Source organism: Hemiscyllium ocellatum, unplaced genomic scaffold (genome assembly GCF_020745735.1).
Source record: "Hemiscyllium ocellatum isolate sHemOce1 unplaced genomic scaffold, sHemOce1.pat.X.cur. scaffold_313_pat_ctg1, whole genome shotgun sequence".
In the NCBI taxonomy this organism is placed as follows: Eukaryota; Metazoa; Chordata; class Chondrichthyes; order Orectolobiformes; family Hemiscylliidae; genus Hemiscyllium; species Hemiscyllium ocellatum.
The window spans coordinates 428,571-500,659 of NW_026868321.1; positions in this window are offsets into that span (position 1 = coordinate 428,571).

Genomic DNA, 72,089 nt, shown 5'->3' on the forward strand with positions numbered 1-72,089 from the left:
CCAGATGCAGTTCAATATTTATAACAACGACCTTTAAACAGTCATGTCTTGCAAGTATATCTCTTCTTGTGTGCCACCTAAACTCTGTAATCGTGAGCATTGGACCCGATCCTGAATGAAGGTGTTATAAAGGCGATGGGCTCCTGCAGCACATGGCATCTTACATTGAACCCCTCATAAACAATATCCAGTGTATGTTAGCCCCACAATGTCAGCATCCAAACAGAATTGTGCAGCTCCACTGATGGCCAGTATGATCCAGCCCAAAGACCTTGTGTGTGACTTAAGCTGGAAATCTCTGTGTAAATGTTTGCAGCATCGTTCTAACCATTAACAGCCATTAAGTAAAGTGCCTTTACTGAAGGTCCGATATCCTTTCATAATACCAACTTTTAGATTGTCCTATAAGCACAAAATCCACCCATTTATTCAGTACGCTGTTATAACAACAATATGATGAAAACTCACATTAAGTACCATTGAAATGATGAGTCGCATTGCCTCACCCAAGACCAAACTATTAATAAGTACAAGGACTTTGAAAATATACAATTACTTTCCCTTGTATTAATATTGGTAATTAATACTCGATTCTCCTGCTCCTCAGATGCTGCCTGAACATCTGATTTTTTTTTTCAGAACCACACTTTTTGACTCTGATCTCCAGCATCTGCAGTCCTCACTTTCTCCCTGCTAATATTCACTCATAATCATTTTCATGGCAACAATATCACTGTGTGTTTAAACATGTCCCAGTCAGATATGAGTACGTTTTCAGTTGCTTCTGTCTATCTCAGAACTCAGCAAGGTGGGATGAGAATGCCAGTGTCTGTGATGCTCGGTATATAGGCCATGCCTCTGAGACTGACAGATTGTTTCAAACAGCATATTCCTTCAGCTGTTCACAACAAGCAAGGTACTGCCTGAACCAACCAGCCTGAGCTCACAAAACCCAAAACAACAATGTCCAGCATTGAACAGGTCTAGACAATTTTTTTTATGTTAATTTAGTCATGAAATGTGATTGGGACAGCATTTATTGATAGATAGGGAACTTGAAACAGTGGCACTGGCAATATACTTCCCAGTAAGGATGGTGGATGGCTTGGAAAGAATGCGAACATAGTGGGGGTCCCGTGTATCTGCTTCTCTTGTCCTTCTTGATGGTCGGGGGTTCAGAGGTACGTTGTAAGGAGACTTGTTAAATTTCTGGAGAGCACTGTGTAGATGTCAGGTATTGCTGCTACTGAGCGTCAGTGGATGAGGGGTGAAGCTGCACTCACACAGGCAAATGGAAGTATTTAATCACACACTCATTCAACATGTGTCTTAGCAATAGGGAACAGGCTTTCGGAAATGTTGAGGTGAGTTATTCCTGCCGAATTTCTAACCCTTGGCACATTCTTATAGCCAATGAATTTATATGCTTCAAAAAGTGGCGCTGGAAAAGCAAAACAGGTCAGGGAGCATCTGAGGTACAGGAGAGTCAATGCTTTAGCATAAGCCCTTCACAGGAATGGGTACTGAAATCATATGGTCAGTCCCTTTCAGGCTAACGATAATCCCGGCGATATTGCTTGGTCTGTGTTCAGTTATGGTGGTGGCATTGAACGTTAGAGGATGTGGTTCAATTTTCCATTGTTAGAAGTAATCGTTGTCTGGTACGTGTGTAATGGAAATGGTATTGTCCCTGTAAAGCACACACCTGCATATTTCCAGGTCCTGGTACATTTGGACAAGGACTGCTTCAGTATCTGAGTAAATCACGAATGGTGTTGAACACTGTCCAATCATTGGCAAACATCCCCATTTGTGATTTTACAGTCATTTATGAAGCAGCTGAAATTATTGGGCCGAGGGCAGAGAGCACTCCTACAGCTCACTGATGCTGTCCCTCTCTCTGAGCTAGGAAACTGGCTTCTAGTTTCACCTGCTCCAGAGGTGTCAAGCAACATATCTGAATGGAATAATATTACAGTATCTTCCCCAAGGAGCTGAGCGAGGACTTGGTTAGCTCAATCTGGTTTGTAATGCAGATTAATGCTAACAGTGTGGGTTCAATTCTTCGGTAACTGAAAAGGGCTGTGCAACTCAATCTCTCCCTCACTTGCGGCATGGTGACTGCCCAGTTAAACTACCACCAATCGTCTCTGTCTAATGAAAGAGCAGCCTTTTCATCCTCTAAGAGTATGGTGCCTTACTTTTCCATTTCTGATCTCCAGGCTTACCCAGAAACCCCGCCCCTGGGGAACTGCGGCGGAGCTGTCCTGGAGCTGAGGTGGCTGCTCTCCTCCAACCCCAGCCACCTTCCTTTGTACCAGGTATAACTCCAGCCAGTGCAAACGATTCCTATTTTCTCCAGTTTTGCCGTTAATCCTGGATACGACACTTGGTCAAATGCAGTTATGATGATGTTAAGTGCAGTCACTGTCACCTCACCTCTAGAATTCAGCTGCATGGTCTCTTGTTGTACATCGTTAAACCAAGGCTCCAATGAACCCAAGGGATGAGAACCCAAACTGAGATTCAGTGAGCAGGTTGGTGCTGAGGAAGTGCTGATTGATCCCACTGTGGATGACATCTTCCACCCCTTTATTAATAATAGAGATGAGAGCAATGGGACAGTCATTGATTGTCGAGTTTGTCTGTGTGTGCACAGGACACACACGGATAGTTTCCCACATTGACAGGTCGATGCCAGTGCTGTATCCCAGCAGGAACAGCATGAATGGAATGTTATCAGGGCCCACATCCTTTGCATTCCCCATCCCTCCAGCGGTTTGGAATTACCACACACAGTGAATCGAATTAGCTGAAGACTGCCATCTGGAGGAGACTAAAATAGATCATCCTATCGATACTTCTGTCTGAACATTGTTGTGGTCGTTTCAGCCTTAGCTTTTCTATTGTTGTGTCGGGCTCTTCCATCATTGAGGAAGGTGATATTTGGGGATCCTCCTCCTCTAGTGAGTTGTTTGATTGACACCACCATTCAACCTGACTGCATGTGACAGGATTGTGGAGATTAGGTCAGATTTGTTGGTTAGATCTGTCTGTCACGAGCTGTTTATGCTATTTGGTGAGTAAGTGGGCCTGTTTGGTAATGTCAACCCATTGTGAGGTGTAGCTGGTGCAGCCCGCGGCAGGCCCTTCTGTATTCTCCATTGAACAAGGGTTTATCCCCTGGTCTGATGGTCAGGGCAAAGTGGACCATATGCCAGGCAGTGACAGTGAAGATTGTGCTGCAGTACAATTCTGCTGCTGTTGGTAATGACCCATGTCACCTAACACAGACCAGTGCTGAGTTCTAGATCTCTTTGAACTCTGTCCCGTTTAGCATCGTGATAGTATCTCTAACATGTGCGCTCACGCGTGTACACGCGCACACTATTCACAATGGGTCTTTGTCTCCAGAAATACTGTGTACTGTAGTCATTATTCCCAATATGGTCATCGATCAATGTCTCTGCAGCTGCGTGAAGATGAGGTCAAGTATGTTTCTCCCTGTCAGTCGTTCCCTCCCTACCTAGTGCAGACCCAGTCTCGCAGCTATGTTCTTTTGGACATGACCACCTTGATCAGGAATGCTGCTGCTGAGCACCTCTTGGTGATTTTGAAATAGCCCACCCAGTATACGTTCTCCAGCTCATTCACTCTGTCAGTGAATCCTCCAAGTGTTCAATGTAGAGGGACACTGATCCAGCTGAGGGAAGGGAGTCAGCAGGAGGTTTCCATGTCTGTGTTTGATCTGACACGTGAGGCTTCGTTATGTCACATTGTTGCTTGAGGAGTCTGTAGGACGTCTCTCTCACATTTCGCCCTAGCACCCAGACGTTAGGAAGGAGGGATTTCCAGTGCCTGCAGGGCTTTTAATTTTTTGTCACTGTCAATCGAAGGGCCTCTTCTATGCTGTGTGACACTCACTCTATAACTGTTGTGATTGGACAGTCCAAGGTCTCACTCCTTCAGTTCCTCCAAGTGCCTTGTCTATTCCACAGATTTCTACAATAGTTTCTCTATGAGACATTGCACAATTCCATTTTAAACTATATATATATGTATCTCTGTATCTTTCCCTGTCATCTCATTCAGCCGCTACATCCATCTGTATCTCAGCAACCCTCCGTATCACTACAACATTTATATCATACTATAGCCCAATCTATCACTGTAAATTCCGCCAACACCCCTCCCTATCTCTCTAAACTTCAGCTGCTTCACCTTTCCCCATAGCCTGTGAATGAGTTCACAATTATCTCACTAACCCATTCTAGTATGTACAGGCCACACTATTTATCCAGTCTTGCTTTCCTATCTCTGTTACATTTCCAGCCTTGCTTTCCTATCAGTGTAACATCTCCAGTCTTGCTTTCCTCTCTCTCTGTAACATTTCCATCCTTGCTTTCCTTTCTCTGTAACATGTCCAGCCTTTCATTCCTAATTCTGTTGCATCACCAGCCTTGCTTTCCTATCTCTCCGGAATATCTCCAGCCTTGCTTTCCTATCTCTCCGGAATATCTCCAGCCTTGCTTTCCTATCTCTGCAACATCTCCAGCCTTGCTTTACCATCTCTGTTACATCTCCAGCCTTGCTTTCCTATCTCTGTAACATCTTCTGCCTTGCTTTCCTATCCCTGTAACATTAATAGCGTGCTTCCTTATCTGTGTAACATCTCCTGCCTTGCCTTACTAACTCTGTAACATCTCCAGCCTTGCTTTCCTGTCTCTGCAACACCTCCAGCCTTGCTTTCCTGACTCTTTAACATCTGAAGTCTTGCTTTCCTATCTCTGTAACATCTTCGGACTTGCTTTCCTTCACACCTCAGTGATTTGTTTTTTACACACCTCAGTGAATTGGTTATATATTTGTACCTGCATTTCCATCTTTCTGGGGCTCTATAAATATCCCCAGCAGTGTGTCTGTCATCGTTGGGACCCTAACCTCGATCCACAAGGCCTCATTTGAAGACATGTCCAAGGTATCACCCTTCCTTACTGCAGTAACTGTTCCTTAATTAATAATGCAGCACCACCTCCTCTCTAACACCCTCTCCTGTCCTGTGTATAGTTCCAATACAACAGAATACTGAGTTATTAGCCCTGACCTCTCTCAAACATGTCTCTGTGATGGCAAAAATGTTCCACCTCCACATGTCCACTCATGCCATTATCACATCTGTCTGTCTGATAATACTGCCAGTATTAACGTAAGCTGGAATATAACACCTGGAATACTCTGTGCCTCAGAGTTCCTCAATCATTCAGTATTTGTTATCAGGCTGCCCAAACCATGAACCAAAATTGTAATTCTGGAACTAAATGAATAACTGTTGAATTGTAATTTCTTTTTTCGAAAAATGTATTCATCAAGTGCAACTTCTCGGAACTGAGCAGTCAGCTCCACATACAATGAGTTTCTGATGGTTAATTCCACCCTCAGTGTGCAGAGGGGACAGCCCTCAGTAATGGAGAAACTGAGGACTGCAGTTGATGGAGATCAGAGTCAAAAAGTGTGGTACTGAAAAAGCACAGCAGATCAGGCAGTATCTGAGGAGCAGGAGAGTCGACGGTTCGGGCATGAGCTCTTTATCAGGAAGGGATTGGTACATTGCTTTTTCTTTGATTCCGTGATTCACAGGACATTGGGGACTATACTTGATCAGGAAGGCAGCACTGTACATAACACTGAACTGGAAAGCATTCAATCAGTTGGTTGGACAGGGCGTAGACAAGTTGAGGGGAAGTACAGACTGATTGAAGTACAAACCTAAGGATAGAAAGATCCCTTGGGTCAGATGGGGTATACCCTAGGTTACTCCAGGAAATGATGTAAGAGATTGTCATGCCTTTGGTGATAATCTTTGCATCCTCGCTGTCTGCTGAAGTAGTGGCAGATGATTGGAGAGTGGCAAATGTCATTCTCTTGTTCAGGGAAGAGAATAGGAATAACCCTGGGAATTATAGAACAGTCGGTCTTACACCAGTGGTGGGCTAAGTATTGGAGGCAATTCTGAGAGACAGGATTTCCAATTACTTAGAAAACGATAGTTTGATTAGAGATAGTCAGCATGGTTTTTTGAGGAGCAGGTCATGCCTCGCAAACCTTATTGAATTCTTTGAAGATGTGAAAAAAAAACACATTGATGAAGGTAGACCAGTAGATGTGCTGAACAAGAATTTTGGAAAGGCATTTGATAAGAGTCCCCATTGTAGGCGCATTTAGAAAGTAAAAAGGCATGGGAAGCAGGGAAATTTGGCTGTCTGGATGCAGGCGTGGCTGGACCATAGAAGGCAGGGGATGGTAACAGATGGAAAGTATTCAACCTGGAGCTCACTGACCAATGGTGTTCCATAGGATCGGCTCTGGGACCTGTGCTCTTTGTGATTTTTATAAATGACTTTGCTGAGGAAGTGCAATGGTGGGTTAGTACGTTTGCCAATGAAATGAAGGTTGATGGAGTTGTGAATAGTCTGGAGGGATGCTGTAGTTTGCAACAGGACTTTGACAGGATGCAGAGCAGGGCTGAAAAGTGGCAGATAGAGTTCAAACTTAAAAAGTGCGAAGTGATTTATTTTGGAAGGTTTCATTTGCATACAGAATATAGGCTTAAAGGCAGAATTCTCAGCAATGTGGAGGAACAGAGGTATCTTGGGGTTCATGTCAATAGATCTCACAAAGTTACCACCAAGTTGATAGGGTTGTTAAGAAGGGAATGGTCTGTTGGCTTTCATTATCAGGGGATTGAGTTTAAGAGCGACGAGGTTAATGCTTAGCTCTATAAAGCTGTGGCTCAACCACACTTGGAATTTTGTGTTCAGTTCTGGTTGCTTCATTATAGGAAACACGTGGAAGCCTCAGAGATTGTGCAGAGGAGATTTACCAGGATGCTACCAGGACTGGAGGGCATGTCTTAGCAAGGAAGTTTGAGGGAGCTAGGACTTTTCTCCCTGTAGCGACAAAAAATGACAGCTGACTTGATAGAGGTGTACACGATGTTCAGATGCAAAGATTGGATAGCCAGAGTCTTTTCAACAAGGGGCGTAATTTTAAGGTGATTGGAGGAATGTTTTGGGGGGATGCCAGAGGTATGTTCTTTACACAGAGAGTGGTGGGGGCAGAGTGCACCACCAGTGATGGTAGTAGAGTCAGATACATTAGAGATAATTAAGACGACCCTTGGATAGGCACATGGAAGTTAGGGCATTGAAGATTATGTAGGATAGTCTGATCTTAGAGTAGGATAAAAGGCCGACAAAACCTTGAGGGCTGAAGGGCTCTTACTGAGCTGTACTGTTCTATATTCCAAATTTCACTCAATTTGTGGGTTCTCATCGGTTGGTGAAAGTGTGAGGGAGTGAGGTGTGTGAGGGAATGAGGTGTGTGAGGTCAGGAAGCTGAGGAGGAACGTTGGACCAAGACTTCCTATTATGGTGTGCATGGTTACATTCACCTGAGTGTCAGCACAATATGTGCAGTGACCTAGACCAGACAAAATCCACAAAGTTCAATTATTAAACTGATTTTTGATTTGCCGTTAGCTCCTGGTTTCTTCAGATACATTCTGTTGGGTGACCCATGTATTATTATCTGGCCATCCACAGGCATGTACAGATTTATTTTGATACTGGTGAATGTGAAGGTACATTTATTGGATATAATTTCAGAGGATTCACAGTGAGACACAAGATGCTGCAATATACTTTTAATTGTGAACATTTTCACCCAGTGTCTGGTCCAGGGAGCAGATGTATGGAGTATGGGGGACATGCCAGCACCAAAAGCAACACCATTTGATTCTGACACTCCATGTCCATACAACTGTTCTCTGGGTCTGGATTTGACTGGGGATGACATTGTAACCCGAAAATGTGCTGCTGGTCAAAGCACAGCAGGCCAGCCAGTATCCAAGGAACAGGAAATTCGACGTTTCGGGCCAGAGCCCTTCATCAGGAAAGGACTGATGAAGGGCTCTGGCCCGAAACGTTGAATTTCCTGTTCCTTGGATGCTGCCTGGCCTGCTGTGCTTTGACCAGCAGCACATTTTCGGCTCTGATCTCCAGCATCTGCAGACCTCACTTTTTACTCCATGACATTGTAAGACCTAGTTCCTGGTCAATCATTGGTATCTGATTTAGGCAGTATTTGTAACTTCAATGAGAACAGTGATAGCCTGTTGGCTAGTTTCCTTCTGCCCAAGGTGGAATCCAAATGATTTACTTTGAAGGAATGTTTGAATGATTACCCTGACCCAGGTAGGAAATTATCTGGACAGATTCAGGAGCAGGTCAGTGTCTCACTGAGTGCCAGAGGTAGCTATGAGGTCCAGTGGCACTGTGCCGGAATTGAAGCCTTTTGGAATCCATTTTTAATGTCAGTCATGATTGGAACGTGGTGGGTTTACTGACCTGAACAATAATCAGGTGTTTGCCATGTTTGTGAATTGGGCAAGGATGAAATATTAACTACAATTATTCAACTGAACAATAATTGTGTCGTCTCTGAAAACTGCTAAGTTGATTATATATTGATGGAACTAAAATAACCATCTAACAACGTTTTATGATACAAAAGTAAAGAGTGCACGTTTTGTTTTGTATAGCAAAAGAACATGTTGTCTGAGTAGATCGAATGAATCCTTAGAAGAGTACAAAGGCAGTATGAGTATACTTAAGAGGAAAGTCAGGAGGGCAAAAAGGGGACATGAGATAACATTTGAAAATCGAATTAAGGAGAACCCAAAAGGATTTTACAAAAACATTAAGGAAAATAGAGTAAGTAGGGAGAGAATAGGTTCCCCTCAAAGATCAGCAACGAGGCATTTGTGTGCAGCCGCAGGAGCTACGGGACATAATAAATGAGCATTTTGCATCAATGTTTACTGTGGAAAATTACGTGGAAGATACTGAATGTGGGGAAATAAATGGTGACATCTTCCAAATGTTTATATTACAGAGGAAGATGTGCTGGTTGTCTTGAAACACATAAAAGTGGATAAATCCCCAGGACCAGATCAGGTGTACCGCGACCTTTGTGGGAAGTCAGGGAAGTGATTGCTGGGCTTGTTACTGAGATATTTGTATCATCAATAGTCACAGGTGAGGTCCCAAAGGATTGGAGGTTGGCGACTGTGCTGCCACTATTTAAGAAGGGCGGTAAGGACAAGGCAGGGAACGAGAGACCAGTGAGCCTGACAGCGGTAGTGTGCAGGTTCTTGCAGAGAAACCTGAGGGACAGGATGGACATGTATTTGGAAAGGCAAGGACTCATTAGGGATAGTCAACATTGCTCTGTGAGTGTAAAATAATGTCTCACAAACTTGATTGAGATTTTTACAGAAGTAACAAAGGGGATTGATGAGGGCAGAGAGTTGGACGTCATTTATTTCAACTTCAGTAAGACGTTCGACAAGGTTCCCCATGGAAGCCTGGTTAGCCAGCTTAGATGTCATGAAATACAGAGAGAAATAGCCATTTGGGTACAGAACTGGCTCAAAGGTAGAAGGCAGAGTGTGGTGGTGGACGGTTGTTTTTCAGACTGGAGGCCTGTGACCAGTGGAGTACCATAAGGATCAGTGCTGAATCCACTACCTTTCGTTATTTATATGCATGATTTGAATGTGAGCATAAAAGGTACAGTTAGTAAGTTTGCAGATGACACCAAAATTGGAGGTGTAGTGGACAACGAAGAAGGATACCTCGAATTGCAACAAGACCTTGATCAAATGGACCAATGGGCTTAGGAGAGGCAGATGGAGTTCAATTTACATAAATACGAGGTGCTGCATTTTGGGAAAGCAAGTCTTAGCAGGAGTTATACTCTTAATGGTGAGATCCAAGGGAGTGTTGCTGAACAAACAGACCTTGGAGTAAAGTTTCATTATTCCTTGAAAGTAGAGTCGCAGATAGATAAGAAAGTGAATTAGACGAATGGTGTGCTTTCCTTTATTGGTCAGAGTATTGAGTACAGGAGTTGGAAGGTCATGTTGTGGGTCTACAGGAAGTTAATTAGGCCACTTTTGGAATATTGCATGCAATTCTGGTCTCCTTCATATCAGAAGGAAGTTGTAAAACTTGAAAGGGTTCAGAAAAGATTTATAAGGATATTGCTAGGGTTGGAGCATTTGAGACGTCGGGAGAGCCTAAATGGGCTAGGGCTGTTTTCAGCGGAGCGTCGGAGGTGAGGGGTGATCGTATTACGGTTTATAAAATCATGAAGGGCATAGATAGGGTAAACAGACAAGTTGTTCTCCCTGGTGTGGGGCCATCCAGAAGTAGAGGGCATATATTTGGGTGAGCGGGGAAAGATATAAAAGACAGCTAAGAAGCACCTTTTTCATGCAAAGAGTATTATGTGTATGGAATGAGCTGCCAGATCAAGTGGTGGAGGCAAGTACAATTGCAACATTTAAAAGGCATCTGGATGGGTCTATGAATAGGAAGGGTTTGGAGGGATATGGACCGGGTCCGGTCAGGTGGGACTAGATTGGGTTGGAATACATGGTCGGCATGGACAGATTGGATCAAAGGGTCTGTTTCCATGCTGTACATCTCTATGACTCTAATTTAGAAACGACAATAATTTAACATGCACTGTCAAATAAATAAATGTTTATGTTATTAAATTGTAGCAAACATTAAGTTGAAGACTTGCAATTTTTAGAATGAATAATAAAGAAAGAAGAACAAGGAAAATTACAGTACAGGAGCTGACCCTTCTGCCCTTCAAGCCTGCACCGATCCAGATCCTCTATCTAAACCTGCTGCCTATTTTCCAAGGATCTGTATCCCTTTGTTACCTGCCCATTCATGTATCTGTCTAGATATACCTTAAATGATGCTCCCATAAAATACTCCAAATGTGCCCCGATCAGAGTCTTGTAGAGAGTCAGAATTCCATCCCTGCTTTAATATTCAAGTCCTCTCAAAATAGATGCCATCATTGTATTTGTCTTTCTGACCGGATAGGCTACCTGAAACAATGAAAATGTATGATGGACATTAACAAACTTCTTGTGGAGTTACAAAAAGGAACAGTGATTAAAGCATGCTGGCAAGTGGATCCCGGCCTTGAGTAAACTGTCTGTGTTAATCCACATGCTGAAGAATCCAGACAGGCTGCAGCTCCCTCCAGACAGTTTGCAAATAATCCTGACAGCTACAGTACAGACCCTGCAATACCCTCCTGAAGCTGGACTTTAATGGGACATTAGAAGGTCGCCCTTGGGCCAGCAATATGCCAAACCCTGGTTGAGTCTGATTGATCAGGGTAAATGATCTGGGAATTTGTGTTGCAGATGTTTCGTCCCCTGTCTAGGTGACATCCTCAGTGCTTGGGAGCCTCCTGTGAAGCGCTTCTGTGATCTTTCCTCCGGAATTTTCAAACCAATACAAACGCCGGAGGAAAGATCACAGAAGCGCGTCACAGGAGGCTCCCAAGCACTGAGGATGTCGCCTAGACAGGGGACGAAACGTCTACAACACAAATTCCCAGCTCGGCGAACAGAACCACAACAACGAGCACCCGAGCTACAAATCTTCTCCCAAACTTTGAGGGGAAATGAACCTGATAATTCCATTGACAGATCCTCCATACCCTCCCAAGGGCTTGAAGACTTGGAAGGATAAGAATCACCTCAAAACCCCACAGCGTGTAGTAACTGGAGAATAACCACTGAGAAAGAAGACAACTCCAAGACTATTGGAAGAATAAGAAGGCATCACCACGTGGAGCCTGACCAAGTTCTAGTGTGGTGGTACACTATCAGCCAAAGTTAAGTAAAAGCATAATACACTTTGCAGTATTTTTCATTACTTTATAGTAAACTGTATTGTACAAACACTGACTGTGTTCAATAAACAAATATTATTGTTTGTAAGAGTTGGCTCAGTACTTTTGCTGAATAGAAGCTTTTAAACACACTGCGCGGCCGATACAACACCTTTCTAACTATTCCCTCAACCTGCAAGTTTACCTTGAGACAATCCTGTATGAGAACTCACAACTCTGTTTGCACTTCAGATTTCTGAATTTTCTTTACACTTATGGAATATTTCATGCCTCTCTTCCTCCTCACAAAGTGCATCACCTCATGCTTTCCCAAGATGTACTCCATCTGCCCCTTCTTTTCCCACTCTCCTATTCTATCTAAATCCTTCTGCAGCCTCCCTGCCTCCTCAATGCTACCTGTCCCTCTACCCACCTTTGTTTCATCTAAAAGCCTACCCAGAATGCCATCAGTTCCTTAATATCGATCGTTTATGTACAAAGTGAAAAGTTGTGGTCCCAACTCTGAGCCTTGTGGGACAGCAGTTGTCATCAGCTGCTATCCCAAGAAGGACCCTTTTATCCCCACACTATACTTGCTGCCAGACAGCTAAGCTTCTGCACACACTAGTACCTTGCCTCTAACAAAATGGGACCTTATTGTACTCAGCAGCCTCCTGTGTGGCACCTTGTCACAGTCCTTCTTAAAGTTTAGGTGGATAACATCCACTGACTTTCCTTTGTCTCACTTGCTTGATACATCCTCAAATAACTCTTACAGATTTATGAGGCATGACTTCCCCTTCATGAAATCATATCAATTTTACCCAATTTTACAATTCACTTTGCAAGTATTCAGAAATCTCATCCTTCAGAATGGATCCAGGTTCTTACACATGACTGTCTGTCACTTTCTGCCTTTTGCCTTATTCCCTTCTTAAAGAGGATGCCACATTATCAACTTTCTCAGCTTCTGAGCATCTCCCTGATTCTAGAACTTCATGAAAGATCACCACAAGTGTCTCGTTTATTTCTTCAGCTATCTCCCTTTGCACTCTGCGATATCGCCCATCTGGTCCAGTTCATTCACCCATTTAGTTTTTCGAGCAACTTCTCCAAATAAGCTCTGCCCCCATGCTATCATGAATTTGTGGGACACTATTCGTGTCTTTCACTGAAAAAAACTGATGTGAAATAATTGTTCAGTTTCTCATCCATTATTTGTTCACCATTGCTATATCTCCAGCATCATTTTCTGTGTCCCAATGTCCATTTCTGCCTCTCTTCTGCCCTTTATTTATCTAAAGAAACTCATCCAGTCTTCTTTAATACTACTGGCTAGCTTACCCTCATATTTAATCTTCTCCCTCCTATTTCTTATTTTTTTGCCCTGCATTAGTATTTGTAAGCTTTCAAATCCTCTGGTTTCCCACTGGCATTTGCCACGTTATCTGATTTCTCTTTTGCTTTTACGCTAACCCTGATTTCCCATGTCAGCCATTGTTACCTCATCCTCCCTATACCATGCTTCTTTTAGCTTGGGATGAGTCTCTTCTGTGTCTCCTGACTTACTCCCAGAAGGTCCCCCCATTACTGTTCCACTGTCTTTCCTGCTGGCCTACTCTCCCAGTCAATTCAACCCAGTTCCTCCTTCATGCCTTTGTAGTTGCTTTTATTCAGCAGTAATATTGTGAACTCTGATTCTATCTTCACCATATTAAAATGAAGAGCAGGTTCAATGATATTATGCTCACTGCATCATAAAGCTTTCTTTACCTTAAGCTCCCTTATCAAGTCTGCCTCATTGCGCAACTGTAAATCCAGTATTGCCCGTTCCCTCGTTGCCTGCACCATAAGCTGCTCCAAAAGCCATCTCATCGACATTCCACGAATTCCATTTCTTGCAAACCACTGCCAACTTGATTTTCTCAGTCTACCTGCACATTGAAATCCCCCCAATCACTGTAACTTTGCATTTCCTAAACATCTTTTCTATCTCCTGAGTGTCCTCCGCCCCAGCTCCTGACTATGATTTGTAGGCCTGTACATAACTCCAACTATGGTTTTTCACCTTTTCTGTTTCTCAATTGTAACCACACAGATTCTACACCGTCTGTCCCTACTTTGAGTTTTGGGAACAAAGTGATGGAAATATTAAACCTGATAGCATTATCACAAATTCATAGTTTAGCAGTTGATTAAAAATATTAAATGGTCAATTCCATTGGCCACAATCTATTTATTAGGCCAAATATTCTGTCTGTACCAGGGAAGAATGCAGACATTTGAAACTGTTCGAAAAGCAAGGCATGAAGAGGACATAAGTCTATAAATAGATAAAGGTAGGTCAAGTGAACAGACAAATATTGTTGTGTGGAGCATCGTAAGAAAAACTGTCTGTGCGCTCAAAGATGTTGGTGGGACGAATTTAAAGGCAGTGTATTATTTTAAGTGAGAGATTGGGTTGAGGCACAGAGGAACCGGGCACTTGGATTACAAAATAAAACCTTTAGGTGTACATAAAGTTTTGAGGGAGGTAAGATAAATGTAGAAGCTTGCTCAAACAGAATACATTCAAAATTAGGGAAGATTTCCCGCAGTTTTGCAGGGTAGTAGTGAGTCCACATCGAGAGAGTGATGGCCATAATGACATGCAAATTAGTTCAGAAAAGATTCATTCAACTCACTCCTGTGAGGAATGTTTATTTCAGTAGGAAATCTTGAACTGACTGACTCCGGATCTGCTGGAGTTTAGGCGAACAACATGTGATCTTGGTAACCCCAGATTATTCCAAGTAGTTCTTTCAGTTTGAACTCTGAAACAATTTTTCAGCTTGTGAGAGAGATTACCAGGAGTGAATGGACAATAAAACTGAAGAATATCTCAATAAAGAAGATGTTGGTTGTTTTAACCCACCCAAAGTGTCGTGTATTTGTGAACTCTCTTCCCAGATAGCAATGAAGGATAAGACATTGAATATTCCTAAGGCAGAGGCAGGCAGAGTCTTGACTAAGAATGACGCACTAACATTGTAAGGGCAAAGGAGGAATGCGTAATTGAGGTCAGAATCAGATCATCCACGATCTTATTGCATGACGGAGCTGTATTGGTGACTTACTCCTGATGCTAGTTTCGACATTTCTGTTGTTTTTTAGATCCTGAAAAATTATGAGACGATTCCCATGAACATGCAGACTGCTCCTTTCAGGTTATTAGGCACATCTTTCCACATGTGACTTTTAAACAGCCCTGGAAAAAGCACTCAGGAAAGTTTCATGGTTTTGGAGAAAGATCAGGAGCATAGGATTATTTCAAGTCTATGCAATAATGAAGGGAAGTCTGTTTTTATGTTATTGGTTTCCTTAAAATAATGTTTCAAACCGCTGGAATAATGTTAGTGCTTTTGATGGACGATGCTTCAACTGAGCATGTGAATTATCTTGAATGTTTTCAGAGATGGCTGGGCTGTCCTAGGTTGAGTACGTGCTGATACTCCATGGGATGATGCTGGTTTGTAATCTCACCACTTACTGAGCACAGTTTGATGGAACAAATTAAAATGTCCCATTGGCTCGTGTTTCACAATATATCAAAGGTTTCATGGCTGCCACCACATAGGATCATGTAATAAAGTAAAAGCCCATTGAGTCTGCACCATCCAGTGCTGACTCAAATGTTTTATAAAGTTTGTGCGGTTACGTTCCGAAACCATCCTCCCAGGCAATGAATTCTTGACACATATCATCTTCTGGGGTCAAAACAGATTCTACAAATCCACTCTTAGTATCTTCTCTTTCATTTCAAATATATATCCCCTTGTTTTTGACCAGTTGACTAAGGGGAACAGCTGTTGTCTGTTCATTCTGCCCAAACCTCTCATGCTCTTATACACCTCTGTCAGGTTCACCCCTCACCCATCTCTGCTTCAAAAGCAAATCAAGCCTATCTTCATGGTTTGAGTTCTCTCTTGTCTTGTTCCGTCTTCCAAAGTGCAGCATCTCACAAATTTCAGTCTTACCTTTTATCAGCCATTGATCTGGCCATCTGACCATCCATTTGTACCCTCCTGTACCCTAACACGTTCCTGCTCACTGTGATCCACCCGGTTAATCATTGTGTCATCTATAACATGGTTTATCATCGTTCAATATCCCAAAATCTGGCACATTCTTATCATCATCATTTATTAATTTCAGAAGCAAACCTTGATTTTCTTCCTGTTCTACAGATATTGTTGCAGAATTGGGAATTCCAGACTCTTGTTTTTCCTATTTTGTTGAATTTACAGCTTGAATCAGTTGTGATCTTTTTGTGAGGGAGCCACAAATTTTATTTGGGACATGGAGCTGAATTCTGCTTTTATACCCCGCCCCTCTGCATGTATTATTCATAAGTCTTGGAAATCATTAACCTTGGACTAGCTTTTGGCGCCTTGCCCTGCACAATTTCCATTTGATGTGGGCCTGGAGCTTATTGTTTACAACATTCGCTGCAGTCGTCAGAGCTTAAAGATCTTTGGAATTGCGGGTGATAATAGCAGCAATCTTCTTTCTGGCCAAGTACACCTAATATCTACCTGGTTACGACCATGCTCAAATACCTTCTGTTTTGCAAAGGAAATCTCTCTTTGCTGTCTGGGCGAGACCGGAGGGCTGTAATCTGCTGCAATTACGTTACAGACAGTCTGACAAAATAAGATGTCTCAGCTCTCTTCAGCCGAGCCTCAAGCATATGCTGCTGCTCTCCCATCTGCCGCTTCTGAGTCGCCGAGTAAGAAATAATCACATCCCTTGTATAGGCCTTGGCAGTCTTCCAGATCACCATCGGATTACTGGCCGTACGCAAGTTAATGTCCCAAAAAAAATTAAATTCCCACGAAAAATACTCAATGAATTTGCTATCCTTCAGAAGGTGCCAGTGCCATGAGCCTGTCCCATTACCACCATCCTTGCCCTTCATGTACACTGCCAAATGATCAGAAATGACTATGTTCCCAATTCTACAGGACAGCACCGAATGTAAAAAGACCAATGGGGCAAAGAACATGTCAGTCCTAGTATAGCATTTATGTGGGTTAGAAAAAAAGGTGAAGTCCCTATCTTCAGGGTGGAGACATCTCACACATTGACCAACCCAGCTACCTGTTCAGGTCCACTAGCTGCCTGGGCGGCCGGGAAATACCCGCGCCACCTTGGGGTCCATCCGTCAGTTAAAGTCTCCCCTTAATTGTATGACGTGCCCCAAGGATCATCAACCTGGTGAGTGCTTCTATTTGAAATTTGAGGGGGTGTGCTAGGGCCAATATTACTCAAGATCCAGTATTCCTCCCCATGTATTAAAACTTTAAGGATCAGAGACCACCAACATTCACTCTTAATTTGGTCAAACAGCAGAAGTGGGAGGTTCTTATGAATGAGTATAGCCACTCCTCTACTTGTTGTATTAAAGGATGAGAAAACACCCGGCTGGACCTTCCCTGTTGTAACTTTCAGTGCTTCTTATCGATTAGATGTGTTTCTTGCAGCAAGGTTACATCAACCATTTTCTTTTTTTCTACATTTTTCTCTTAATCGTGAATGCCCCCCTTTATCATTCCAGGTGCACCATTTAAACGAACGGTTAGCCATAACCATCCGAAGCAACCCATGACCCACTGGGAGAAGAACCCCATTTATAGCACACCGAGTGATAGCTGTAAACAGTTCATATCAACGGGAAAATATAACTGCAAAAACAACCAAATCAAAACTTCTAACAACTACTTCTACCATGAACCAAAATAAAACACAAGTATGGAGAGACTTCCCCCTTGCCCACAGGGGACGCTCATACAACCCATTAATCCACCATGGCTCCTTCTAGCTGAAACCACTCCCAACCTGGACAAAACAAAGTTAAAGACGGTTACACGGGTTTTACAACAAGAAAATTAAAAGTGGTCATTCAACCCCACCCCATCCATACCTTCACCCGAGGCAGTCCTGGTGAAACAAAATGTAACCACTCCACCTCCCCCAACCCGCTTTCCTATTCCGTACTAAGAGAGAGAAATGAAAAGCAAATATAGAAAAAACAAAGGATAATGGGAGAGGAGGAAGAAAGGAGGAGTGAGAAAAAGGAAAATTGGGACCTCCACATACTAAAAAAAACCCATACCGAGGTAAACCAGGCAAACCCCAGAGAAAACAAAGGGAACACATTTGCCCATATTATTTGAACCAGCCAGTCTATTTTAATGTTTACAGGAAATCCTTTTCGTTTTCTCTTGAGTCAAAATTAAACACAGACCCTCCATGGCTGATATCGTACCAAGTACAGAATATTCACATCCCTCAGAGTCCTTTTTGCCTTATTAAAGGCTTACCTCTTGCGGATCACAGCCGTAGAAAGGTCTTGGAAAAACATAATTTGTGATCCATTGTAGATTAGAACCTATGGAAACTTCCGCAGAACTCGAGAAGGTTCCAGCACCTATTTTTCTCGATCGTGCTGGAGTTGCACAAGCACCGGGCAGTGCACTGGTCCAATCCGGGCCTATACACTGCGACCCATTGGGCCCACTCAACCTGCACCCAGTCTGCTCTGACTTCCAGCTTCAAAAACTGTGTGAGCTATTGCTTCAAGAAGCTGACGAGCTGGCTTTCTTTTCTCATTCCAGCAGCGCGACCAAGCTGATGTTCTTCTGACGGCTCCGATTTTCGAGGTCCTCGACCTGCTCTACTAAGGCCTGTATCTAACATTCCCGGCCTTGGACCCGACAAGCTGAGGATTCTGCCATAGTTTCCGAAGCCGCCGTCTGCCCTTCCACCTCCCCGACGTGTGGCCTGAGATGCTGGATCTCCTGGTCATGCTTCTGCAGCTTGGCTGAGATCAGTTCCCGCATGGTTCAGGTCTTCTCCATTGCTGAATCAATCTTCTTGTCAGGCTCCTGCACTCCGAGTGCAAAATCTGCTCCACAAATAAGTTCCCTGGTGTGCTCGCGGAGGCCGACATCACAAATGCAGGTGTATCCATTGCTGCAGTGCCCTGCTGGTTGTGATCCTCGTGGTCATTTTCCCTTAATCATTTTCCTTACTCGCTTAAAATGGCAGAGAGCAATGCTGTGGGTCAAAAATGACAGATGTTTAAGACAGTAGGGAAGAAATAGAGGATGAACGCAGACTTTGTCTGGGTTCTGGTGCAGATCTCAGCAGGGCAGTTTCCTGGATCGCTGCAATCATGGATCTCCCCCGAATAATCATTGTTAACAAACAGTGGTTTGAAGACGTTTCTTGTAGATGGAGACAATTGTGAACCATTGGATGTAATATCGTTGGATGTTCAGCTGGATGTTTAAGAGTTCAGAACGTGAATAGTAAATAAAATTAAACCAAAGTATTTCAGGAGGGACATTTGGAAATGGAAAGGTAAAAGTGAAGTTTGCCTTCATTATAAGGGAATTGGAATATCGAAGTAAAGGCGTTCTGCACAGGCTGCATGCAGTGCAGATGAGATTATACCTGTGTTCTGTTCTGTTTCAAAGAATGAGAGGTGATCTCAGTGGATCTTAGAAAATTCACGCGCAGCAGACTGACTAATACAGGGGCATGGCGAAGTGCATCAGGTAAGATTCGGGGAATCCCAAGATATTTTACAAAAACATCAACCAGAACAGAATAACCAGGGAACAATAAGGACCCATTTCGAAACAAAGCGGGCTATCTGTGCGTGAAGCTGGTGAACATTGATAGATTGTGACACGAGAGCTTCACATCTGTTTTACTTGGGAGAAGAAGGAGGCAGATACAGAATTCAAGAAGATGCATCGGGAAGCTCTCGAACAGATTGATATAAGATGCAAGTTGGGATTGATGGTTCTGGATGATGTAAAGTACAGATGAGTTGTATCTCACGATGCTGTTGGAGACAAAAGAGGAAATTATCTGACGTAAATTTTTATGTCGAATCTGACCACAAAGGAGATTCCAGAGGACTAGAGAACAGCTATATGTTTCGAAGTTACTTGAAAGGCGGTGGAGTTAGACCAGTGTCTGGTGGTGAGCAGCGAGCAGTGCAGTGTATCTTATTATTTGTGTATTCATAAATGATGTAGATGTGAATATTGAGGGGAGAGTGGGGGGTGGGAGGACGAGTGTAATAAGTAATTTTGTGTTTGATGCAAAGATTGGCTGGGTAGTTGGCAGTGAGAAAGAAGGCCTTATTTTCCAGGAAGAGACAGATGGAATGGTCAGATGGCCAGATCAATGACAGATGAAATGCAAAATGATAAATATGAGGTGATGCAGTGTGGAAGAAGGAATCACACAGGGGAGTACTCAAGGAATGGCAGCACACTAGGAAGCTCAGAGAGTGTTTCTCCACATGTCCCTGAATGTGACTGGACAGTGAAATAGCTAGTTAAGAAAACACACGGACTGTAGGCGCAGAGTTTATTCATTGAGGTGAAATACTATGAGACAAACAGGCCATTTGTTAGGCCATAGACAGAATACTGTGTGCAGTTCTGGGAGCCACATTACAGGAAAGGTTTTGGCTTCTCAGTAACTTCAGAAGCTCTTGGAGGCTCAACGGAGTTGGAAGCTTCAGTAAAAGTCTCCTGGCTGCAACACTCTCTGAATTTTCACTTGATTTTTTTCTCCATCCTCGACTGCAGAACTGCATCTGAGAATCTGTGTCTGAACTTTCCTTTTTGCCAAGTATGAGTTTATGGGATATTACTGTATCAGAACTCTTAATTAATAATGGTTGCTCTATCTATCATTCCGATAAGATTTCCAAAAGACTTATTTTAATGAATACTGGATTATTTTCCTGTGTTGTGTTTTTCTTAACGACTTGTAGTTTAACCAGTCACATTGCATTTGGAACAGACACTTTAAGTTTCCTTTAAAATAAGAAATCATCAGAGTCTAGACCACCGCCTTCAACTATTTTGAGGGGCTCTGGTATGGTCCGAAACACGTGACTCCTTCCCATCCTGTGTAATTGGTTGGAGACACTAAATGGGCTAACTCTACTCTTCTCCAATCATTTCATTGAGCTGAGTGACTTCCTCATATTCCTGTGAAAATAGCGTGAGGGGCTGAATGCGGTCCTCCTTTTAACTTTGGAAATGTGCAGTGTCCAGCAGTACTGTTACATGAATGTTACCAACACTTCAACAGAACAAACCTGAATGTTGTCCAGGTCTTGCTGCACATGCACACAGACTGGTTCAGGAGCTGAAGGAGTCTTTTTTTCTGAATATTGCATGATTTTCTGTAACCATTTCACCACCCCCCCCCCCCCCCCCGACAACACACACACCCTTTGTAATCTTATGGTGTGGACACGACATTTTTGAAACAGTTGAAGATATTTGTGCTGAGGAAGCGTCCTTGAGGATCTTTTGCAGACATGTCCAGGACTGCATGGATTTATGTACAAAAAGCACAATCATTGTGCGTTATGCTTCAAATCTCTCTAACCAGGGAAGTTTACAACTCATTGCCATTAAGTAAAATTCTGCTCAGACTCCTTGAGATCGACCTCAGTTAAATACTGCCTTGATGTCAGGGCCAGACACTCTTCCCTGGGCCCTTGTGTTCACGTTTTTTGCTCATATCAACAGGTTGCCGTGTGAGGGCAGGGAGCTCTTTATTACCAGCCAGAGAGTTGATAGCTGCGAAGAATTGGACTTGAAAAAGGATTTCAGACCCTATGATATTATTGTTGGCAAGGCAGGTTTGCGGGTATGGGGATGGTGGGGGTTGTCGGTGTGTGTGGATGGTGTGGATGAATGACATACTCCTGTTTGTGATGTTTTCACGTTCTGTTTTTGGAAAGTAGAGACTATTATTTTCCTGAAAGTTCTGTTACTGAATATTGCCAGATTTTCTGGAGCATCTCTGGTTGAAGAATGGGGCTGTATTCACAGTGAAACTGGGTCTACAATTTGACCAACAAATGAAGCACAAATTGCAGAAAGGGGAAGTTCGGTTAGGAGTGATGAGGAGCCTCGTTCACACCCCATCCTGGGTTTTCTAATTACATTTTCCAATCTAGCTCAAACTGTGTTTGACAGTTTTGATGGGCTGAATGGTCTCCTCTGTGTCTGTGCACCAGGTGATAGGAGTAAGTAGCCTCTAAATGCTCCTGCCTAGCAGGTTTGATGGGCTGAATGGAACACAGAAACACGCAACTGAGGAGCAGATGTGGGTCATCAGACACTTTGAGCATTCTCTACCAGGGACTAAGATTGTGCCTGATCAGGTTGTGGTCTCAGCTCCACTTTCCTTTCTGTGTGTCATTATCGATGACGCACTTCTCTGTCCAATATTTAACTAACTCAGCGTTGAATAAATATAAGCAAATAGACATCGCAAACGTTGGGGAAGAGAATTTCCACTTGAAATGCTTGTTTAGAATTTCTACTCATCCCTCTTATAGAGTCATATAGCATGCAAATGTGTAATGCTGACCAGACTTCCCATTATGATAGAGTCTGCTTTGACAGCATTTTGCTCATATTCCTCTAAACCTCCTTATTCAGATACCCATCAAGATGCCAGATTCCACCACTTCCTCGACAGATAATTCCATATGGACACCTGCCTCTGTTTGAAAACATTGCTTCTAAGTTCCGTCTAAGATATTTCCCCTCGTACCTTCAAACAGGCCTCCACTCTGAAAAGCAATCTCTACCACCTCTGTCTCCTCCCTTCAATATAATTTTATATTCAATTGGCTTGGGTGCGCTGGTTCCCATGTGACCTAATCTTACTAACTTGCCTAATATGCAGAATCTTGTCGAACAACTTGTTCCAGTCTGTATGGAAAACACCGACAACAGTGCCTTCATTAATCTGCTTTGTCACCTCTTTAACAAACTCAGTCAAATTAGTGCGACACGATTTCTCATGCAATAAGCCGCGGTGACTATCCCCAATAAATCCTTGCCTTTGAAAATGCGTGCAGTTGGCTATTCCTCAGAATCCCGTCCAACAACTCACCAACCACTGATGTCAGTCTCACTGCGCCAGAGTTCCTTGGGTTGTTGGGTAACTGTTTTCTTTTCTACTGCCGCTCCTCCATTGGTCACAGCAAATTATCGGTGCAACCAGGCTGAGGATATGGTCAATGATATAGGTCTCATATTGGGTCAGGGGCATCCTCGGAAGAGGTCAGGTTGATTTCTTTCATTTGTTAAAATCACAAGTTCATGACGAAAATAAAGTTCCTCAAACTATGATGGAAAGGTGAATGTCAAAAAGAATAGAAATTACAAAAATGTACATTGATAGTTCCATCTCTAAAAATTCTGAGGAGCACAAACATACACAGACACACAGAGAGATACATACACAGGTAAGCACACACAGACACACTGAAATACATACACAGACATATACACAGACACACTCAAACACGCACACAGACATGTACACACAGACACATTCAAACACACAAAAACACAGACACAAAAACACGGACACACACACAGACGCATGCACATACAAATATAAGTACAAACACAGACAAATGCATGTACCATAGAATGTAAAATATTAGAGCAGAAAAAAGGCAATTTAGCCCATCCAGTTTACTGAGCGATTGATCATGGCTGTCATGTTTTTCAAGCCAATTCTCCTGCCTTTTCACAACAAGCCTTGATCCCATCTTTAAGCATAACTTATCTCGTTATATCCTAAAGTCGCTAATGTGTCTGTGTGTGTGTATATATATATATTCCCCCTGTGTGTCTCTCTTTGTGTGTCCACGTGTGTCTGTGTGCATTTGTTGTCTCTGTGTGTGTCTGTGCGTGTGCATATGGCTGTGTGACTCTGTGGGCGTGTCTTTGTGTGTGTATCTGTGTATTTGTGTCTGTGTGCGTATGCGTGTCTCTGTGCATGTGTTTGAGTGTGTGCGTGAGTCTGTGTGTGTTTCTGTCTACCTGTGTGTGTCTCTGTGTATGTGTCTGTATTTGTTTCTGTGTGTGTGTGCGTGTGGGTAATGTACGTGTGTGTGTGTGTGTGTGTGTTTGCCTAATAGCAGGAGACAGCATTATTGAGGATGGTTGTTTTTCAGACTGGAGGCCTGTTGTTATGGACTAGGTCAGCTCATTCAAAACATTCTTAAGTAGGCAGTGGAGACCATAACTTTGCAAATTGTCTCAGTAAGTACACAGTGAAAATTACCCGGAGTAACATAGCTATGTTGACTATCAGGTTTAGCAAATGGACAAAACATAATTTACAAAATTACACAATGAAACAAAAAGAACAGAATAAAGAACCTCTAAAGAAGTCAGTCTATTCAAACTAAGCATAATTAGCTGTTCTGAATGTACACAACAGTCCCAATAAGCAAACCTCCCTTAAAAACTGTAAAAAAATGGGACATATTCTTACCGGTTGAAGTTAGAAGGGCAGAAGGAGGGAGAAAGAGAGAGAGAGAGAGAGAGAGAGAGAGAGAGAGAGCCTGACCACACCGCTGAACTCCAAACTGTTTCCTAAACTAATCGTGCCCTCTCTGGGTCGAGCGATGGCTCAGTGGTTAGCACTGCTGCCTCATAGTACAAGGTGACTGACTGTGTGGAGACTGCACATTCTCCCTGTGTCTGCGTTGGTTTCCTCCCACAGTCCAAAGATGCGCAGATTTGGTGATTTGACCACGCTAAATTGCACATAGTGTTAGGTGAATAAGTAAGGGGTAAATGTGGATAGATGGTTCTGGGTGGGTAACTCTTCAGAGGGTTGGTGTGGACTTGTTGGGCAAAAGGGCCTGTTTCTACACTGTAGGGAATCTGATCTATTTACCAGCAATTTGCCCATATCCTTGTAAATCCTTCCTATTAATATATCCATCTGGGTGCCGTTTAAATGTTGTAATTATACCAACCTCCACCACTTCCTCTGGCAGTACATCATATACGCGCTCCAATTTCTGAGTGAAAAAGTTGCCCTTGAGCTCCCTTTAAAATCTTTCCCCCTCTCACATTAAATCTATGCCTTCTAATTTTGGACTTCCAAACGTGGGGAAAAAGATTTTGACTACTCACACTATCCATGCCCTTAATGAATTTATAAATTTCTAGAAGGTCCAAATGTTACTCCAACCGAAGGCCTGTGCTTTCAGTCATCCGGGGCTTAAATTCTGAAATTCAATACTGAAACCTCTTCCACCTCGATCAAATCACAATTCTAAACTCATTTTAGTCAACGTGTTCAAACATTTTATAAAACACATCTAGTAGGCTTTGAAGTTAGAGCTTTGTGGCCAGAGGTAGGGACTCTACCACCACTCCACAATAGCCCCTAAACTTCCCACATTATTGTCCTGTGTGTTTATTCATCAGCCTGTTCTGACATGCTGTGACACACCTCTGCACCTGAATCCAGACTGTCTGGTCTCGAGCCAGGGACACGTTCAGAGAAGTTCAGGAATTGAAATAGAATCCAGAGGTTTGCATCAGAGGCACGGACACTACCGACTACACAAGTCCTAAACCATGCCCAAATTTTTAATTTTAAGTGACAGCTTTCAGATCGGTATAGATTCATTGAAATCTATTTCTCTATGCTGAATAACACAGTTAGAATAATAAGGTTGTTTAAAAAATGCAAGGTACTTGCCTCAATTGTAGGATCTCGAGTTTATGTGCTCTGCCTTCGAGATAAACTATGAACATCTTTAAATACTTGGCTATTATTTCCTGCTTAAATGGCTATTGTCTGTAGTCTGCAATATGAGGGAATGAAATCCTGCAGACACACACTGCACTATGAAGGATCTTGAATAGATATCAATACTGAACATCAGAGACAAAGAAAGCGCATACTTTCTGACCTCAAAAACCGATCACTATTTCCCACCTCTAAAGTGTGACTGTCATCTTCCTAAAACCATTAAATGATACAAGACAGCTGATTACTTTCCAGCCTTTCTTCCCCAGTACTATCACTCACTGGGCTAAAGAATGGCAGATGGAGTTTAATGTTGATAATTGCAAGTTATTGTACTTTGGTAAAACAAATAAACAAATACTATGAAAAGTTGAGCCAATGGTAGTGTTGTAGAACAGGACGACGTAAGATTTCAGGCATAATTCTTTGAAGTTTTCATCATGTGTAGTCAGGGTGGTTATGAAGGTGTTTCGCTTGCTGGCCTTCATAATAGAGACATAGAGTCATAGAGAGGGACTGCACAGAAACAGACCCTCTGGTCCAACTTGTCCATGTCAACCAGATATCTTAACCTAATCTCGTTAAATTTGCGAAACGTTGCCCATATCCCTCTGAACCCTTCCTATTCATATCCTCATCCAGACGTCTTTTAAATGCTATAATTTAATTTGATCAGCCTCCACTACTTCCTATGGTAACTAATTCCATACGTGCAGCACCCTCAGTGCAAACAGAATTGCCCCTGAGGTTCCTTTTAAATCTTTCCTCTCTCACCCTAAACCTATGCCGTCTAGTTTTGGACTCACCCGACTCAGGAAAAATACATTGTCTATTTACCATATGCATGCCTCTCATGATTTTATGAACCTCTGTAATTCACCTCTCAGCCTCCGATGATTCAGAGAAAACAGCCCCAGCCTATTTAGGCTCTCCCTACAGCTCATATCCTCCAAATATCCTTGGAAATATTTTCTGAACCCCCTCCAAGTTTCACAACATCTTTCCAATAGGAATGAGACTAGAATTGCACACGGTATTCCAAAAGTGGCCTAACCAATGTCCTTTACAGCCACAACATGACCTCCCAAATCTTGTACTCAGTGCAATAAAGGAAAACATGCCAAACACCTTCAATATCCTATCAACCTGCGGCTCTACTTTCAAGGAACTATGAATCTGTACTCCAAGGTCTCTTTGTTCAGCAACATCCTCCGGGACTTTACCATGAAGTGTATGCGTCCTGCTCTGATTTGCTTTTACAAAATGCAGCACCTCTCACTTATCTAAATATATCTCCATCTGCCACTTGGCCCATCTCCATTGGCCCATCTGATCAAGATCCCATTTTACTCTGAGGTAACCTTCTTCATTGTCCACTACAGCTCCAATTTTGGTGTCACCTGCAAATTTACTAACTATATCTCCTATGTTCATATCCAAATCATTTATGACAAATAGCAGTGGACAGTCCTTTGAGTACAGGAGTTGAGACGTTAGGTTCGCAAGGCATGTCCTGGAGGACTGTGTACAGTTCTGGTCGCCCTCTTATATAAAGGATATTATCAAGAGCGGGAGAGTTCAAATGAGATTTATCAGGATGTTGCTGGGTATGGAGTGTATGAGTTATAAAGACAGGCTTGATAGACTCGAACATTATCTACTTGAGCATAGGAGGCTGAGAGGTCACCTTATATAGGTTTATAATATCATGAGGGGTACCAATAATGTTGAATAGTAGGTGTCTTTTCCCTCGAGTAGGGGATTGTTTTAAGATAAGAGGAGCACGTTTCTAAAAAGACATAGCGTCATAGAGCTGTATAGCATGGAAACAGACCCTTTGGTCCAACGCGTCCATGCAGATCAGATAGCCAAAATTAATCTCCTCCCATTTTCCAGCATTTTCCCCATTTCCATCTGAAACCTTCCCATTCATCTGCCCATCCACATGCCTTTTAAATGTTGCAACTGTACCAGCCTCCACACTTTCCTCTGGCACTCGTTACACACAACCACCCTCTACATGAGGAGTTTGCCCATTGGATCCCTTTTATGTCGTTCAATCTCACCTTATATATTTGCCATCTAGTTTTCGACTGCATTACCCTTGGGAAAAGGCCTCGGCTATTCAATCTAACCATTGCACCCATGATTTCAATATCCTCTAACGTCAGCCCTCATCCTCTGATGCTCCAGGGAAAACAGCCTCAGCCTATTCAGCCTCTCTCTGGAGCTCTAAACCCCCCAATCCTGGCCAACATCATTTTAAAACCCTTTCTGAACTCTTTCAAGTTTCACAACATCCTTCCTACAGCAGGGAAATCAGAATTGCATACAGTATTCTAAAAGTGATCTAACCAATGTACTGTACATATGTAATCCAGTCTCATAACTCATATAGGAGGAGAAAGTGAGGTCTGCAGATGCTGGAGTATCAGAGCTGAAAATGTGTTGCTGAAAAAGCACAGCAGGTCAGGCAGCATCCAAGGAACAGGAAATTCGACGTTTTGAGCATAAGCCCTTTATTCCTAATGAAGGGCTTATGCCCGAAACTTCGAATTTCCTGTTCCTTGGATGCTGCCTGACCTGCTGCGCTTTTCCAGCAACACATTTTCAGCTGATAACTCATATACACAATGCACTGGCCAATAACATACCAAATACTTTCTTCACTATTCTATCTACCTGCAAATCCACTTTCAAGGAACTATAAACTTGTACTCCGAGGTCACTTTGTTCAGCAACACTTCCCATTGCTTTACCATGCGGTGTATTAAATCCTGCTCTCATTTGCCTTTCCCATATACAGCATCTCACATTTATCTAAGTTAATCTCTGTCTTCCACTCCTCGGTCCATTGATCCAATTGATCAAGATCCCGTCGTAATCTGAGGTAATCTTACTTGTTAGCTATTATACCTCCAATTTTGATGTCACCTGGAAACTTACGAAATATACCTCCTATGTTCATAACCAAATCATTTATATACATGATGAAAAGTAGCAGAACCAGCACCGATCCTTGTGGCACTCCACTGGTCACAGACCTCCAGTCTGAAAAACAACCCTCCACCACAACCCACTGTCCTCTATTTTTAAGCCAGTGCTGTATCTAACTGGCTAATTCCTCCTGTATTCCATGTGACCTAAATTTGTTAACCAGTCTCCCATACTGGACCTTGTTGAATGCCTAACTGAAGTCTGTATAGATCACATCCAGTTTTCAGCCCTTATCAATCCTCTCCGTTACATCTCAACAAAAAATAATCAAGTCAGTGAGACATGTTTTTCCAGACACAACCCAATTTTCCTGTCCTGATAAAGCACTTTTGCCCAAAACGTTTATTTTCCTGCTCCTCAGATGCTGCCTGACCTGCTGTGCTTTTCCAGCACCACTTTTATCTAGAGTCTCATCTCCAGCATTTACAGTCCTCACATTTGCCTATCCCTAATGTATCTTTCCAAATACATGTATCCTGTAACTCATGATTCCTTCCAACAACGTGCCTACCACTCATATCAGGTTCACCAATCTATAGTTCCCTAGCTCTTCCTTTCCATTTTGCTTAATAGCACAACTTTAGTTAAATTCATGAATTCCAGCATTTCACCTGTGGCTATTCGTGATAAAAGCATCTCAGCAAGGGGCCCTGCAATCACTTCCTTGGCTTCCTATAGAATTAGTGGGTCCATCTGATCAGGCCCCGTGAAGTTTTTTATTTTACACAGCATGTGGTTCGTGTAGGGAGTTCACCTCCTGAGGAAGTGATGGATTGTGGGTAACGTTACAGCATTTAAAATGCATTTGATGAAGTACAAGAATAAGCGAATGTTTGGACAAATCTGGACCAAGCGCAGGCAGATGGGACTGGTTTAGTTTGGAATTATTGCCAGCATGGACTGTATGGGCCGATAGGTCTGTTTGAAAATATCCTGTTTACCTCGATGAGTCTATGTGTGTTTGCATGTCCAAGTATGTATCTGCATGTTTCTGTTCGTGTTTGTCTATTCCCGTGTGTCTACGTACGTCGCTGTGTACCACTGTGTGCATTTCTATCTCTCTGTGCGTGTTACATGTGCTCCGGCATTAATGTGTGCATCTCAGTCTCCGCAGCTTTGTGCAATGGGAACTCTTCTTGTTTTTGGTGTGAATCACTGAGACGGGGTCAAAACCGCTCTCCCTTCCTCTCCCTTTCCCTCTTTACTTTAAAGTGATCCAATCCCACACTCTGCTGGTCTGGTTTATGTCTTTTCAATTCTTTCTCACATATAAGGTTACTTGTAAGAGTAAGACATTGAAAATAGCAAGTTACAGGAAGTGCATTAAAATTAATCTCATCGCCTTGCAATGTGGTCACTCGGATTTGCTTGGATATAATTGCAATGGAAATATTCTTTAATGAGTACACCGTGTGTTGGAAATACTACCCAGTGACAAACCGTTTCCACATTAGAGAAGGACAGCAGACATTTGTGCACATGAAACTGTTCCATTCTGAGGGTTTCAGCCCAATGACTGTGTATGTGTGTGTGTGTGTGTGTGTATGTGTGCGTGTATCAAAATTTAGATTGGATTGTGCTGTGAACTACTGCCCTCTCTCTCTCTCCCTCCCAAACTGAATCCCTGATGGTTTGCACACTTTACCACCACGATTACAGTGGCGTGGGAGGTGGGAGATGGGCGGTGGGGGTTGGAAGATGGGAGGTGGCGGTTGGGAGATGGGGGTTAGGGGTTGGGGTTGGGAGTGCAACAGAGATTGACAACAACAGAAAGCCTAGTAGCTCTGGAAGCATCTTTGCACAGAAATGAAAGTTGACGTTTTGGATCGAGTGACCCTTACTGAGAACTCGTGTCAGGGGACATTACATCATTTTAAACACCACAGAGACTGCCACACTCGGCACACACAGATACACACATGAATGCACACACAAAGAGGCACTCACTATTCATTGACATTAACACAGACTTGGAAAGTGTCAGTATTTCTCTCGCTCCATGGTAATCTTGTCAATATTTCAATCGTTCTGTCTGGTGTCTGTCAGTATTTCTGTGTGGAGTGTGACTGTAGGACAATTTTAATCTTTGCAGATATGAAAACTGGAAGAATTGTAAAGTTTGTTGAGGACGGCGTGGAACTCCAACAGGAAAGTTATATTTTGGTGTCGAGTTCAGGTGTGTGGCAGATGCAGATCAAAGCAGAACAGTGTGAGGTGATGCTCTTTGGTAGGAAGGACATTGAAAGGTTACATTAAACAGGCTGTACTCTTATAAAGGAGGTGGAAAAGCAAAGGGTGTTGGATATATGAGCACAGATTATCAAAGACATCAGGACAAGGGGGGGTAGCGGTAAATCTCACAAATTAGTGTCAGTATTTGAGCTGTTTACAGGAGGAAGGAGTCTCCGTGCTCGCTTCCTGGGAGTTGGTGGAGATGGTGTGTTGTGAGCCCACCAAGACCGCGGGGATTCCATTTGTACAAGCTCAACACAATAGGGAGATGGCATCAGGGCCACGGCTTCTAAGTCGTGCCAGAAGAAACGGAGCTGCCAGTGGGTTTAAAGTGAGAATTTCCCTTCACTGAACATTGCTCCTTACTGGGTCGGTGGGACGTGGATGTTTCAGAATTTCCACACGAGGCATCCCAATCCTCTCCGGCTCATACCATGGTCCTTCCCACATGGCCGGGGGTGGGGGGGTTGAGGGACTGGATATCGGGCACTCCATCACCCTGCTTGGCCTTTTGTGTCCTATTCCAGACTGTTTCTCCTGGAATGGGAGAAGGCGGGAGGGAGGGAGGGAGGGTATGAGTGGGTGGCGGTATTGTTAGTGCTGTTGTGGGGGGGGAGAAATGGTGAGGTATATGGAGGGAGTCAGTCCATAGTGTTGTATCTATGCAGTGTTATTAGTGTCGGGGAGGGGGGAATAATGAAGGGAGAGAGAGGGGATGAGAGAGAGAGAGAGAGAGAGAGGCGGGGCAAGGTGCTGCATGCAGCAATGAGAGTGGTGAAGCATGAGCCTTGTTCTGGTTCACTGCTGCAACAGATATACAGTGAGTGTGAGGGAGCAGAGAGAATAGAGTGATCCCTACCCTGATAGAGTGGGGAACGTTATTGATGCTTTTCCTGTATTTCTGGACACTTCTTCAGACTTGAGATACTGAACTGAGCTGGGTGGGAAGCTCAGACCATGCTCGGTGGGTCCGGCGGTGTGGGGCCCTCTGGGAAGAGTAAGCACACCCCCCCCCCCCACACCGTGCTAGCCCATCCACCATGTCCTCTTTGCCCCTTGTCTGCCATGCTCGGGATAAACTGTGCAGGGCAGCTCCAAACTGATAAAGCTCAACAGTGTGCCCATTGGCCTTTTAAATTTGGAACCAATGTCAGGTATCATGGAATATTCAGGAACATCTGGGCGATGGTGAGTACCTCCAGCAATGATGGGTGGGATAATCGGGCTGGCATTGAATGAGAGGGACACCGTGGGGTAGGGTGGGTAGTTAATGAGGTGAGTTTGATAAGATAGCACCAGGAAACTAACTCCGCCTCATACAGACAATCCCTCTGTCACACTCAATGAAAATGGCACTGAGACAAATTACTATTAGATTCAGCCTAACGAGATCGAGACTGTGCTGGCCCTGCTCCCAGGTATACAGCTGCAGAACAAATGCTCATCCAAACTCTCCACCATCTTAATTAACACCAATATCATTCATGGAAACAGTGACCCATATGCAAGATGTTTTCGAAATGTTTTCAATTCACACTTTTTAAACCTACCATCAGATACTTCTCTGAAATTCTCTCTCAATCCCCCCCTTCTTTTACCAAGCTCCTCCCATTTGGCGGCATTTCAGATGATTCATGGCCGCTTTCTGGCAGTGAGTTTCACGCCCGCAGCTCACCGTTGTCATGGAACAATGGAGATATGGAGCTGGAAATGGATGGGAGCTGTATATCCTGTCACTTCCAACATGGGCTACAAGTTTCCCCACGTACAGCAATGATCTAACACACTGTTACTCAGCAATGCAGTGGTTGGTGTGGACAGCTGTACATGCTGGGAAGGTAACTGTTCTAGATTAACAGATAACTTCATTGCTATCACTGCAGAGCTCCCCATGCATGTTTATGAAACAATGCACTTGTGTGCTCTGCAGGTTTATATATCAATGTACTTTTGGATGGATAAGAAGTGGACTGGTGAGCTCTGAACATTGTTCAATCCTGGACCTATTGCTAAGCAATACACTGGTCTGTTTTACGCTTAATGATGAACATATATCTCATTTGGGCTTCTACGTGTGTGGACATGATCTGTGAGGTGGATAGAGTATCCAATATAATTCCTGATATAACTATCACTCCTCCAGCTCGGCCCATTCCGCTATTTAACCCCATATTTCAGCAACATGTTGTCCATTAAGTAATTACCCAAGTAAAACGTGAATATCTATCGATCTTGTATTGGAAATGGAGATCGTGGCTTGGACCAAACATTTTTATTTAAATATTTTAAAGCTAAATGTGAGGTGCTGTGTTTCAGATACAATTCGCTTGTTCACGATATTCAAATTAAGCAAAACACAATTTATTCAAACACTGTTTGGCTGCAAGTACCACAAGGAATAGACAGTATCTACACTGTCTATGGCACTGTAGGAGCCCCTCAAAAATGCCTAACTCCACCTAAGCAGTTAAATTATGGTATGATAAATATCAAATTAAACATAAATAAATCAAACGAAAGTATGCAGCAGGCTTGGTGATCAGACACCAACGGTCTCGGGACCCCAGCAATTTGTAACTTGCCAAACACAGTAGAATCATCAAGCTTGGGAAGAGAAAGCATCATCTCTTTCCCTCAGCTCTATTTTTACAAGTGGAGATGTGCCATTAACCCAATAGTCAGCGATGTCAACATCCCACCCACACCAAGTATTATTGTGTTATATCAGGGTTATCGTGAAAGGAGTTAGCTGCAGCTGTTTGTTCAGTGACTGTGATTAATATCAGTCTTCCTGGATCTAACTGGGTCACTAGAGGCTTTACCTCGTCCATAATTAGAGGATTCTTTCAATTTGTTATGCCATAGTATTTGGGGCAGTATAATCCTCAACACGATTGGGATCAGCAACTGCAAAGAGAGGGAGAGATCAGAATCTGAAAACATTAGAATGTTCCAACAATGGATCAGAGTCTGAGAACATTAGACTGGAATGTCCCAACAATGGACAGGAGTTTATCTGATGGTCTTTACTGGCTTTCCCAGGATTGGGCATGGTTGCGGTTGCGAATCCGAGGCGTACTGATGATTATTCAAGCTGGGTACTATCCCATCCTCGCTATTATTGGTGTTCCTGGTAAGCCTATCTCTGTCAATTCTATCAACGATGGTGAAGGTTATTGATATTCCAGTTAATTATATTTAACAAATATATGAACTTTCAGTCACAAATTCCACTTTCTTTGCATGCATATCCAAACTCCTTACTCACAAACATCAAAGAAGGGACAAGACTGTTCGGAACCTTGAATCTCCTTTTTGCCCTGAACTATTTTATGTCTCTCTGTCATCAAATCTGCCCACACCCCAGTCTCCAGCTATGCCTCAGTGCCGTTGTTGAATTACCTATCATCTACCCCTTCGTTAATGACAGATTTTACGGCTCCAGTTCTCTTTTGACCACTCTTGCAGCAACAAGTATTTTGACCACAAGCTTCTTCTTGTTTCTACAGTTACTTCACAACAGCGACTCTGTATCAGAGTAGTCGTGTCACTGACCATGTAATTCAGAGGCATAAGTTATGACTCTAAAAACATTGTTTGAAACCCTCCCACAGCCGATCTCTACACTTAAATTCGAATGACAAAAGTTGGAAAGAAACCTAATTTCCCTCGTGGCAACCATAAACCATCACGATTTTTTCCTTATTTTAATGATGATCTTTCTTAAAGATACCAAAACGTTTTGCCCTGTTTGGACTAAGTGTGATTTCAGACACACAACAATGTAGTTGGCTCCATATTGCCTTCACAAATGTCCGCGTGGTCAAGGGCAGTTACTGATGGCCAACAAATGCTGCCCTTGCCAGTGATGCTGGCATCCCGGGAAACAACAACATTAATGGTGATATTACCAAGGAAATGTGGATGCTGGAGATGTGAAATAACATTCTCCAGCATCTGAAAAAGTGTTGGAGATTCTCAGCAGGTATGGCAGTCTGCTGGACTGGAGAAAAACAGATAACATTTAGAGTTCATTGACCACATCAAAACTAAATGCTACTAATTAAGAATATTATTTATATCAGAGTCGGTTGGAAGGATGAATGGGAGGTTTGTGTTGAATGGGTGGAGGAATGTCCGGCAAGAGGGAGAGAGAAAGCGAGAGAGAGAGAGAGAGAGAGAGACAGACAGAGAGAGAGAGAGAGAGAGAGAGATGGAGAGGAAGAGAAAGGAAAAGCAAACAAAAGGATTGCTGATGATGGACTGGAAGGAAAATAGGATGGGAGGTTATTCAAACATTTCCCCTTTTCCCCATATTCCTGAATGTCACATCCATTTCAGGATGTCCCTGCTTGAATTGAGTAATGTTCCCCGTGTCTCTCTGAGTGTGGTGATCAACTCCATCGGCAATAATAGTGCTGAGATACCGAGAAACACAATATTATATTGTCAACTGCTTCTTTGGAAAGTGGAACTGTTACTGTGGGACTGTGCAGAGATGCAACAGCTTTCTCAGCTGGGAAGAGAAACTGAGGAGTCAGAGGCATTTTCAACTATGAATGGTTGCACCATGCGTGTGGGGAACTGACTTGCTGCTGTCGTTGAAAAGTCAGTGGAGTTTCTGTGGATGGTGTTCTCAGGTTTGTATTGTCAGTTGCTGCGTTCATTCAGGGAGACCCGAGGTCCTTTTGACCCCACTCCAGACACTGCATTTTCAGTGTATCTATGTCCACGATAAACAAATGGAGCTAAGACTACAGAGAAGGGAAGCTGTGTAAACAGGGTGGGGCTGGGAGTTGCACCTTCCTCCCTGGGATTTCGAGGAACATTTGTCTAAACTGGATCCATTCCAAGTGTAAAGTGACAAACCAGTTAGTTTCAAAAATGAGGTGGTCACTGAACTGTGTCCTCTCCTACAGTATAACCTGTAGCCTCACATCAGGGACAGGACTGTACTGACTCTTACCATGAAGTGAACTGGATTGATTCTGGAACTTTCCAGTCAGGAGTGGGTAATTCATCCACCATCTCTGAAGTGCAGCCCTCTGATGTATTCACGAGCTGAAATAAGCCATCTGCCTGCTGAGAGGAATTCATTGGTTCCATCTCCACAGGGGAAGGTACAGAAACTAACTTCCAGAAATATTAGGGAACGGAGGATTAGTGAAAATAAGAAACTGCAGGAAATTAGAATTAATGAAGAGTATGTTTTTTGAAAATCTAATTGAATCGAAGTTTCATGAGTTACTGAATCTGCTGAACTGCATCCCAGAGTATTGAGGAGGTGCCGATAGAGCTAATGAAATAATTACTGATTATTTTTCAAAGCTGGTTAGATTCTGGAAAGTATCCTGCAGACTGGAAAGCAGCTGTTGTAAACTGAAATACTTAAAACAGGATGGGGAGGGCAAACAGAAAACTAAATTGGTTGTTGTCAGCTTGAGAAAAATATTGTAACCTTTTATAAGGAATGTGACAACTAACACTTGGAGAATAGTGATCTGATTTGGTAGAGTTGGCCTAGATTAAGAAAAGCTAAATAATCTTTGATAAACCTGCTGGAACTTGTAGACATTGTCCGCTGTGACATCGACAATTGAGAAACAATGTGAATGGAGTATCTAAATTTTCAGCAGACGTTTGACATAGTTGAATACAGTTGAGTAGGGAATGTTAAATTCCTTGGGTATGTAGGTGTGAAATATATACCATATGGATTAAAAATTGGATATTGGAGATAATGAAGGGAGTAGTATTTTCCTCTGGACTGGAGGTTGGTTGGGTATCAGGTGGATCAGTGTTTTGACAATAGCTGTTCACAAGGCATAAAAATGATTCAGATGTAAACAAACATCTTCATTCACATTTATGTTTGTTTTTCAATGGTGAGAAATCGGGAAATGCTGTTGTTGAAAAGGACCTGGATGACCTTGGTCATAAGTCACCAACGTTGCAGGAAATAAGTGATATGTGGCTCTTCATGCAAAATGATTGAAACACCAGAGTTGGTATATCTTTCCCAATGGTAGTGTTTTGTTGAGAGAGTATTTGGTGCATTGTGTACAGACTTGGTCTGTTTTATAAATAATGATCACTTTGTCACAGAGAGAGTGCAAAGGGGTTTCACCAGACTAAACACTGGCATGATGGTACCATGTGGAGAGAGTGTCAGGATCTATGTGTTTAATTTGTAGCGCTGTGAGAGAATAAGAAGTTGAAACTTGATGGTCACGGACGGGCACTCATTACATCTCAAACAGCTGAATAGGGTCAAAATTCCACACTATTCAGTGAATGCTTGATTCCCAAAAGTTTATATGCCTCTGCAGAGCCCACGTTTCGATTGACAGAAAGGTACAGGCTCTGAATGAACTCTGGACACTTGAATGCACAGTTACTGTGTGACACTGTATTGAACGTCACTTTGTACACAATCCTGTCAGTAGTCTTCATTCTGAAAGAGTTAACGATTCTACAGATGGAGTTCAAATTTGAAAAGTGTGGAGTTCAAATTGGAGAAGTGAATTTGAATGCAGAATACAGGGTTATAGGTAGGATACTTGGCAGTGTGGAGGAATAGAGTGATCTTTGGTTCCATATCGTTACGTCCTTCACAGTTGTGACCTAAATTGACTGGGTTGTTAAGAAGGCAAATAGTGTGTTAGCCTTCATGAACAGGGGTATTATTTTTAAGAGCCACGAGGTTATGCTGCAGCTCTATATTTTCTCTGACAGCACTTTCTGTACACGCACCATTTTCTGCATGAAAATGTAACTGCTAAGGTCCACTCTAAGCTCTATAGGTTCGACCACACTTGACATATTTTCTCCAGTTCTGGTCACCCAATTAGAGGAAGGATATGGAAAATTTAGAAAGGGTGCAGAGGAAATTTACCAGTATGTTGCCTGGACTGGAGGGCAGGTCTTATGGAGAAAGGTTGACAGAGATAGGGCTTTTATCATTGGCGAGAAGAAGGATGAGAAGTGACTTGATAGATATATCAAGCCAGAGACTTTTTTTCCCAAGGCTGAAATGGCTGTCACAAAGGGGCATCATTTAGAGCTAAGTTTCAAGGAGATCTCAGAGATTGGTTCCTTACACAGAGAGGGGTGGGTGTGTGAAATGCACTGCCTGCGGTGGTATTTAGCCAGGTATATTAGGGACATGTAAGTGACTCTTACATGGGCACATGGGAGGATAGTACAATGTAGTGTATATAGGCTAGTCTGATCTGAGAGGAGGATAAAAGGTAGATGCAACATCGAGGGCAGAGGAGCCTGTACTGTGCTGTAAGGTTTTATGTTCTATCTTCTACGAAAGTATTTAGCGAGTGGGGTAAATGAATTTTGACCTGTCAGAGAGGTGAGGGCTATGAGGAATCGGACATTAAAGAGGATTTGTGACCTAGAGCCATGATCTTACTGAAGGGCAGGGTTGGGATTTGAACTATGTGCTCCTGTTTCTGATGTATTTCCATTCTGTTATTGGAAGGTTCGTGGGTCTTATTTTCCTCGAAGGTCTGTTATTGAATATTGCAGTCAGGGAGACCAGAGGATTCTGTGAGCCATCTCTAGGTGAGGTCAGGAGGCTGTATTCGCAGTGAATCTGGGTCTACAACATGAACAACAATTGGGGCACACGTTGCAGAGAGGGGAAGCTCTGTAAAGAGAGATGAGGGGAGTCTTTCATATCCAGCCTGACTTTTCCAATTGTATTTTCCAAATCACCCAAACTGTATGGGGCAGTCTTCATGGACTGAATGATCTTACTTGTTCCTGTGTACTAGGTTATAGCAGTAAATGGACATCAACTGTTCCTGTCTAGCAGTTTTGAGGAGATGAATGGAATGCAGAGACATGGGACTGAGGAGCAGGAGTGGGTCATTAGACACTTTGAGGCTTCTCCACCAGACACTAAGATTGTAGCTGATCATGTTGTGGTCATAGCTCCACCTTCCTGTCTGTATCCCATTATTACGTCTTTACTAACCCAGCTTTGTATAAATGTAAACAATGAGGAATGCCAAACTTCTGGGGAAGAGAATTCCCACTTGAAAGATCCTTTTAGAATTTTCCCCATCTCTCTGATAGAATCAGAGAGTCATACAGCATGGAAAGAGATCCTTTATTCCAGCCTACCCATGCCAACCAGTTATCCCAAACTTATCTAGTCCCATTTGCCATCATTTTCTCCATATCCCTCTGAACCATTCCAATTTATTTACCTATCCATATGCATTTTAAACGTGTAATTGGACCCGCTGTCAATATTTTCTCTGACAGCACTTTCTGTACACGCACCATTTTCTGCATGAAAATGTAACTGCTAAGGTCCACTCTAAGTCTTTTCCCAAATCTTCAACCTATGCTATGTAGTTCTACACTCCCTACCCTGGGAAAAATACATTGGCAATTCAGATTATTCATGCCCCTCAGGGTTTGAAAAATCAATTCCATGTCACCATTCACCCTCCGCCACTTCAGGGGAAGAGGCCTCAACTTGTTCATCCACTCCATGAAGCTCAAACCCTCCAGTACTGGAAAATCTTTGTAAACATTTTCTGCGTCCTCTCAACATCATCCCATCAAGAGAGCCAAACAAATTGTGCTCAGTATTCTTAAAGTAGCCTCACCAGTGTCCTGTCCAGGGCTAACGCATTAACTCCTGTACTCAATGTTCGGACCGATTAAGGCAAGCATACCAAACATGTTCTTCACCACCCTGTCTATCTGCGACTCCACTTTCAAGGAACTGTGAACCTGTACCCGGAGGTCTCTTTGTTTGGCAACATTCTCCAGTGCACAACATGACTGAATGTACTGAAAATGCAAAACCTCACAAGTATCTAAACTAAACTCCATCTGACAGTCCTTGGGATTTTGATGGGGTCAAGGGTGCCGCTGTACTCTAAGTTAATCTTAATCTGCTGCACCACTTTGTTGATGTTATCTGGAAACTTACTAATCACGCCTCTGATATTCACATCCTAGTCATTTACATGCATGGTGGAAAGCAGTGAGCTCAGCACTGATTCTATCAGCACACCGTTGGCCTCAGTCTGGAAAACAATTCGTTATCTTCAAGACACGTTTTCGTATCCAATTGGTTAACTTTCCCTGGATGCCATGTGACCTAACCTGTTTACGATGAGGAAAATATTAAACACCTTGCTGAAGCCAGTGTAAACAAATTAAACCACAGTGCCTTCTTCAATCTTCTGTGTCACGTTCTCAAAATACTCAGTCACATTAATGAGACATGATCTCCATCGCATAAAGCCATGTTGACGACTCCAAACCAGTCCTTGTCTTTCTAAATGCATGTAAATCCTATCCCTCAGATACCCCTCCAACAACCTACACTACACTGATGTTAGGATCACTGAGTCGATAATTAATTGTGTTTTTGGATCACTGTTCCCTTTTCTAGTCCCAATCCTCCACTGGTCACAAAACAATTCAATTATAATTATGTTGGTGATATGGCCAATGATATAGTTCTCAGAGAGTGTAAGGAACAAGTCAATCAGATTTCTTTAATCTGCTCCAACAACACGTTTGCGACTAAAACAAAGTTACTCAAACTATGATGGAAAGAAGAATGATGAGTGAATATTGCAAATACGTACATTGGTATTTCCCTTTTAAAAATATTGAGGCACAAACACACATCCACACGCGTTTGATAACAAACTGGAAATGAAAATCTCTGCGATGTTAACTTGAAAGAACTTTGTCCAAATATTACTGGAACTCATGATAAAAGGAAAACTGAGAGTTTGGCCCAAATGTTATCCTACTTGAAGAGTCAGAGAGTCCTACATCATGAAGACAGGCCTTTTGATCCATACTGGTCCCTGCTGACATAAATGTCCATCCACGCTAAACCTATTTCTCTGCACTTGGCCCATATGCTTCTGAACCTTTCCTATTCATGCATTTGTCCAAATGCCTTTTAAGTGTTGTTAATGTAAATACCTGAACTACTTCCACTGATAGCTCATTCCATATACGTACTACCTACTGTGTAAAGTTTGCATGTCTTGGTCTCTTTTATTTTTTCCCCCACTAAACGTAAACTGATGCACTTCATTCATCGATTCCAAAACTCTGGGAAAAAGAAAGATCGAATTCATTCAGTATATGCCTCTCATGATCTAGTACAGTTTTTTTTAAGAACCCACCACACCCATCCCACCCTTTCAATCTCCTTTACTCTAAAGAAAAATGTCCTTCCTTGTCCAACCTCTCTCTGTAACTCAGGCTGTTGAGTCATATGAACATCCTTGTAAATTTCGTCTGCAATCTTTCCAGTTTAATAAAATCTTTCCAACAGCAAAGTGACCAAACCTGAACACAACACTGCAGGTGTGGCCTCGTCCTGAAACTTGCAACATAACTTCCAAACTTCTATACTCAATGTCCTGACTGATGAAGGCCAGTGTGCCAAAAGACTTCTTCACTTCCCTGTCTCCCTGTGACTTTACTTTCAGAGAACCGTGCACCTATACTCCAAGGTCCCTCTGTTCCACTACACCATTTAACGTCACGCCATTCACAGTGAAATTCCTGCCTTGATTTGATTTTCCAAAATGTAAAACTCACATTTATCTATATTAAACACGTTTCCCTATTTCTCATCCCACTTCCCTAGCTAATCAAAGTCCTGCTGCAATTTCTGAAAACTTCCCTCACAGCCATCAGCAAATTATGCTAGGCTTACTGGTCTATATTTCCCAGGTATTTCTTTCCTTCCCTTCTCGAATACGGGCACAGCATTCGCTACCCTCCAGTCTTCTGGGACCTCATCTGTAGCTAATGGATGATGCCAAAATATCAGCAAGGGTCCTGTAGTGTCTTCTCTAGCCTCCTGCTGTGTTCTTTGATACATCTGGTCAGAACCAAGATTTTTATTCACCTTCCTCCATTCTAATACATCCAACCCCTCCTCTGCTGTGATATGGACTGTCGACAAGATATCACCACTAACTTCCCTAAGCTCCCATACCAAGTCTTCAAGTATTTCTTCACGTTAAACACAGAGGAGAAATATTCATTGAGAACCTTGAGGATTTCCTGTGGTTCCGCATATACATATCCACTTTGGTCCTTGAGGGGTCGTATTCTCACTGCGGTTATTTTCTTTTCTTAAATATACTTAAACAACCTGTTTGGATTCATCCTGATCTTCTCAGCCAAGGCTATCTCGTGCCCTCTTTTCGCCCTCCTGAGATCCTTCTTCAGTAAACTCACCTATCCCCTTTATATCTCCAGGGATTCCTTTGTTCCCATCTGCCTGGACCTGAGCCACACCTCTTCAATATCTCATGTCTTCCAGGTCTCCATCCTCATGCCAACCTTGCCCTTCACCCCCATAGGAGCATATGAACCTTGACCTCCAGCCATCTCACTTTTCAAGGCTTCCCAGTTGATGGAGGCCCTTTCGCCTGCAATCGAATTGCTCTAAACAAGCCCTGCAAGTTACTGTCTAATTCCATCAACATTGACCTTGCCCAAAGTTAGAACTTGCACTGTGTACAGGTTTGTCTCTCTCCATAACTATTTAAAGATTAATAGAACTCTGGTCACTGGTCTCAAAGTGGCCCCTCACTGTCACCTCCATCACCTGTCCCGCTCTATTTCCCAAGAGTCGGTCGAGTTTGCCAATTCCCGAACAGGACCTTCTCCATACTGCATGAGGAAAGTTTTCTCAACACAATTAAAACATTCACCCAATCTAAGTCCTTAGTTCTGTGTCAGTCTCAGTCTATATTCATAAAATTAAAATCTCCTACTATGAGAATTCTATTGCCCCTGCAAGTGTCCCAATCTCTCTACATATTTTTGTTCCTCTAACTCCCATTGACTATTGGGGGTCTATAGTACAACCCCAATAATGTCATCATCCCCTTCTTATTTCTTAGCTCCACACACAAAGCCACACTGAATGATCGTCCAGGTATTTTACCTCTGTACACTGCTGTGATACTCGCCTTAATCAAAAATGCAACTCACCCTCCCCTCCTTCCACCACCACTATCCCGCCTAAAGCAGCTGTACCATGGTGCATATGCTGTCAGTCCTACCTCTCCCTTAGGCATGTTTCTGTAATGGCCATAACATCCCAGTCCCACGTACTTATCCATGCTCTGAGTTCATCAGCCTTACCAGGCAGCAGTCCTGCTTTGTAACAGATGCAATTTAATCTAACATGCATTCCTTGCTCTCTGTCATGTTCCAGCCTGACCTGTCTCTTTTCACTTTACTGTTTCTAATTACTGCATCTCCTTCCAGCCTCACACTTGTCACCCTGCTGTTGATGATCCCGTACCACCCCCAAACCCAGCCAATCTAGTTTAAATCCTTCCTTGTAGCACTAGCAATCCTCCCTGCAAGGATATTGCCCCATCCCTCCAGTTCAGGTATAACCAGTCCCCCTTGAACAGGCCACCTCTGCCCCACAAAACTTCATAATAATCTAAAGATCTATATCCCTACCCTGCCCAAATTCTTTAGCCACGCATTCATCTGCCATAATGACCTGTTCTTACCCTCACTAATACATAGCACTGGACGTAAACCGAAGATTACCACTGATCCTGGCTTTTATCCTTTTTCCTAGCTCTCTGAAATCACTCTGCAGGACCTCTTCACTACTTCTAACTCTGTTATTTTGTACCAACATGCGCAATGACTTCTGGCTGCTCCCCCACCCCGGTGAGAATATTCTTCAGCCGCTCTGAGACATCCTGGACCCTGGGACGTGGGGGGCAACTCACCATGCTGGATTCCCATTTGCAGTTACAGAATTCCTGTCTGTTCCCCTCACTACCGAGTCTGAATAATTACTTCTGAAATTATTCTGGTCGCACAACTTTCTGATAATGGGATTTCTTCCTGAAACAGTTGGATTTAGCTAAACCCCCTTTGATTCAAGCAGGTGGGGAGGTTCCAATGAATCTTCATCGGGAATCCTCCATGAGTGAGTAAACCGACTGGGGTTTTTGTTTTAGCTCCCACATATTGCTGTGATGAGGGACAGGGAAAGACAAAGGGAGGAACAGACTGTTCCTTCTCAGGTAGGTTACATTTTTCCATCCTAAGTTGAATCAATAATGTTATCAGAACTCAGACTGGACTATGTGTGCTCTCCTTGAACGTTGTCTGAACATTATGGCTCCATCACATTCCCTGCTCCATGCAGGTGCATCATTGCTACTGTCGTACACAGAATTATTTCATTAACAAATAATTACCCTCTTTCGGATGTGAAGATGTGTTTATATGTACCTGCAAAATATAAAAATAAAATGCTTAATGTATTTACAATATCTTCATTAAAATGAATGTCTTATCTTAAACCAATACAGAAATTTCTGGAAAAGCTCAGCAGGTCTATTAGCATGTATGAAGAGAAATTAGAGTTAACATTTCTGGTCCAGCGACCTTGTCTCAGAAACTAGCTTATTCTCAAATTACATACCCAATTCTTTTCTCCCACACAAGAGGAAATATCCATCAGGCATTCACCAGCTACTCTCTGCCCATGATCGTATATGGTCAATAAGAACATCTCTCATTCTCAGTCCTGAACTGTTAATCCTTCATGACATAATGCGTTCATCATTAGGCCAAGTAAAGAGAAACATCTTTGAAAAATTTGAAAACCGTTTAGCTTTTTTTTTCAGTTTTGGGCTCATAACTTCAAACAATTCATGAGATGTGGCCTCAGCAATGCCCTGTACTGATGCAGGAAAACATCGCTAAGATCAACCCCGACCCCCTTGATTGAAACAGCATCGTTCCGTTTCCATTCCAAATCAGTTGCTGCATCTTCACAGTAACTTGATGTGCTTCATGTGGTAATACACACAAATCCCTCTGTACCACCAAGTTCTGCATTTTCTCTCCACTTAAATTATTTACTGCTGTTTTGCCATTTTCCCAAAACACAAAATTCCAGTCACCCACATCGTACTGATATTTATTTTGTTGCAAGTTTACTCACTGCCCTCCCTTATCTGTATCCTATTGCGGACGCTCTGCCACCACTTGACATCTTATTGAATGTTTATCCTGGTGTATGAGCAAACTGAGCTCCAATATATTACGCCTCTTCATTCAAGGCATTAAACGAGAATGTATACTGTTGATAAACTCACACTGATCCTCGAAGAATTCTACTAGTTATATCTTTCCAACCTGAAAACAAGTAATTATCTCAAATCTGTATTTCAGGTTAGCTAACCAGGGCTCCCCTGTTCCTGTGTAACTGCCCAGAAAGGTTGCATGGCCTTCTGCTGTGCGATGTAATTTAGTCAATGAGTTGAATGACTATATTCAATTCCTGTGTAACTCCGTAGAGGGATAGAATTGCCTCCGCCTGACTCATTATAACGATTCTGACTGGCTGAAAGGGTCTTCCTCTCTGTCTCTCTCTGTAAAAGGCTCGAGATGTGAACTGGGAGGTCCACACGTGGGATAGGAGCAGCAGTGGGCCATTCGGTCCCTCCAGCCTGCTGCACAATTTAGAAGCATCATGGCTGGCCTGACTGTTGCTTACCACCGCCTTCCTGTCTGTTCCCACTAAATATTGCCTCTTCTGTCCATCAAAGATCACTTCAGGTCAGCCTTGAATATCTTCAATGACTCAGTATTCACTTTTCCCTGGGGATGACAGAGCCATAGATCGCACAGTCTGAATGAGAACGAAACAACGTTATCTCAAATGTTAATGGGAGACCCCTTAATTTGAAAGCGTGTTAACCTCACAGCAAGTTACCTTCTCTTTTCACAAATAAGGGCAAAACAAATGGGAGGAGTCATAGACCCTCATTCAGCCCCTCAAACATATCCTGCAGTCCCATTGATTATTCAGTAAAATATTTATGAATGTCAGCCTCCATTGCACCATTGGGAAAATATTCCTGTCATCTTAAGACCATACAGCATAGGAAATGGAAATATGGCCATTTCAACCATCAACTCTACTTTGCTGTTCGGTGCTGCCTGACATGTTTCTCAACACTATTCTCCCGCCTTCTCACTGTAACTCTGGATCCATGTTTTAATCAAAAATTTCTATCTCTGTATTAAAGACACGTCTTTGGGTGTGTGTGTGTATGTGTGTGTGTGTGTGTGTGTGTGTGTGTGTGTGTGTGTGTGTGTGTGTGTGTGTGTGTGTGTGTGTGTGTGTGTGTGTGTGTGTGTGTGTGTGTGTGTGTGTACATCTGCTAAAAGTGGGAGACAGAATGGTGGTGGAAGGTGGTGTGTGTGCGTTTCTGTGAATATCTGTTTAATTCTGTTTAATTATCGGCAAAATATCATGGGCCGAAGGGCCTGCTCTGTGTTGTATTGGTCTATGGTCTATATAATGGCAGGAGGCACAGAATAGTAATCTGTTGATACATCACATGAAGGAAATTGGTGACATTGAAATGACGCCATCATCATTAATTTTGAAAAGCCCATCTGCTTGTATCATGTCATTGCGAGAAGGCAACGGGTCATTCTTCCCTGGTCAGATCTCTATGTGACTGCAAACCCTCAGCAATGTGTTTTACTATTTACTGTCTGTGGACCATCTGAACCAGCCACTCAGTACAAGATCGGCAAAACATGTTGGCCAGAGCAGGAGTTGCACACATCTCATGAGGGAAGAATGAAAAGAAAGGTGGATCCCTTCCTCTGACTCTTTCCTCTATGCCTTCAGCTCATTCTCATTCAGGTAGATGACCATTCCCCATATTAAGTGCATTCTTACTTCGTCTCTCCCCGAGCATGATGTTCATCTCCATCTGCATCTCTGGTGCTGCCTCTATTGATGCTGACATACAGATGTAAGGAATTTCTTAAACTCCACATCATTTGTGGTGCATTGAGAAGGAATGTGTTTTTTTTAATGACACAGGAAAGAAACGGAGATGTGTAAGTGTGGAAAAATAGTTAATGTGATCAACCTTGAGAGTGTTGTTGAGGCAGTCTTTGGGATATTGTGGACTGATTTTTTTCTCCTTTATAAGGAATGATCACCTTGACACAGAGAGAGTGCAATGGAGTTTCACCAGACTAATCCCTGGGATGGTAGCACCGTGAGGAGTGAGGGGAGATTAATCTCTAGTGCTGTGAGAGAATGAGAGGTGTTTGCATTGAAACTGGAGGGGGAGGGACAGTCACTCACGATGTACTAAACAGACACTGATACTGTGATAAATTCCATGTTTTTTTACTCAGCTAATCCAGCCTTCGAATAAACTCTCCCCGCGTTAATACATTACAGTTGATATGTGATCCTGCACTGAACGTTACATTAGCAATAATCCCCACAGCAGCCACAATACCTTCATTCGAAAACAGTTAACTATTCCCACCAGCTTCTGACGTCCATGGAGAACATGGACATGTCTTCTCGGAGATGAAAGATGCCTCCTTGAGAATAGACACAATTTTTTTCGCTTCCTTCCTCAATCCCAGCAAACCACGTTAAAGTATCATGTGCACTACAGGCAAAGGAGCCATAAGGAACATTATGAAGCTGTCTCTAAGTGCAGTCTCTGCTCCACTGGTTTGTCATATTGGAGCATCAATGACGCCCTTCTGTTCCTGGATAAGTGTTTCAAGGAGTTGAAAGGTCTCCACCTGGTCCCATGGAACAGGTCCAAGCGTTTGTTTGAGCTCTTCCTGTTTCTGCTTAACAGCTTAATGTGCTGACCAGACCCCTCCTCTTACTGTGAAACAAGGAAAAGGATTGAATGGGCTGTCCCTCTTCTTGTTCAGTAGTTTCGATGTGATGAACGGATTCTAGATATCCGTGTGCAACAAGCTTGAGGTACTGAATGAGCTCCTCTTTTAACTGTGGAAATGTGCAGTATCTGGCCAGCAACCACAAACATCTCCCGTTCTGCTCTGAGGGCAGTTACACCTGATCCCCATTTAGCTCAAATAATTAGGTGGTCCCAATGACATCCTCAGTCAAATACTGCCTTGATATCAAGGCCACTCACTCTTCCCTGAGCCCCTGTGTTTGCCTCTTGTTTCAATCAATCGGTGATGGTGTATGTATAGGGAGTGATTTCCTCTCACAGAGGGGCATCAATGTCAGGAATTATCTGGGCTAGAGAGTTAGGGGAGCTGCACCACTGAAAGCATTTAAACAGGAGGTAGATACGATTTTTGAACTGTCAGAGAGCTGAGGGGCGTGAATAATGGGGCATTGAAGACGAGTTAATGGGACTCGGCAAGATGGCGGGTGATTCTCTTGAACTGCTGTGGACAGCTCTGACTGACAGCCAAGGCAAAGTGGTATTTTTTGCCATCCCTGGCCAATCCATGTAGTGGAATTATTAGCTTAAAACCTTACAGAACACATATGTTATAATATTAGGGAGTCGGAAGGATCCAAAGGGAAAAGGAGCAAGCAAACAGCAGCAGGGAGGACCCTCCCCTGCAGCACCAGGCACTCCAGAGACTGCAGCAGCAGCAGCAGCGTCTCCTGCGCCCACACCCCACCCGCCCCGGGACCTAACAGACTCACAGGAATTGGCTGCGGCAATGGAGAGAGTTACCTTGAAAGTTAGGGCTGCGATTGAATAAATCCTTGGGGAGATTCGTGCCCAGGTCCAACCGATCGCATCCATGCTGCAGAAGCATGAGCTGGAGATCCAGAGTTCGGGGTGAGGCTGGAGGAGGTGAAGAGTCGAACTAAGGCCTCGAAAGCTGCGAGGGAGTCCTCATCCAGTCGGTTCCAGATGCCGGAGCAAGAAGTGCGGACCTTGCGAGACCACATCGATGACCTGGAAAATCGAGGTCGGTGGATAAATTTCCGAATTGCCAGACCCCCTGAAGGTGAGGAAGATGAGCAGCCAATCAGTTTCATTGAAAGCTGGGTGTCAAAGTTTTTAGACCATCACGTCGAGTCTAGCAGGCTTCAGATTGGAAGGGCTTATTGGGTTACAGTGCACAGGTCAGGGCCCGTGCAGCGCCCCCGCTCGGTCCTAGTGTACTTCTATTCATATAAAAACAAGCAATAAGTCATAGACGCTTCCAGATCCGTGGGAAAATATCCGCAGGCGCTGCTGTACAAGGGGTCAAAAATCATGTTTTTTTTTCCAGGATTTCTCTGCAGCTGTTATTCGAAAGAGGAAATCCTTCGATGAAGTTAAAAAGAGGCTGAGGAACCTGTGCATCCAATACTCCATGAGATACCCCGCAGTACTTCGTTTCAGCCATGAGGACTCAGTTTATACATTTGACTCAGTGGGTTAGGATAAACATTTTGTGGACACTTTAAAATGGCCGGATTGGTTAATGTTTGTTCTCTTTTCTATCTTCCCCCATGTTTTTCCTTCCCTTTTTTTATTTATTTCTTTCTCACATAATAATGTCCTTTTTGAAAAGGGGAAAAAGACTTTGGAATAAATTGTTACTTTATTTTAATAACTAGGTTTTCTGATGGGAAATCTTGTGGATGTTCTTTTTCGTCTCTCCCCCTTTTTTGTTTGTTCTGCTTCTCTTTTAATCACAAGTAGGGATGACATGAAGCCAGGGGCGGGTGGAGTGCTCATCCTGACTTTGTCTTTTTTTCTGTTGATTTAAGGATCATCTTCTTGTTTTTTTTTTAATTTCTGGCCTAAGGCTGGGGCACAGTCCAGTTTTGGAAGAGTTGTGAAGGAGGGGATGGGTAGGGTGAGTGCCCCCTATGGGCAGGGGGAAGAGGCTTCCATTCAAGGTTTTATAGTTGGTTTTCTTTGTAGTTTGTTTGGTAGGAATAGTTGTTCAAAGTTATGGTAGAGTAGTTTTTGTATATATAGTTTTTCAACTCTGAGACTTTATTCACTTATGCTCGGCGCTTTGTAAGCAGGGTTCTCCGTCTGAGGGGTTAAAGATTGTCTGAAAGGGGATATGGCTAAGTGTCTTATTAAATGGTGCACCTGGAGAATTAAGGGAAGTCATTTGCCTGTGAAAAGGAAAAATAGTGCTTTCTAGCCTTCAGAGGGAAAGGCTTGATATCGCTTTGTTGCAGGAAACCCATCTTGATGTTGGGGAGCACCTGAAATTACAACATGGAGGTTATGATCGGGTAGTGGTACTAATAAAAGCAGGGTAGTGGTGGTACTTATCCAGAAAACTCTTCCATTCACATTATTAGAACCAGTGAAAGATGGGCATGGACGGTTTGTGATATTAAAGCCCTGATACATGGGAAGGAATATGGCATTTTAGACGTCTACTGCCCTCCAGTGCATCCCTCAAATTTTTGATTAGTGATTTCCCTAATTTGAATGCTTTTGAAACACGGCACATTATTATGGGGGGATTTTAATTGTCTTTTGGATCGACAGTGGACAGGATGCTTTGTGGTCCCCCAACTATTTCTTCAGATGACAAGCAGGTGGTTGACTTATGTGAGAAGTTGGGGCTGGTGGATATTTGGAGATGTCTTCATCCTACCGGCAGGGTCTTCACCTTTTTCGCGAACCCACATAAAAGTCACATGAGGATTGACCGCTTTCTGGCTCCCTCGGCTCTTCTGGATTCGATTATGGGTTGTAAAATTGGGAATATAGCTGTCTCTCATCATGCAGCAGTATATTTGGAGATCAAGGCCAAGAGTGAAGGGCTAGGTTTGCAGCACCGGCATTTGGGCCCTTTTCTCCTTAAGGATTCCAAATTTGAGCAATGCTTTTTGAAGGAGTTTCAGGAATTCTTGACTATCCATTCAAGCATGGCTAGTAGTCCGTCCATGCTATGGGAGACTGCTAAGGCCTTTGCTAGGGGATTAGGTGTTTCCTATTTGGCTAAACCAGAAATGACAGAAGGAGGAACAGCAGCGTCTACGTGAGATGCAGTTGAAAGCTGCGGAGGCGGCACATTTTGCACGGCCTTTGGTCATTAACCTACAGCAGATCACTGCCCTTTGGGCTGCCTTGAATTCAATATCAGCAGAAAACAGAAAGAAAGAACTTGCTTTTCTGAGACAAAGACTGTTCGAATATGGGGAAAGGCCAGGGAAGTATTTAACATATCTGACTCGGAAAATGCGTGCTCCCTAATCCATTACTACAATCAGACACAGTGCCGGGATCCTTACATATGATTCTAAAAAGATTAATGGGGCTTTTCAGTGCTTTTACTTTGAATTGGATCGGTCTGAAGGTTGCGAGGACAGGATGGCTAAAATGGAGATCTTTTTAAGAACCTTGTCCTCCCAGGGGTAACCTTGGAACAGGCCGCTCTCCTTAATGGCCCCTTGACAGTTCAGGACATGCAGGAGGAAGCAAGGCAACTTCAGAGTGTGAAAGCGCCTGGCCTTGATGGTCTTCCGAGTGAGTTTTATGAGGAGTTTATAGGGATTCTGTCAGGGCCGATGTTAGAGATGTCCAGTCAATCCTATATGCATGAATGATCATCACAATTTTTGAGAGAAGCTAGTATTTCAAAAATTCTTAAGAAGGGGAAGGTTCCTAAGGATTGTGCCTCATACAGGCCCATCTCCCTATTAAATTCAGATTGTAAGATTCTGTCCATGATCCTGGCGCTGAGATTGGAAATGGTGTTGCCTCATATTATTAAAAAGGACCAGACAGGCTTTATAAAGGGCCGGAGGTCCTCTCATAATATTAGAAGGTTGCGGAATGTGGTCCAAGTTTGTCAGCAACGATCAATTCAGGGGTTGGTGATTTCCCTAGGTGGAGAGAAAGCATTCGACTGGGTGGAATGGACTTTTTTTTAATGTCTTAGTACAGTTTGGGTTGGGTGAAGTCTTCGCGAGGTGGATTAAGGTTTTATATCGCCACCCTCTGGCTGCGGTCATCACCAATGGGGTAAAGTCTGGGAATTTTACGATTGGTCGGCTAGTTGGCAAGGCTGCCCCCGTTCACCGTTGTTGTTTACGGTGGTGATAGAGCCGCTGGCAGAGGCCATTCATCAGAACGTCCACATAACTGCTCCGGAAGTGGGATTGAGGGCACACAAGATTACACTGTATGCGGATGATGTCCTTCTGTTTTTATTGAACCAGATGACCACTGTACCTCATTCGATACAATGTATCAATTCATTTGGGGCTGTTTCAGGCTATAACATTAACTTTGCAAAATCGAAGGATATGCCTTGGGGAACCTTAAGGATGTGCCAGAAGTTGAAAGTGGCCCTAAGTTCCCTTTTAAGAGATCACGGGCAGAGTTTCGGTACCTAGGCATTTTTATTACCTCCAAGTTTGATCTGTTGTTCCGGACTAACTTGGTTCACTTGCTCGACAATATCAGGTGAGATTCTCAGAGTTTTGAAGCTCTTCCAATTTCATGGCCAAGCCGCATATCTCTCATTCAGATGAATGTTCTTCCTTGTTTGCTTTATACTATGTGTATGCTCACTATATTTTTCCCAGGTCAACGCTGTGGAAAAGTATGGGGTGGTCTGGTATCATGGGCGGCCCCTCATCAAACTTACTAACTTGCAGTTGTCACGTGGAGGTGGAGGAGTTGATTTCCCAAACATCAGTAGGTATCAATGAAGTTCCCTGCTGTCCTGCATCTGTGAATGGATAGGTACGATTCAAATTCAATATGGCTGGATATTGAGGCCTCCCAAGCAAAGTGACCTCTTATTAATCTGTTCATCATTGATAAGATGGGGACAGGAATGGACCACTTCTGGAACCCCATTGTCATTATTACAGTCAAGGCTTGGAGGGCAATGCATCAGAGTGATCTATGACTTCGCCATTTGCACCTATACTTGGCATGCCAGGGTTCCAACCAGGGATGATGGACTCAGGGTTCAAACTATGTGCAGCGAGAGGAGTTTCTAGTTTGGGAGACTTGTTTGAGGGGAGGTTATGATGTCTTTTGAGCAACTGAGCTGCAAATACGGGTTACCCAGCAGAGACTTTTCCATTTTTTTCAGGTTAGGGATTTCATCCAGAAGAAGACTATGCTTCTCACTAAGCCCTATAAGCCCGATACAGAGAGGTTGTTGCTACATTCCACAAGCACGCTTTCAGTTAGTGCTCTCTATCATCTGCTGGGTGGCAGGGCTAGGTAGGATCTTAACCGGTTATGTGAGGTCTGGGACGAAGAGCTAGGAGTTCAGATCTCTTCTGAAACATGGGAGAACATATGGGAGAGTAGTCAAGAGCTCTCAAGTAGGACATGCGCTGCACAGTTAAAGATTCTGCTCAGGGCTCATCTGGCACCAGAACATTTGGCAAAGTTTTAAAAAGGGGCATCTTCAGTTTCCCCCAAACGTAAAATAATGTAAGTAATTTTACCCATTGCTTGTGGACATGCCATAGACTTTGTGTTTACTTGAGCTCTGTGGCCGGACAGATAGGGAGGGTATTGAGGACTGAAGTCAAACTAGACCAGATATCTCTCCTTTTAGGTCTACCGAATTTACCATCTTTAGACTGGCATGAAAGAAACTACTTAATATTCTTGCATACTGTGCACGGAATAAAATTCCGATGATTGGGTGTCTGAGAACCAAACGGGCTTGCTGGGATGGCAGAAATACATTATAGAACATAGAACATAGAAAACTACAGCGCAGTACAGGCCCTTCGGCCCTCAATGTTGCGCCGACCGAATCCTACCTAACCTACACTAGCCCAATAACTTCGAAATGCCTAACCAATGCCCGCCTAAATGACCATAAAGAGGGAGAGTTCACCACTGCTACTGGCAGGGCATTCCATGAACTCACAACCCGCTGTGTAAAGAATCTACGCCTAACATCTGTCCTATACCTTCCAACCCTTAATTTAAAGCTGTGTCCCCTTGTAACAGCTGACTCCATTAGCGGTAAAAGGTTCTCAGTGTCTACCCTATCTAAACCCCTAATCATCTTGTACACCTCTATCTAATCTCCCCTAAACCTTCTTTTCTCCAATGAGAACAGCGACAAGTGCCTCAGTCTTTCCTCATACGATTTTCCTACCATACCAGGCAACATCCTGGTAAACCTCCTCTGCACTCGTTCCAATGCCTCCACATCCTTCCTATAGTATGGCGACCAAAACTGCACACAATACTCCAGATGAGGCCGCACCAGAGTCTTATACAACTGCAACATGACCTCAGGACTCCGGAACTCAATTCCTCTGCCAATAAAGCCCAGTACACCATATGCCTTCCTCACAGCACTATTTACCTGGGTGGCAACTTTCAGAGATCTGTGTACATGGACACCAAGATCCCTCTGCTCATCCACACTACCAAGTAGCCTACCATTAGCCCAGTAATCCATCTTCTTGTTACTCTTACCAAAGTGAATGACTTCACACTTAGCTACATTGAATTCCATTTGCCACCTTTCTGCCCAGCTTTGCAACTTGTCTATATCCCGCTGTAACCTGCCACATCCTTCCTCACTATCCACAACTCCACCGACTTTTGTGTCATCCGCAAACTTACTCACACAGCTTTCAAGCCCCGCCCCTAGATCATTTAAAAGATAACAAAAAGCAATGGTCCCAAAACAGATCCTTGAGGTACACCGCTAGTAACTGCACTCCAAGATGAACCTATACCATTAACTATAACCCTCTGTCTCCTTCCAGCCAGACATGGAGGACATTCGCTTGGACTTTTTTGACAAACATGGTGCAGCACACAACAACCCATTTTTATAAGGCATGGCAGCATTACTTGTGTTATTTGGAAACGTATTTGCCAGTTGTCTTAACTATGGTGTTTGTTTAACCAGAATGGTTAGATTTGCTAAGCCCTGGGCCCTGGAGGAGAGTCTCCTGAGTTAATACGGTATATATACAATGCTCTTGTTCCTCTGTTTGGGAGTTTTGCGCCGAGCATAGCTGTTTTGTATTTTGTGGTTTTTTTTGTGTTGGTTTGCACAGTGTAAGGGTTTGTTTTGCATTAGAGGGTAGGGTAATAGTTAGAAGACAATTGTTATATTTTAATTTGTGGGTTTCTTTTTCTTTTTATTATACTGATAATTGTTACTGCTTATATTTTGCAATAAGTTTATATGTTTGTAAAGTTAAAGATTGCTAATAAATATAGTTACCAAGATAAAGGAAAGATCTTGCCAGAGTTACGCTGAAAGATATTTGAATTCTGGAGAGACTAGAATATGTCACTTGCCAGTGATGTTAGATTCAGGAAAGTAGAACAGAAAAAATCAACCCGTCCAAAGATCTGGTAGGTGAGACAGCACATCTGATATGTGGATCATTGGGATTCCCAGGTCAGTTGGACTTACACAAGGAGGACAGGATGGACATGAACTGGCAGCAATCTCCGACATGTGGATCATTGAAATTCCCCAGTCATTAGGATATCCACAAGAAGGATGGATAGACCTGAACTGGTAGCAATCTCCGATATGTAGATCATTGGGTTTCCCGGGTTAGTAGGATCTACACAAGATTCTAGATTATAGTGGTGCTGGAAAAGCACAGCATTTCAGGCAGCATCCGAGGAGCTGGAAAATCGACAATTCAGGCAAAAGCGCTTCATCAGGAATAGAGGCAGAGTACCTGCATGGTGGAGAGATAAATGAGAGGAGGGTGCGGTTGGGGAGAAAGAATCAGAGAGTGCAATAGTTGAATGAGGGTGGGTTTGGTGGTGCTAGGGCGGGGAGGAGGATGGGGGAAGGTGGCAAAGAGTGCAATAGGTGAATGGGGAATGGGATGGAGGTGATAGGTCAAAGAGGAGGTTGGGGCAAGTTAGAAAAGAGTACAATGGGTGAATGGGGTGGGGATGAAGGTCAAAGAGGAAGGTGGAGTGGATAGGTGGAAAGAAAGGTAGGCAGGTAGGACAAGTTATGGGGACAGTGTCCAGCTGTAAGTTTGGAACTGGGGTGAGGTGGGGGAAGGGGAAATGAGGAAAGTGTTGAAGTCCACATTGATGCCCTGGGATTTTAGTGTTCTGAGGCGGAAGATGAGGCATTCTTCTTCCAGGTGTTGGGTGGTAAGGGAACTGCGGTGAAAGAGGCCTAGGACCTCCATGTTCTCGGGTAAGTGGGAGGGGGAGTTGAAATGTTTGGCCACAGGGCGGTCGGGTTGATTGATGCGGGCGTCCCAAAGATGTTCCCTAAAGCGCTCTGCGATGAAGCATCCAGTCTCCCCAAAGTAGAAGATACCGCATTGGTAGCAACGGATACAATAAATGGTATTAGTGGATGTGCAGGTAAAACTGTGATGTATGTGGAAGGCTCCTTTAGGGCCTTGGATAGAGGTGAGGGAGGAGGTGTGGGCACAGATTTTGCAATTCCTGCGGTGGCAGGGGAAGTTGCCAGGGTTGTTGGGAGGCGTGGACATGACCAGATAGTCAAGGAGGGAATGGTCTTTGCAGAAGGCAGAAATGGTGGGGAGGGAAATATATCCCTGGTGGTGGGGTCCGTTTGTGGGTGGCAGGAATGTCGTCGGTTTATGCGAAGGTTAGTAGGGTGAGCACCACGGGGATTCTGTCCTTGTTACAGTTGGAGGGATGGGATGTGGACGAGATGCGTTGGAGGGCATCTTTAACCAAGTGGGAAGGGAAATTGTGGGCTCTAAAGAAGGAGGCCTTCTGATGTGTTCTGTGGTGGCACTAGTCCTGCTGGGAGCAGATGAAGTGGAGGTGGAGGAACTGGGAATACGGGATTGCATTTTTTCAGGACTTAGGGTGGGAAGAGGTGTAATCCAGGTAGCTGTGGGAGTCGGTTCTTTTGTACCACTCTAATCTAGAATCTGGTTTCCAGCATCTGCAGTCCTTGATTTTACCTAGGATCTACACAAGAAGAATGAGATGGGCCTGAACTGGCAGCAATTTCCTGGCAGGCAGGTTTGCTATTGTAACTCAGGACGTTTTAAATTAGTGTGGTTGGGGTGGTGGGGGTGGGGTGGGGGAAATGAAGTGAGAGAGAACCAGAGCAGAAGTTCGACAATACAGTGATTAGGGAGGAATTGGAGACTAAAACCAGTGCAGCTAAGACCAGCAACACAGAAGCAGAGGGCACTGAACACAATGGAACTGTCAACCTGAAGTGGGATTAGTTTCATGTGAGGAATCTAGCAGGTCAGAACTTGGAGCTTGGGTGAGTACATATAATAACAATGTCCATATTACAGAGATTTCTTGTGCGATGAACAATAGAGCAATCAATCCAGTGGGTCCAGAAATAGTTGTTGAATATGCAGTGAGTGGCTGGAGACAGTTGCTTAAAGTTAAATAATTATTCAGTACTCTGTCGAAAGTGGACCACGTGTAATGCAATGTACAGATTAAAGTGACAAAGGAGGAAACTCGAATCGTCTGTTTACAATATTTTCTGACTTACTGATAGTCTTATGTAATCTCCTGTCATTGGCAAACAGCAGCAGAGAATTTACATCAGAGAATTTCAAACCAAATATCACGTCAGTATCTGATGTGGTTGGCTGAAGTGTATTTATTTCAATGCTAGGATTATAATGGGTAAACAGATGAATTTTGAGCCTGAATCCGTACATGGGACTGCGATGTCGGAAACATTATAGAGAGTTGGTTGAAAAAGGGACAGGACTGGCTGCTCAACCTTCCAGGGTTTTGTTGTTTAATATGAGCTAGAGGGGAAGATAAAAGAAAGGGATGAGTTGCATTACTAATCAAGAAAAATGTTACATCTGCACTTCGAGAGGACATACTGGAAAGTTCATCTATTGAGGCAACATGAATAGAGCTCAAAAATAAGATGAATGCAAGGCTGTGTTAGGATAATACTGTAGTCCCTCCAACAGCCACCAAGAGATTGAGGAACAAATATGGAGGCCGATTACGGAAAAGTGTATTAAAAAAATGAGGTGCCATAATGAGTGACTTTAACACCCCAATATTGACTGGGAGTCCGTAAGAGCAAGAAGCTTAGATGGGGTAGAATTTGTTATGGGCATCCAAGAAAGTTATTTGCAGCGGTATGTGGATAGTCTAACTACAGGAGGAGCCATACTGGACGTCGTATTAGATAATGAGTCTGTCCAAGTGACTGAACATTCAGTGGAAGATCATTTTGGAAACAATAATCATAACGCCCTCAGGTTTGAGATAGCTACGAACATGGACTAAGTCAGCACCTTGTGGAAGTTAATAAATTGGCAGAAGGCAAATTACGCCAGCTCAGGCAGAAGAGAGGGGCTATAAATTGGGAGGAGTTGCTCTTAGGCAAATCCACATTTTGAGTTGTGGAACTGTTTATTAAACACTGATTGAAATATTGTCTGGTGAATGTCCTCCCAACTGCTCGAATTTTAATCTATTTTGTTTGAACACATATTTCCAGGACACTACATGTCAGGAAACAGGAAGAGATAATGGATGATTGTGGTCTGTGTCCTTCGCAGGACCAGCTTGTTTCTCCAGGCACTGAAAGTCTTTATTGTGGGTCAGAGAACCTCAGAATTAATACAACACAGATGGAGGAAATTTAGCCCATTGTACATCCACAAGCTCTCCAACTGCACTATCTGAAAGCAGAGAGAGTTCTTGGAGACAGACTGAGAGAGAGGGAGAGAGAGAGAGAATGACACAAAAAGAAAGAATGTGAAGGGAGATCAACAGAGCGGATTGAAAGTGGAGCGGCAGACTGAGTAAAAGGAACGGGTGTTAGACGAGAGTGAAGCTGGATAGATCAGGATACAGCATGAGAAAAATAGACAGAAGATGGAAATTTTATTTAGAAATTCCCCTGGACTGCAAGCCCTTTGTCTGGTGCCATACCCTGTGAGCACTGTGCTGATACTGGCTGTCTTCCCAGATCATTTATCACCAGTAACATCACAGAGCTGGGTTGCTGACAGTTAAACAGAATCCAATAGACCAATTGATTGGTTCCAGTGAGAAGGTGGATTAAATTAAATAGACTGGGCGAACAGCAGCAGGAACTGGTAACACCCCGAGATACTGTGTGTGGGACTGGACCAGAGAATGTCAGTGTGGGAGATCACTGACAGAGGGGAAGTCAGCATTTCAGCTGTGGGCCGAATAATGATTGATAACGTTTGCACAACACTTCCATGGTCTTGTAATTCACATTTCAATTTATTTAGCTCAAGGTCGTGAGTGTATTTTAACAATCTTATCTGTTTGTATTTTCCAGATTTTCCAGACTTACGAAAAGGCACTTTGTCCCTGTATTTTGTGTTGCACAAGCATATTGTATTACTGGGGAAGAAGGGACCTGTTCTGATGGGATGGTGTTCATCTGAACAATGATGGTACCAGAGTCCGAGCAAATCACATGACTAGGGCTGCGGACAGATCTTCCAACTTTTTTTTTGGTTTTGCGTGGGGTTTCAGTTATCAGGGAAATTAGAAAACTAAAATTAAAAGACACTGTAACAGTGCAGAACGCAGGAGGGGTTATTAAAACCTGTAGCACAGACACAAATAGGACAGAGTGTATTGGAAGTGTAAACAATCAAACTTCAAGCGCACTGGACAGACAAATGACACTGAGAGGAGGGACGGTTAATACAGGACTGAGAGTGTTATATCTGAATGCATGCCGTATAAGAAATCAAGTGAATGAGCTTGTGGTACAGATTGTAATTGCAGAGACATGCTGCAAGGGGATCAGGATTGACAGCTGAATATTCAAGGGCATACATCCTTTCGAAAAGACAAGTGATGAGGGGGGAGAGCTTGCCTTATTAGTAATAAGCGACCATGGCTGACTAGGTTAAAAATCACACAGCACCAGGTTATAGTCCAACAGGTTTAATTGGAAGCACACGAGCTTTTGGAGCGCCACTCCTTCATCAGATGTTTGTGTCGTAAGTTAGGGACAGAATAAAAGCAAAAGAGCAAGCAGATAATGTGACGAAGGGCAGAGGAAAACCAGACAATTTGGAAGCTCACAAAGACCAACAAAATAATAAATATGGAAGGGGGAGATTAAATATGAGGGTAAGCTTGTCAATTAAATCAAGGAAAATTGAAAGGTTTTCTTTAGATTTATAAAGGGCAAAGGTGAGATAAAACTGAACATTGAGCTGCTGGAAAGTGGCACTGGACAGAGAGTAGTGGGGAAGAAAGAAATTGCTGAGGACATAAATAATTTCCCAAAAAGTCAAGAGGGTGAAGGGACAAAGCTCAGTACGTCACCCATCGCCAAGGCAAACGGGGTAGAAAAGCTAAATGGGCTGAAGATGGAAAAATCACATGGACCAGAAGGACTTCGCCATAGAGCTCTAAGGGAGAAAGCTCAGAGGTAGTGGAGGCATTAGTGGTGAGATTTCATGAATCATTAGAATCAGGGAATGTCCCAGAGAACTAGAATAGTGCTAACGTAAAATCCTTGTTTAAAAAGGGAATAAGGCAGAAGACGGAAAATTACAGACCAAACAGCCTAACCTCAGTCGTTGTTAGGATCCTGGAACTGATCGGGAAGAATGAGATTTCTGAATATTTGGATGTGTATGGTAGTATATGTCAAAGTCAGCATGGTTTCATCAAGGGGGGATCATGCTTGATACATCTGCTAGAACCTTTTGAGGAATTAACGAGCAGCATAGAACAAGGAGAGCCAATGGATGTTATTACCCGGACCTCACGAAGGTTTTTGACAAGTGCCACACAGAAGGCTATTGATTATTATAAGGGCCCCTGGTGACAGAGACAAGGTGTTAGCATGGATAGAAGCTTGACTGCTTGGCAAAAAGCTGGTAGTGGGGATAAAATGGTCCTTCTCAGGATGGCAGCCGGTGACAGAATGTGTTCTGCAAGACTCAGTGTTGGGTCAACTTTTCACATTGTACATTAATGATCTAGATGATGGAACGGAGGGCATTCTGGCTATATTTGCAGACATTATAAAGATATGTAAAGGGACAAGTAACACTGAGGAGGCAGACAAGTTGCAGAAGGATTTGTACAGGTTAGGAGATGGGCAAAGCAGTGGCAGTTGGAGTAAAACATGGGCTAGTAAGAGGTCATGCACTTTGGTACGAAGAATAGAGGCAGGGACTATTTTCTAAATGGGGAGAAAATTCAGATGTCTGAAATGCAAAAAGTCTTGGGAATCCAAGTCCAGGCGTCTCTCAAGGTAAACTTGCAAGTTGAGTCAGTAATTAGGAAGGCCTATACAATGAAGGGATTTGTTTCGAGAGGAATTGAATATAAAAGCAGGGATGTATTTACAAGGCACTAAAAAGCTCAGGTCAGGCCCACATTTAGGTTATTGTGTGCAGTTTTGGGCCCTATAGCTCAGCAGATATGTACTGGTCCTGGACCGTGTTCCGAGAAGGTTCACTGGAATGCTCCCAGGAATGAAAAGCTCACATAAATAGGAACGTTTGAGGGCCTGGTGCGATATTCGATGGGGTTTAGAAGAATGAGGGTGGATTTAACTCCAACTTACAGAACACTGAATGACCTGGATAGAGTGGATTTATGATTTATGAAAAGAAACGTTCTAATACTGATGAATGGGCAATATCATATTCCCTCACTCTCGTCTCAGCAGACACGTCCCCCAACTCTGCATTAATAAATCAACAGCATGACCCTCACCTATCCTGTCTGATCTTGGAGCAACAATCTGAATTGCATTTGTCAGGAACAATTGTCTGTTAGCATATCCATGCCGTTTGTCTATTATAAAACCATGTTGTCTTAGACGTGTTGTCTAGATCATCCTGTCAGATGATCGACTATAAAAGTTCTGTCAATATTTTATTTATATTGTAATGACTGATCACTAGTTCCAGACTGTATGTTACCAATTATAAACAGAGAAACTCAAATATGTTCTGACATTCCTCTGTCATCACTCCCGTATCCAGTTCAGATTGAATGATAACACACAATCAATCTACCGTCTCCAACATTCCTTCCATCAGTCGTCCTCACATGTTCCCATTCCGAATGTGTAACTTTTATATGCTATTTTGAAGTTTAATAATAACTGTATTGAATTGAAAGGGGTCGACTGGAGTTATTTGTTCAGCGACTTTGATTAATATTTGTCGCTATGGATCCTAAATGTGTCACTGGAGGATTAGCCTCTTTTTCAAATAAGGACTGCTTTCGCTGTGATAGCCCATTGTATTAGCAGGAGCATCACCGACAGCACTAATAGGGATCAGCAGCTCCAGAGATTGGGGAAGGAGAGATCAGAATATGAGAACAAACAACTTGAATGTTCCAACAATGGACAAGAGTTTATCCAATGGTCTTTACTACCTTTCTCAGCCTTGGATATCATTAACATCACGGATCGAAGACGTCCTTTGGATTACTCAAAGTGGTTACTATCCCCATCCTCACTATAGTTGGTGTTCCTAGTAAGTCATTCTCTTTGTGTATTAAACCGGGTTGAACTGTGTTTCTGCTCATGTTAGGTAAATTTTGAAGAAGGGGAAATCAGAGTCTTCACTTACAATCAAAAAAATCCCTTCGTGATAAATTTTGTAAAGCAAATTACTATTTATAAATTGCTCACTGATATGCGAGATGGAAAAGGACTTTTCTCAAACTGCATAATCCTTATAGCCCTGCACAGATCTACATTTCCATATCCTCCCCACTCAATAATCCTGCCCAGTACCACCATTACGATGCACCGGTCTTCTCGTCAGCCTCAGTGCATATTCTGAATAAACTTCTTTATTTGTGTCACTATGGAATCCGGATTTACCTGCTTACAGTCCCTTCTAACCACATGCCCATGACAAGATAATTGTTCTTGAGATGTTGAAGTTGTTCTCTCCATAGAATCTGTCAGGTAGAAAGATAGTGCATGGTGCTCAAGTCATTGACTCTTAATGTAGAGGCACAGAATAATAATCTGTTGATGTCTCATTAATCAAAATGATACAATTTAAAAGAAATCACCATCATTTATAATAAACAGAAGCCCATTTGCTTGCGTCATGTCCTTTAGAGAAGGCAATAGGTTATCATTCCTTGGTCAGGTCTCTGTGTAACTGAAAACCCACAGCAATGTGGTTTACTCTTTACTGTCCAGTGGAACAGATACACCAGCCACTCATTTCAAGATAGGGATAACATGCTGGTCTGACCAGGACTTCATATACCTCGTGAAAAAGAATAAATGTAAAGATAACTCCCTTCTGCTTCCTGTTTCCCATACTCCTACTGCTCATTTCCATCAGGTAGATGGCTATTCTTTATTTTAGGGGTATTTCATCCCATTTGGTCTGTCCCTGAGAGTGACGCACACCTCGATAGGCACATCTGGTGTTGGTTTTATTGACAGATTATTCCTTACAGATGTAAGGAAGTTGTACATTTCGCATCAATGGCAGTATATAGAGAATGATTTTGTTAACGCTATAAGAAAGCAATGGAGACGGCGAAGTGAGGGAAAGTAATTATTGTGATCATCCCTGAGAATGTTGTTGAGGCATTATTTGGAATATTGTGCACAGATTTTCTCTCCTTTATAAGGAATGTTCTCCTTACCACAGAGAGAGTGCAAAGGAGTGCCACCAAACTAATCCCTGGGATGATGGTACCATGAGGTGTGCGTGAAGAATAATCTGTCACAATGTGAGAGAATAAGATGGCTTGTATTGAACCTTCAGGGGGATGGACAATCACACGTGATGTTCTAAACACACTGATACGGTGATAAATCTCACGGCTTCTTTGTTTTTATTTAGTTTATGAAATTCCAGATACTTTTAGTACCTCTGAGAACATTCCCCCCAACCACCCCCACACCCAATATCAATGAGAGAGCAGGAAATCCAGACTTTGAATAAAAGCTCTACATATTAATCCAGTGCATTTGGTGTGTGATCCTGCACTGAACGTCATGTTATCAACAATCCCAACATCAGCCACAATACCTTCAGTCTAAAGCAGTTTGCTATTCCTACCAGCTTCTAACCCCCACGGAGAATATGGGTCTACCTTTTCGGAGATGGAAGATGTCTCCTTGAGACTTAACAGAAAACATCTTGGTTCCCTCCTCACTGCCAGCAAACCACGTTAAAGTAGCACATGCTCCACAGACAATGGAGCCACGATAAACATCATGATCTGCTCCTGTGATTTGTCATGTTGGAGCATCAGTGACATGCTCCTGTTCCTGTATAAGCCTTTGCGAGGCTGAAAGGCCTCTTCCTGGTACTGTATAACAGTTTAGAGAGACTGTTTGGACTCCACCTGTTCCTGTTCAACAGTTCGATGTGCTGACCAGACCCCTCCTCTTCCTATGTAACAGGCAGGTGTATTAATGTGCTGCAACTCTTCCCGTTCGAAAGTTTCGATGGGCTGAATGCTAGCTCATATTCGCGTAAAACCAGCTTGAGATGCTGAATGCGCTCCCTTTTAACTGCGGAAATGTGCAGTGTCTGGCCATTTTGTTACATCAATGTTACGGACACTTTAACAGCACAGGCCTGAATGCAGTCCGGGTCTTGCTGCACATAGACACAGACTGCTTCAGGAGCTGAGGGGGTGGGGGAGGGGGGATGTTCTGAACATTGTGTGATCTTCAGAGATCATCCCCATTTCTGATGTTACAATGGGGAATGAAGTTGATGATGCAGCTGAAGACAATTGTGTCGAGGAAGCTACTCTCAGGATCTCCTGTAGGGATGTCCCGGGACTGAGAGGATGATTGTCCACCAACCATGAGCATCTTCCTCTCTGCGATGGCTGACCCCAACCAGGGGAGAGATTGCGGCTGATTCCTATTAAATTTAATGTAGTCAATGTTTCTTGATACCATCCTGAGTCAACTCTGGCCTTGATATCAGGGTATGTCACTGTTACGTGAGCTACTGTGTTCACCTCTTTTGAACATACAAATAGATTATTGTGTATGTTTTGGGAGTGTAACCTTCTCACAGAAGATTGTGAATGTCCCGAATTATCTGGTACAGACAGAGTTCGGGGAGCTAGGTCACTGAAAGGATTTGTAGAGGAGGTAGGTGGTTTTTGACCCTGTCATAGAATTGAGGGGTATGAAGCATCGGGAAATAAAGCAGAGTTGATAACAACATTGGAGCATCCATAATCTTATACAATGGCACAGCAGGCCTGACCGTCTGAATTACCATTCGATCATGTTCCTCATGCTTTCATATTCTGTAATTAGAAAGTTAATGGTTGTAATTTTCCTGAGCATTCCGTTACTGGATGTTGCAGTTAGAGAGAGCAAAGCATTTTATGAGTCATCTCTGGGTGAGGTATGGGTACTGTATTCACAATGAATCTGGGTCTGCACCAAGACCAACAAATGAAGCACAAGTTGCAGAGAGACGGCACCCTATAAAGAGATCAGAGGCGTCTTTTGAGCCCAGCCTGGGTTTTGAATTAACATTTTTCACCCCACACCAAACTGTGTGTGCCAATTGTGAGGGACAGAAAGAGATGGAATAGTGTAGACCAGGTATTTCGAGCAAGTGGCCTCCATCTAATCCTGTGGAGGAGCTGTGAGGGGCTGAATGGAATATAGGAACATCGGACTGAGGAGCAAAAGTGGGCCATTAGGCACTATGTCATGGCTCTGTCTCGCACTAAGATCGTAGCTGATCTGATTGTGGTCTCAGCAATACTTCTTCTGTACGTGCACCATTTTCCTACATTCACTTGTCTATCAAATATTTAACAGACACAACTTTGAATAAATGTAAACATCCAGGCACCACAAACTTCTGGGGAAGGGAATTCCCACTTGAACAACCCTTTTCGAATTTGTGCTCCAATCAATGTTGCAGGGTCAGTGTTTCCTTTTGCAGTCAGACTGCTCCACTGTTTACAACAAATTTCAAAGTTTAGTGATATGGCTAATGATATAAATGTCAGCCTGGCTCATCCTCCAGAAAAATGTCAAACACACACACACACACACACACACACACACACACACACACACACACACACACACACACACACACACACACACACACACACACACACACTCATTCACATCTTAGGACAAAATAGAAAAATGAAAGCTTTCCAGTGTCATAATAGATGAACTCATAACAAATGGATAGATAATAGATTGACCCAAATGTTATTCTATCCTCTGAAGTTAATAGATAAGATTCACTACAGAGTGGAAACAGGCCCTTCGGCCCAACAAGTCCACACCGAACCTCCAAAGAGTAACCCAACCAGTCCCATTTCCCTCTGGCTAATGCACCCATCACTATGGGCAGTTGCGAATGGCTAATTCACCTGACCTGCACATTTTTGGACCTGTGGGAGGAAACCAACACAGACACCGGGAGAATATGCAAACCTGGGATCCTGGTGCTGTGAGGCAGCAGTGCTACCGCTGAGCCACCGTGCCACCCATTCTGCTCAGCCAAGCTGCTTGCAATGCGTTTCTCCCCAGAATAGTTGGATTTAGCTGAATTCCCTTTGTTTCAGATGGTAGGGAGATTCCAATGAATTTCTCAACAGGAATTCTCCATGACTCATCAGGTAGCGGTGAGTCAGGGCTTTACTGTTGTCGGGTGGAACACAATTACAGAGAGGGATCAGTTGCTGCTTCTCTGACAGGGAACATTGTTCTCCCTCTCTGTGTTGAAACATACAATCATGCCAACTGAACACCAAACTGGTCAGTGTGCGCTCGTCGTGAACATTCTCTGGAATGGATAATAATGGACGATATGCAAGTGCATCATTGCTGTTGTTATACACAGTGCCTTTCGTTAGCAAAAAAGAAAATTCCTGCTTTATAATTTGATGATATGAAGGTATGCATATGGTTAATTTTTAAAAATCGTGTGATATCTTCAAAAAATCTGTGCAAAAATCAATAATTTTATTCTGAACATTTATTCCATAGTTTTAGTGTCCCTGAGAAGAGAAAATATGCATCCAGCTGATTTTTCTCGAAATTGTGTATGATTCAAAAGATTTCTCATCGAAGACCGAAACTGATAATGTTTCAGAACAAAAGGCCTTCACTCCAGGAAAATTCGAACAAAACATTGTTGATATGCTTCTAAATCAATTATCTTGTTTTTAGGTTAAGGGATCAAAAATGCACGTAAAATGTCATATGTGGTCTTAGCAATGCCTATACAGATGTAGATTCGAAAAATGTGATTCTGGAAAATAACAACAGGTCAGGCAGCACCCAACGAACAGGAGACTCGATGTTTATGGCACATTCCTGATGAAGGACTTATACCCGTGAAGCCAATTTTCCTGCTCCTCGGATGCTGTCTGATTGGTTGTGCTTTTCCAGCCTCGCATTGATCGACTCTGGTCTCCAGCATCTGCACTCCTCACTTTTACCGGTACAGATGTAGTAAAACATTCCTGATTAAATCTGGTACCCTTTACCAAAAACACAATCATTCCACTTAGCTTTCAAATCACTTACTGCAAGTGCAGACTAACTACATATGATTCATGTACCAGGATCATGATTACCGTCTGTATCACAGAGTTCTCTATTCTCTCTCCACTTAAATTCTTTAACATTGTTTTATTCTTCCATCCAAAATTGACAACTCACATTATGCTATATCTGCTGAAGGTTTGCTCACTAACTTCACTTTGTCTATATCACATTGATGGCACACAACTTCCATTTGATGACATACTGGATGACCAGCTTGGTGTTTGAGCTAATTGGGCTTTGATATATTCAGCCCATCCCTCCAGATCTTTGATACAGATGTTGATTGTTGATGATCCCATAGTGATCTCTAAGGCACTCCACCAGTTACAGCTTTGTAATGTGAAAATAAGCATTTATCTCTTCTTTCTATTGACTGTTTGCAACCGCTTCCTGTATGGCAGTTCAGGCAGTTTAAATGGTCTGCTGTGCAGTAAAATGTACTCAATGAGCTAAAATGATTCATTCCATTTTTCTCTGTAACTCGTTAAAGAGGCAGAATGGTCTCCTTCAGTCTCATGGTAATGATAACGATTGGCTGAATGAGGTGGTCCCCTATCTCTGTCCCAGCTTCAAGGGGTAGATGGAGGGCACAATACATGGAGTAGTGGCAGCAGTATATCCCTGTAACAGCCTCGAGGGTGGATTGAAGGAACAACACATGGGGTAGGGGCAGCAGTTGGTCATTCGGCGCCACCAGTCAGAATGCTCATGACTGATTCGATTGTGTTTGACCATCCGTCTCCTGTCAGTTCCCAATAAATATTGACTCTCCTGTCCAGCAAAGATCAGTCGAGCTGAGCCGTGAATATCTTCAAAAAGCGAGTCTTCACTGCTCCCTGACGATGAGGACACCACAGATAGTACAATACTAAAGTGTAATAGGGTGACCTTATTTCAGTGTGGGACCTGTTATTTTAAACTGTGTTAACCTAACATGAAATCGCCACCTCTTTTGAAACACAAGGCCAGAATAATTAGGCATAGACATAAACCATTCAGCCCTCTAAACCTGTCCAATAGTACCACTGACCCTTGTTAATCAAATATTTATTAAACTCATTCTCTGCTCCTGTCCCAGGAAGAGAATAACTGATAGCATGACACCACATGACCATTATAAACGCAGAATTAGGACATTCGGCCCATCGACTCTCAATGCCATTTAATACTGGCTTAGAGATTTCTCAACATCATTCTCCTGACTACTCTCTGTAACTCTTGACACACTTATTCATCAAAAACCTATCTATCTCTGTCTTATAAGCACTAGTGTCTGTGTCTCTGTGCGTCCGTATGTGCACGTTTGTGTTTGTTTATCTGTCTGCGTGTTTGTGTATTTATGTGGTGGCATCGGTTCATCTATGTATTAGCCTGTGCGTTTTACTTGTGCTTGTGTCTATTTGTGTGCGACTGTCTATGTCTCCGTATGCCACTACCTGTGTGCGGTTCTATCTCCATATATGTACTGTGAATGTCAATTTATCAGCGTGTTTACATATGTCTCTGAATATTTTTGTGTCTGTATCTCTCTGCAATGAGATATTTGTTGTTTTGGGCAGGAGAAAATTGTGAGAACAGACAGAGTGGTTAAAGTGTGAATTGCCCTTCACTGAACATTGTTTTTTACTCAGTTGGAGGGACATGGATGTCACGGAATCTCCATACAACACGTCCTGGTCCACTCCGGCACATAACAGGGTCCTCCTCGCATGGTTGGTGGGGGGGTGGAGGAGGGATCAGATATCGAGTGCTCCACAATCTGGCTTGGCTCTTTCTCTCCTATTACAGTCCTTTTTCTCCTGGAATGGGAGAGGGGGGGGGGAAGGGAGTGATGGTGGGAGTGTGTGACATTGCTGTTAGTGCTGGTGTAGGTGTAGGGGGAGGGGGAATAGTGAGGTGTCCGGAGGGAGTCAGTCCACAGTGTTGTATCCATGCAGGGTTATTAGTGTTGGGAGTATAGTGGAGGCAGAGAGAGCGTGCGGGGTGGGAGTGGGGTGAGGAGGGTGCTGAATTCAATAGTGAGAGTGGTAGTGCGTGAGCCTTATTTGGAGATAGAGTGTGAGCCTTGTTAGGGGGTAGGTGCTATAACAGATAGTGAGGGTGAGGGAGCAGAGACAGTATGGTAACAGTTAACCTGACAGAGTGGGTAGGATATTGATACTTGTCCTGTGATGCTGGTCTTTTCTTCAGATCATGTCAGCGTCGAGGTGATCCTCCCCGAATGTCTTGTCCAAGTCTATCACTAATAAGGCAACAGACCCTGTCCCTCAAATTCCACAGAAACAGTTTGGATGGATCTTACAAATAGGAAGGAGAAGTAAGCATTGGCGTATTATGTATCTAAACCAATGCTCTCGTGCAAACGTTGTGCATTGTATTCTCTGGAAATTAGAGATGCAAATATTGTGGGTGCTGCAGTATTACTGCATGATCTCAAATTGCATCTAAACTGCGTTAACTAAGTGACTGCTAATGTTGTGAAAAATGAATTCCATAAGCATATAACAGATTCGTTGAAGATTACATTGTGACTCAAACAAGACAGCAGGTTATTTTGGATTTGGAGTTGTGTGGTGAGAAGGACTCATTAGTAACCTTGCTCTGAGGACTATGTTATATTCTACACGGCGCCTGCATACAATATAAAATGTTTGAGCATGACGTGGTAGACACGCAATGGTTGTTAAAGTCATAGAACCATGGAGCCCTGCAGCTTGGACACAGGCCCTTTGGATCAAAGTGGTCCGTGCCGACCAAAATGTCCATCCTGCTCATTCCATTTCCCTGCCCTTGTTCATTATTCTACTAAAACTTCCATATCCGCGTATTTGTCTAAAAGCCTTTTGAATGTTGTTAATGTGCATGCCTCAACCAAACCGCTGTCTGCTAATTTCATATATGTCCCAACCTCTGCATAAAAAAATTGGCACTCAGGATCCTTTTTATTCTTTCACCTCTAACCTGATGTCCTTTAGACCTTGATTGCCAAAACTGACAAAACGAATGAGTGCATTCACCTTATCCACGCTTCTCATGATTTTATACTTTTCTATACGATTTCCCCTCAGTTTCTTACACTCAAAGGATAATGTTCTGGCCGGTCCAAACTCTCCCTACAACTCAGACCGTCGAGTACTGGCAACATCCTTGTAAATTTCTTTTGTCCCTTCCCAGTTTAATCACATCCTTCCTATGGCAAAGTGAACAAAACCGAACACAATACTCCAAGTGCATACCTCACCAGCGTCCTGTCCAACTGCAATGTAACTCACCAACTTCTGTACTCAATGTCCTGACTGATGAAGGTCAGTGTGCCAAAAGCATTTTTCACTGCACCGTCTACGTACAACTACTTTCAGAGAACCACTGACCTGAGATCCAAGGTCCCTCTGTTCCTCTACACTCCTTCAGGGTCTAACATTCACCAGGAAACTCCAACTTGAATTTGACTATCCAAAATGAAATACCCCACATATATCTATATTAATCTCTATTTGCCATTTCTCGGCCCACTTCCCCAGCTGATAAAGGTCCTACTGCAATTTCTGATAACCTTTCTCACTGTTCACAGTACTGCCTGTTTTATTGTCATCATCCTAATTACTAATCATGCTTTGTACATTCTCATCCAAAATCATTGATACAGATAACAAACAGTAATATGGCCATCACCGACCCCAGAGACACTCCACTAGTCACAGGCCTCAAATCCAACAAGCAACCTTTCAGTATTAACCTCTGCTTTCTCCCATCAAGCCCATTGAGTGTCCAATTTTTCAGATCCCCCTGAATTCCATGCCATCGAACCTTTCAGAGCAGCCTATCATGTGGAATCTTATCAAAGGCCTTTCTGAAATCTAGATAGACTACGTCTACCACCATACCACCTTTTGAGTCCCTTCCTCAAAAGAACGCTAAAGAATTGTGAGCCATGATATCCTATGCACAAAGCAGTGCTGACTGCTCCTTATGAAACCGTGTCTTTTCGAATGCATGCATATGTTATCTCTCAGAACCTTCTCAAGCAATTTCCATGTCACAGTTGTTAAGCTAACTGGTCTATAGTTTACAGGTTCTTCTTCTCAGCCCTCCTTGAGCAAGGGCACAAGGTTCACGACCCTCTCGTATTCTGGGACCTCCCCCGTGGACAGCGGTGATGCAAAAAGATCAGCAAGGGCCCCCACAATATCTTCTCTCCGCTCTTGCTGTGTTCTTGGATTCACCTGTTCAGGACCAGGAGATCTAAAGAAATCCTGCAATGTCTGAAAAATATGTCTATTTCTGTAAGGTAGAATCACCAAAGAAAGGGCAAATGACTTCATGAAGGTTAACATAATAAATTAAAGATTATATTAATCTTAGGATGTGAGCTCAGAAGAATTTTAGACATTGTGGCAACCAAAGAATTCTCAGAAATTTGTTTGTGTGGAGATTGCATATTCTCCCCGTGTCTGCGTGGGTTTCCTCTGGGTGCTCCGGTTTCCTCCCATAGTCCAAAGAATTACAGGTTAGGTGAATTGGCCATGCTTATTTGTGCAAAGTATTGAGGGATGTGTAGATTAGGTCGCAAAATGTAGAATTGGATGGGAATTGGTCTGGGTGGTTATTCTTCGGAGCGGCAGGGTGGACTTGCTGGGCCAAAAGGCCTTTTCCGCACTGTGGGCTTTTAATGATTCTGTGAAAGAAGAACACAAAGACTATATAAATCTACAATCTGTATTGCAAAGAAAACAAAATAAAAGCAGGGTCAAATGTGGAATGTTGTAATCAGGAGAGGAGAGGTTATTGAGGAGAACAGGGAAATGGCCAAGAAAATAACCAGTTCCTTTGCATCTGTCATCACGGAAGAAGATACAGAAAATCGCTGAGTGATACCAAATGATCACATGGAACTTGTGGAAGTAAAGACAAAAAGTCAATTCATATCAGTAACAAGGTAGTAGTTGAAGGCTAGCATAGTAGTATTGTCGCTGGATTGAACATTGCTGCATCTGATGAGCCAGTTGTACTTCTTATCGAAATATTAGAAATAAATCAGCAATAGATGCATTAATTGTGCTGTCGATGACTGTTTTATTTTCCTGTACATTCTGCAGAGGCTGGAACTTAGT